This window comes from Leptodactylus fuscus, chromosome 3 (assembly GCF_031893055.1).
Source record: "Leptodactylus fuscus isolate aLepFus1 chromosome 3, aLepFus1.hap2, whole genome shotgun sequence".
NCBI classification, from domain to species: Eukaryota; Metazoa; Chordata; class Amphibia; order Anura; family Leptodactylidae; genus Leptodactylus; species Leptodactylus fuscus.
The window spans coordinates 20,267,459-20,327,066 of NC_134267.1; the positions used below are offsets into that span (position 1 = coordinate 20,267,459).

At 43.7% G+C, this 59,608-nt stretch overlaps 1 protein-coding gene and 1 non-coding gene across 2 annotated transcripts; both read left to right on the top strand.

The window, feature by feature from the left end:
- The first annotated feature begins 10,129 nt into the window (after window positions 1–10,129).
- TRNAS-GCU (transfer RNA serine (anticodon GCU)) lies at window positions 10,130–10,211 on the top strand. The gene has a single exon. It is a non-coding gene; the product is annotated as a tRNA-Ser (tRNA).
- An 11,520-nt stretch (window positions 10,212–21,731) lies between these two features.
- On the top strand, window positions 21,732–54,654 carry LOC142197110 (calpain-8-like). Its single transcript, XM_075267178.1, has 21 exons — window positions 21,732–22,036; window positions 33,831–33,900; window positions 38,070–38,188; window positions 38,388–38,521; window positions 40,772–40,940; window positions 42,291–42,374; window positions 42,599–42,684; window positions 44,443–44,517; window positions 46,054–46,214; window positions 46,788–46,963; window positions 48,578–48,589; window positions 49,468–49,679; window positions 50,615–50,651; window positions 50,732–50,797; window positions 51,496–51,553; window positions 51,685–51,749; window positions 52,751–52,819; window positions 53,370–53,448; window positions 54,122–54,238; window positions 54,321–54,379; window positions 54,561–54,654. Exons 1-21 carry the CDS (start codon window positions 21,800–21,802, stop codon window positions 54,582–54,584), a joined length of 2,109 nt encoding a protein of 702 aa, XP_075123279.1. The 5' UTR covers window positions 21,732–21,799; the 3' UTR covers window positions 54,585–54,654.
- The last annotated feature ends 4,954 nt before the right edge of the window (window positions 54,655–59,608 follow it).

Consider the following 59,608-nt stretch of genomic DNA (forward strand, 5'->3'; position numbering starts at 1 on the left):
TTTAACCAAGGTTACAAACTATCTATGTGCCAGATTTCATTCAATTGATTGAGGAACAAACACACAAACATCCAAACTTTCACATTTATAATATTAGTAGGATAGGATAGGACTAGACCGCACACAGGAGAGAGGACAGGTCCTCTATATACTACACCACACAGGAGAGATCCTCTATATACTACACCACACAGGACAGGTCCTCTATATACTACACCACACAGGACAGATCCTCTATATACTACACCACACAGGACAGATCCTCTATACACTACACCACACAGGACAGATCCTCTATACACTACACCACACAGGACAGATCCTCTGTATACTACACCACACAGGACAGATCCTCTATACACTACACCACACAGGACAGATCCTCTATATACTACACCACACAGGACAGATCCTCTATACACTACACCACACAGGACAGATCCTCTATATACTACACCACACAGGAGAGATCCTCTATATACTACACCACACAGGACAGATCCTCTATATACTACACCACACAGGACAGATCCTCTATATACTACACCACACAGGACAGATCCTCTGTATACTACACCACACAGGACAGATCCTCTATATACTACACCACACAGGAGAGATCCTCTATATACTACACCACACAGGAGAGATCCTCTATATACTACAACACACAGGACAGCTCCTCTATATACTACACCACACAGGACAGATCCTCTATATACTACACCACACAGAACAGGTCCTCTATATACTACACCGCACAGGAGAGATCCTCTATATACTACACCACACAGGACAGGTCCTCTATATACTACACCACACAGGACAGATCCTCTATATACTACACCACACAGGACAGATCCTCTATATACTACACCACACAGGACAGATCCTCTATATACTACACCACACAGGACAGGTCCTCTATATACTACACCACACAGGACAGATCCTCTATATACTACACCACACAGGAGAGATCCTCTATATACTACACCACACAGGAGAGATCCTCTATATACTACACCACACAGGACAGCTCCTCTATATACTACACCACACAGGAGAGATCCTCTATATACTACACCACACAGGACAGATCCTCTATATACTACACCACACAGGACAGATCCTCTATATACTACACCACACAGGACAGCTCCTCTATATACTACACCACACAGGACAGATCCTCTATATACTACACCACACAGAACAGGTCCTCTATATACTACACCACACAGGACAGGTCCTCTATATACTACACCACACAGGACAGATCCTCTATATACTACACCACACAGGAGAGAGGACAGATGAGGAAAGTTATCTACAAAGAGAAGGGTAAGGAGTTGGCAAGGTCAGCCGTCAGTCATCTATTTTTCAGGAAAATAAGTGATTGGAAAAGTCTTCTCAGTATCAGTAGAAGGTCAGTACAAGGTCAGCAGAGTGGTCTCATTTTTATTAGTGGGTGGGGTAAGCTATATAATTTCATTATCATTACAGTGCAGAATCAGCAGAATCACCCACTATCATTAACATGTGGGGTCAGCCAAGTCCGTTTCTCATTATAAGTAGGGGGAGAGACCAGAAGAGTCATCCCTTTATTTGGAAAGAAAGGGATTAGAAAAGTCATCTCAGTTTCAGCAGAGGACAAAGTCAGCAGAGTCATCTTATTATCATCAGTGAACAAGGACAGCAGAGGCATCTCTTTTTTCATTTTGCGTGGGGTCAGCAGAGTCATCTCATTATAGTAGTGGATGAGTTGCATTAGCAGGGCGGAGTCGGTAGAGGCATCTTATTGTCATCCACAGGTGTGACATCCATCGACACATCTATCATGCCACTAGACACATTCCCTTTAATATTTTCTTTTACATACATGATGGGTGCACATGGCGAGAACATTCTACGTCCGTCTATAACGTACTTTATTCTGATTTTTATGGCTATTATTTTCTCCAGGATATATAAAGGGGGATTTAAAGAAAAAAGCGTCCTACAAAGAGCGCGGTCTGTAAGAAGAAATGAGATCCATGTGTCCCGCTATAAACAGGTTTATAAATAAGGAGGCGCTTCCCTTTGATGTAACTTATTTCATTTACAAGAGATGAGTCCATAAGATGGTCGATGTGAGCCGTGTGGATACAAGAATGGTCTTTTGGTGAATAATTCTGCATTATAAACCTCTCAATTATTTGCGATATTTTTGAATCCTTATATAACATATTATGAATTCTGACAGCACTCAGATGTTGTCGTTACGGCCACGCGGCCCTTTTACTAAGGTCGGTGTTGTGTCTATTCCCATGGCCATGAGACTGTCCAAAAATGGGACAACTCCTATTTTTGCTTGAAAAATACGGAGAGAAGTTCTGCAAGCGAAACCTGACCGATCCCATTATAGTCTATGGGGACAGCAGGGCTCCGGTTTTTTTTAGCGGACTGGGTTTCCGTTTTTCAAGTCCCCAAAGAGCAGAAAACCAAATGCTAGATTTTTTGTAACAGTCTCCAAAAATTCTACGTAAAGGTCTTCTACAATTTAGTGAATTATGACAAGGTCTAAGGGGCCATGGGAAGAATATGCAAATCTGTCTTCCATGATGTAATTAGGAAGTCAGGTGCCTCAGTGTTGCAAACCAATAGAGGGCGCTCACTGGAATGTGCAAGCCTGTCTTCCCTGATGTAATTAGGAAGACAGAATCTCAGTGATATGGCCCAATAAAGGCTGCTCCCTTTAACATCATGCTCGAACTTCCAAGAGGCCTTTGTTTTGCAATGATGCTGGGATTATTACCAGGTATAGCCTCTCAACCAAGGACGGCCGTTTCGATGTTATTGCATCTCGTCAGCCCGGTGTAGAGAAGACTAACCTGTTAGAGGTGAGAGGCTTAGACAGGGTTAAGGGGATATTGTCACTCCTTGGGGAGAGACCACCATATAGGTGTGTGGAGACTTATTAAGCCTTTAGCACTCCACTTTGCAAGGGACCATGGGAAGAATATGCAAATTTGTCTTCCATGATGTAATTAGGAAGTCAGGTGCCTCAGTGTTGCAAACCAATAGAGGGCACTCACTGGAATATGCAAGCCTGTCTTCCCTGATGTAATTAGGAAGACAGAATCTCAGTGATATAACCCAATAAAGGTTGCTTCCTTTAGCATCATGCCCGACCTTCCAAGAGGCCTTTGTTTTGCAATGATGCTGGGATTATTACCAGGTATAGTCTCTCAACCGAGGCCATTTCGATGTTATTGCATCTCGTCAACCCGGTGTAGAGAAGACTAACCTGGTAGAGGTGAGAGGCTTAGACAGGGTCTAAGGTCTAAGGGGGTAAATCCTAATTTTCCCATAAATCCCATAAAGGATCCATGCAATGAACCTCACTCTCTGTAGTTATCGGTGAATCAATCCTGACCGGCCCTTGTATTTTTGGAATGCCGCAAACCACATGAATCAGCTCGTCCTTTGTCATCATCGCTTTTCTGTTTTCTCTGCTGTAGATAAATATTTGCTCGCCCGGTCACAAGGTTTGTCTTTGAAATGTACATTTAGGGTCTGTATTGATGTATAGGCTTCTACATTGAAGGGAAAGTCCTATTGATAAGATTACAATGGGTTTGGCTGGAGGCTACTGGTAGCATAATGTACGGCTACAGTATAATACACTGAGCGCCTAGAGCCCTGTACACACCCTGCAGGTGCCCATCAATAAGGAAATCATGTTTGCCAAGTTCTGAGAAGACACATCAGAGAGATTCTGAGAAGTGATGTGTACAGCAACCTGGAAACTGTATTACTATAGACCCCATCCATTTATGTAGGGCATCCCCTGATCCTAAAGGGGTTATCCGGTTTTTAATATTATCCTTAGAATAGGTCATTAATATTAGATCTGTGGGGGTCCAACACTTGGTCACCAGTACCGAGAGACAGCGTGGTTTGCGGTATTGTTTACATACCACAAGTTGTACTGCTCCCTTGCCATACAAACTGTAGTGGCGAGTGTAGGTACTGCAGCACTGCCGCATAGATTTCAATGGGACAGCACAGCAGTGCCTACACTCACCGCTGTAATTTGTATGGCGAGTGATCAGCATAGTAAATAATACCGTGAACTGCGCTGTCTTGGTATTGTTGATCTATAGGGGAGCCCCGCAGATCTAGAATTGATGACCTATCCTAAGAATAGACCATCAATGTTAGAAACCGGGTAACCCCTTTAACACTTATAAATCTCTAGTAAAAAAAAAACCTATAATGAACACAGACCCCTAATAATACAACTACAAATCCTTCAGCAAAATCAGAGCAGACAATTGCAGAACAAAGGGCAGACCCCCTAAATATAGATCTACCAAATCAATACAGACCCCAGACTAGACCTCTAAATAGGGACCCTAGACCAGACCCATTATGGATCAGTACAGGATAAGTAATGTAATGTATGTACACAGTGACTGTACCAGCAGAATAGTGAGCGCAGCTCTGGAGTATAATACAGGATGTAACTCAGGATCAGTACAGGATAAGTAATGTAATGTATGTACACAGTGACTGTACCAGCAGAATAGTGAGCGCAGCTCTGGAGTATAATACAGGATGTAACTCAGGATCAGTACAGGATAAGTAATGTAATGTATGTACACAGTGACTGTACCAGCAGAATAGTGAGCGCAGCTCTGGAGTATAATACAGGATGTAACTCAGGATCAGTACAGGATAAGTAAGGTAATGTATGTACACAGTGACTGTACCAGCAGAATAGTGAGCACAGCTCTGCAGTATAATACAGGATAAGTAATGTAATGTATGTACACAGTGACTGTACCAGCAGAATAGTGAGCACAGCTCTGCAGTATAATACAGGATAAGTAATGTAATGTATGTACACAGTGACTGTACCAGCAGAATAGTGAGCACAGCTCTGCAGTATAATACAGGATGTAACTCAGGATCAGTAATATAAGTAATGTTTGACCTTAATTCTCATCCTAGCAATGTATCCCTGCTTAGGTCTTGTATGCTTTGATATAACATATTATTGGGCCTCGCATCTGATATTTGTTATGGATAATTATTACATTTCTAATTCAATCCTGAAAGCAGGAAAAATAATAAAAGGAGCACAGCGTTCAGTAGAGGAGACCCCTCCGGATATAATGAGGTGCTGCCAGACATAAATCCTTAGGCCCTAAGATCAAACATTGACCTGTGACCCTGGAGATCAGATATTGCTCTATGATACTTAGCACCTATTATACAGCTGCTCATTAGGAGGCGCCGCTTCTCTCCACTAAATCTTAGAGAAGGGGGTGTTAGCTTGATACTGGGGAAATTGATTTTGGTGACAATAATCTTTTTCCCCTTTTCCCTTTTACAAACTGATAACAGATGTTGTGAGTCTTTCAGCTGTAAAAGTGAATACAACTACTGAGCAGTCTCCGTACACCCCTGAGACGGCAGCGCTAAGGCATGTTTAACCCTGTGATGTCACGGAGAAGATATTTTGTACACATCGAATATATAATTTTGAGGGTTGTTTCACAAACATATATGCTGGTTCTGGTGACACTAACCTATCTATCTGCAGGACTGGGGTGATATGCTGGTTCTGGTGACACTAACCTATCTATCTGCAGGGCTGGGGTGATATGCTGGTCTGGTGATAGTAGCCTATCTATCTGCAGGGCTGGGGTGATATGCTGGGTCTGGTGACAATAACCTATCTATCTGCAGGGCTGGGGTGATATGCTGGGTCTGGTGACACTAACCTATCTATCTGCAGGGCTGGGGTGATATGCTGGGTCTGGTGACAATAACCTATCTATCTGCAGAGCTGGGGTGATATGCTGGTTCTGGTGACAATAACCTATCTATCTGCAGGGCTGGGGTGATATGCTGGGTCTGGTGACAATAACCTATCTATCTGCAGGGCTGGGGTGATATGCTGGTTCTGGTGACAATAACCTATCTATCTGCAGGGCTCAGGTGATATGCTGGGTCTGGTGACAATAACCTATCTATCTGCAGGGCTGGGGTGATATGCTGGGTCTGGTGACAATAACCTATCTATCTGCAGGGCTCAGGTGATATGCTGGGTCTGGTGACAATAACCTATCTATCTGCAGGGCTGGGGTGATATGCTGGTTCTGGTGACAATAACCTATCTATCTGCAGGGCTGGGGTGATATGCTGGGTCTGGTGACAATAACCTATCTATCTGCAGGGCTGGGGTGATATGCTGGTTCTGGTGACAATAACCTATCTATCTGCAGGGCTGGGGTGATATGCTGGTTCTGGTGACAATAACCTATCTATCTGCAGGGCTCAGGTGATATGCTGGGTCTGGTGACAATAACCTATCTATCTGCAGGGCTGGGGTGATATGCTGGGTCTGGTGACAATAACCTATCTATCTGCAGGGCTCAGGTGATATGCTGGGTCTGGTGACAATAACCTATCTATCTGCAGGGCTGGGGTGATATGCTGGGTCTGGTGACAATAACCTATCTATCTGCAGGGCTGGGGTGATATGCTGGTTCTGGTGACACTAACCTATCTATCTGCAGGGCTGGGGTGATATGCTGGTTCTGGTGACAGTAACCTATCTATCTGCAGGGCTGGGGTGATATACTGGGTCTGGTGACAATAACCTATCTATCTGCAGGGCTGGGGTCATATGCTGGTTCTGGTGACAGTAACCTATCTATCTGCAGGGCTGGGGTGATATGCTGGGTCTGGTGATACTAACCTATCTGCAGGACTGAGGTGATAACCTATCTGTGATACAGCGAAGGGCTGGGATTATTTTGGGAAGGACTGATGATGTCACAGTGTTATCTGGGGACAGCTAGTGATGTCACATTAGACTCCTAGAGCAGCGCCCTTCTGTTATGTAGAGGTGGTCTGTGTCAGGGGGGCTGTTTAGGGTGGCAATTCCCTGACGTGCCTCCAGAAGGTTTTATGTGCAGTGCTAATACTAGTTCTTTATTTTCACTCCAAAAAAGGTCAGGTCTCCTATTGCCACAATGGTAACCTCTTCTTCTTCCTCCTCCTCCTCCTCCTCCTCGGTCTCCCTCTTGATAATATTATGATCTTGGCTTCAGACCTAATTTCTTGCTCCCATGCATAAAATCTGGAAATCCTTTGAGTGATTTCTCTCTATTATGACAATCTCTTAATAAATGGAATCCATAACAAATGATCTCCGCGCCGCAGATGTTCTCTGGTAGATATTATCTGATTATAACATTACCGTGCCTCATTAAGGAGAAGGAGCGGTGCGGGCGCATGAGGACAATGACTAATATTGGGCTCACTAAAACCCTACAGTAAAATCTAGCCGCCCCATTGTTTGTCAGTCTGTACTATTTTCTACTTGTCCCTAAATCCTGCTGAGAACACAAGGGTTAACCTGCTGCTGATCGACTCCATCTTCAGCTGCAGAGTCACTGAGGTAGCGGGGATTAGCCAAAGGGGTGGGGCTTAAAATTCTATTTGGTATACATTAGACAAGAAAAAGGGGGGAAGCTCCTGCTGCAGCCAGTTATCTTACAGCCAGACACAGGAGAGCGAGGAAGCAGGAGAAACAACAGAAAACATCGACTGTGGCGACTTTTGTACCTTGTTTAGTCGACCTGTATTCCGACCACATAAATGTCTCACAAGTGAGCGCCCCCACTAGGTAAGAGGGGGCCATGACAAGGGCGGGGCTAGTAAATGGTGGAATCACTGTCTGAATATACCTTTAAGTTTTTCATGGTTTTTTAAGGGTTACTATTCCTTCAAAAGTAAAATAAAAAAAATATAACATGAAGTCTTGACTTGTACAGATAAACCCTTCACGTCTTAAGATATGGGTTTATTTCCATATGGGAAGGAAGGAAAGACGAGGAGATCGGTCTCTGGACGTCCGTACAGTCAGCCCTCAGCCTGCTCTGGTTTCTTCTAATTGATATTCCTTGTGGAGACTCCTGGACATCTTCTCAAGGGATCACGAGGAGGCGGAAGATTCTAGAGACAGAAAGCAGATGGACCCGTCTTCTAATGGAAGAACTGTCAGGATCAGGAAGGAAGCTTAGATACAGCGTGTGGGCCGAACATTGGGATTCTGGGGTTAAAGGGCTCCCGATCTGGGGTTAAAGGGATCTTGGTCTGGGGTTAAAGGGCTCCCAGTCTATCTCCTTATTAGCTTTTTAATTTTTCGTAAGAGTTGATTAAATAAGAACCTGTGACTGGCGTAGCTATAGCAGATAAAGAGGACCTGGTGTCTTAAGGGTCCACAGAACCCCCCCTAACATTGAAGCCCTAACAGATTTTATATCCTCCAGGTTACCATTCACACCGATATCTACATCTGCCTGGCTGGAATGGCGGTAGGGATGTGTGGATGTGTAGGGGGACTGACCAGAGGAGTAACATGAGGGCAGCTGGTACTATGTAATGGGGCATGGAAATAGATGAGCGGACCCTCAGAGTAATTTTATCTGCGATTCTCTGGTCCGTGATTGTATTTATTCTTCTTCCATTCTACTACTGAGGTAGAATAGAAAGCTTCTGTTACTAAAGCGGCTGAAAAGACGTAATAACTATACCGCCATCTAGTGGGATCAAGTGTAATAATGGCCATGGTGGCTCGTAGATGATGGGAAAGGAAACTAGTGTGAACTGAAATGATAGATAGATAGATAGATAGATAGATAGATAGATAATAGATAGATAGATAGGAGAGAGATAGATAGATAGATAGATAGATAGATAGATAGATAGGAGATAGATAGATAGATAGATAGATAGATAGATAGATAGATAGATAGGAGATAGATAGATAGATAGATAGATGATAGATAGATAGATATGAGATAGATAGATAGATAGATAGATAATAGATAGATAGATAGGAGATAGATAGATAGATAGATAGATAGATAGATAGATAGATAGATAGATAGATAGATAGATAGATAGGAGATAGATAGATAGATAGATAGATAGGAGATAGATAGATAGATGATAGATAGATAGATATGAGATAGATAGATAGATAGATAGATAGATAGATAGATAGATAGATGATAGATAGATAGATATGAGATAGATAGATAGATAGATAGATAGATAGATAGATAGATAGATATGAGATAGATAGATAGATAGATAGATAGATAGATAGGAGATAGATAATCGAAAGATAGATATTAGATATAGATAGATATGAGAGATAGATAGATAGATAGATAGATAGGAGATAGATAGATAGATAGATAGATAGATAGATAGAGAGATAGGAGATAGATAGATAGATAGGCAGAAGCCTGAAGAAGGATATCGTATAACAAGGAGAGGACATGGGATGGCGCCACGGGGCGAAGAAACTCTGTCTCCAAGGCAGTTGGGGCAGCGGAGGGAATGGGTTGTAGAGAAAACCGGTGAAGAAACGCAGCGAGCTGGTTATATTCAAGCCAGGAAAGAGTGAGGTCCGGAAAAGATGCCTGTAGTAAACTAAGAGAGGGCAGGGAGGGGGAACCTACAATAGACCCCAATCTGACATCGTCGCTAACAGATAGATAGGAAATAGATAGATAGATAGATAGATAGATAGATAGATAGATAGATAGATGAGCTACATAAGTGATAGATAGTAAAGTAGATATGAAATGCATGATAGATATATAGATAACGTAGACAGAAAGTTATCAACAAATATGAAATAATATAGATATTAATAATATAAAACCCTCGCTGTAGCTAATAATAATAATAATAATAAATATCTTTCCCTCCCCTCTGACACATTCACAGATCTGTCACCTTTCCCATACTGGACTCCCAGCTGCCATCTAGTGGTGCTAATACAGTGCTGGGCATTACAGTGATATTATAACATATCTTTTTTCAGTCTAGTACATATAATAATAATAATAATAATAATAATACTATATATAGAAATAACTATATAACCCGGGATTGTAATTCCATTATTTCTTATATACATTTTATAAGTTATCGCAGCTGGTGGTGCTTGGCATGGCGGTATCTGCGCTCAGTGTCAGTCAGTGTGTATACAGCCAGTGTTACTCTAAGCTGTATGCCTCAGAGCAGCCTGCAAGGGGGAGGGGTATCAGGTGACGAGGTGGCCGAGTGGTTAAGGCGATGGACTGCTAATCCATTGTGCTCTGCACGCGTGGGTTCGAATCCCATCCTCGTCGCAGGATCCTTTTCCTCCTGTGAACGCTAGTATCATAGAAGAAAACCTGGATGAAAAGGTGAAAAAAAATAAAAAATATCTGTATATGCTAAGAAAAAGATGGAACATATAAATGACAGCATAATATAGATATAATATGTATGTGGTGGATAGAGCAATAAGAAATAGTGCAACGTACGGAAACATTAGTGTTATCTCAATCTAATAAGATTCAGTCCAAACTGTAACTGCTATTATTATACCCCGGGGTCTCTTCAGACCCCATAATATAATACGCGCAGGCCCAGGGGAGGTGCGTCAGCATAAGAAACCGTCCTACTGTTCTTGGCTGATGTACATTTCAGTTTCTGTTACCCAGATTTCCCAAGACATGCTGCAAATAATTCAAGTTTTATTACTTTTCAGCATTCTGCCACATCTCATCCCAGTATAGATGAAGACTGGAGTATGGAGTGCTGGTCTTTCTGATGTCCCCCACTGTGTCTGTAGGCCATTAAGTGTAACCACTAGGCGTAATGCCTATGCCATGAAGTGTAACCTCCAAAAAGAGTGACTCTGCCATGAAGTGTAATCCTGGCATAGCTGAAAGAGTATGCATAGTGCCTCTGATAAGAAGTTTAACCATCATGCATAGTGTCTCTGCCATGAAGTGTAACCTCCAAGAAGAGTGCCTCTGTGATGAAGTTTAACAGACAAGTATATTGTCTCTAATAAGAAGTGTAACCAGTGTAAAATTGTATGCTAACCCCAGCCAGCCGCAGCGTCCGCGGCGCGAGACTAACTCCTGATTACGGTAAGCCCATTCTTTCGGGCCTAATCAGGAGCGGGTGCCGCAACGGGATGCTGGTGTAGTGAAATTGGCATCCCGTTGTGACTAGCCATGTGGAAAAGTCACATGGTGGGATCCTTACCCTTACAATATCTTTCATACACATCCCTTTATCTACATTATCTTTCCTTTACTGTTTACAATGTTGGCATCCATTTCTAACGTCTGTGTTTTCAGCCTGTGTGAATGTGGTCTAAGATTTGGTTTTCTTTTCGCCTTATTTTTCTGATATCGTATGATTTTTTTTCTTTAAATTTACGAGGTTACTAGTCGATTGCTAAATTAATAATTTTTTCCTAATACAATTTTTTTTTTTATAACCTTTACTAATTTCTTTTATTCTCAAAATTGTTCTTTTCATCTTCTTTGAACTTTTGAATTTGTTTTTTTTTCATACAATGATGACATTATCCGAAAACGTTCTTTGTACTTTGTTATAAAGGTGTTTTTTTTTCTTATATTTCTTAAAGGAGCTCTCTAAGCCTCGATATTGACGGCCGGTCTTCTTCCAGTTCCATATACTGTGCTGAGGCCAGCTGGTCGGTGTAGATGTTGGGTGTCGGATCTCCTCCAATCCAATTATGGTGACCTATCTTAGGACAGGGCCATCGATTAGACTATCGAGTCTTGTAGTGTTTTGGGTCATTGTCCTGCTGGAAGAGCCCTGACCTCTGAGGGAGACCCCGCTTTCTCACACTGGGCCCTACATTATGCTGCACAATGTGTTGGTCGTCTTCAGACTTCATAATGCCATGCACACGGTCAAGCCGTCCAGTGCCAGAGGCAGCAAAGCAACCCCAAAACATAAGGGAGCCTTCGCCATGTCTGACTGTAGGGGGCGTCTTCTTCTCTTTGAAGGCCTCTTTTTTTCCTGTAAACTCTATGTTGATGCCTTTTCCTACTTTTGTCTCATCTGACCAGAGAACATTCTTCCAGAACGGTTTTGGCTTTCTCAGGTAAGTTTTGGCAAACTCCAGCCTGGCTTCTGTCTCTGGGTAAGAAGTGGGGTCTTCCTGGGTCTCCTACCATACAGTCCCTTCTCATTCAGACGCTGACGCTGGATAGTACGGGGTGACACTGTTGTACCCTCGGACTGCAGGGCAGCTTGAACTTGTTTGGATGTTAGTCGAGGTTCTTTATCCGCCATCCGCACAATCTTGCGTTGAAATCTCTCGTCAATTTTTCTTTTCCGTCCACATCTAGGGAGGTTAGTCACAGTGCCATGGGCTTTACACTTCTTGATGACACTGCGCACGGTAGACACAGGAACGTTCAGGTCTTTGGAGATGGACGTGTAGCCTTGAGATTGCTCAGGCTTCCTCACAATTATGCTTCTCAAGTCCTCAGACAGTTCTTTGGTCTTCTTTCTTTTCTCCATGCTCAATGTGGTACACACAAGGACACAGGACAGAGGTTGAGTCAACTTTAGTCCATTTCAACTGGCTGCAAGTATGATTTAGTTATTGCCACCACCTGTTAGGTGCCTCAGGTAAGTAACAGGTGCTGTTAATTACACAAATTAGAGAAGCATCACATGATTTTTCAAACAGAACTTTTGTCCATCCCCTTTTTTATGTTTGGTGTGGAATTATATCCAGTTTGGCTTTTTGACAATTCTTTTTGTGGTTTTCCATTGAAGACAAATTAAATGAAGATAATAATACCAAAGAATTTGTGATTGCAATCGTTTTCTGGAATAAAATGAATATTATCTGACAGAATTGCAGGGGTGCCAATACTTTTGGCCAACACTGTAGCTATGGATATTTCTGTCTCTAGGGCTTGTTGTTGTCCATCGTGTGATTATTCTATATTTATTTTTGGATGTGATTGTCTATTTATTGTTGTGTACCTGCGGATAGTATAAGGCCGGGCCTATGTGTGTCTGCGGTTAGTATAAGGCTGGGGCTATGTGTGTCTACGGTGACCTAGTATCTCATGTCTCCTCTATCTTGAGACCTCTGAAACTCAGGTCTGTTTGTATTTGTGTAATTCCAGTAGATTTCCCCTAATGCCGGAGTCACTCCCAAAGCTTCTAACAACAGGAGGAACAAATAGGTTGTGTAGTGAGGTCTCCTCCCAAATCATTGTCTGCTGAAGGCTCAGCTCATCCCCACATGTCTGTCCTAGAGCTTCTGCCCTGGGAAAGTATAATAGTATAATACTCACATCTCCTGGGCCGCCCAGTAGGATTATGGTATGGCCCACAAACTGGGAACATGAAGTTTCTGTATTTGAATTAGGATTTCATTTTGGAAGCCCCAAAAAATTTTGGTTGCATCCATAGGTGTACATACATAACACGGATGGATGGATGAATGGATAGATAGATAGATAGATAGATAGATAGATAGATAGATAGATAGATAGATAGGAGATAGATAGATATGAGATCGATAGATAGATAGATAGATAGATAGGAGATAGATAGATAGATAGATAGATATGAGATAGATAGATAGATAGATAGATAGATAGATAGATAGGAGATAGATAGATAGATAGATAGATAGATAGATATGAGATAGATAGATAGATAGATAGATAGATAGATAGGAGATAGATAGATAGATAGATAGATAGATAGATAGATAGATAGATAGGAGATAGATAGATAGATAGATAGATAGGAGATAGGTAGATAGATAGATAGATAGATAGATAGGAGATAGGTAGATAGATGATAGATAGATAGATAGATAGATAGATAGATAGATAGATAGATAGGAGATAGATAGATAGATAGATAGATAGATAGGAGATAGATAGATAGATAGATAGATAGATAGATAGATAGGATATACTGTAGATAGATAGATAGATAGATAGATAGATAGATAGATAGATAGATAGGATATAGATAGATAGATAGATAGATAGATATGAGATAGATAGATAGATAGATAGATAGATAGATAGATAGATAGATAGGAGATAGATATGCTATAGATAGATATTGAGATGAAAGATAGAGAGATAGATAAGAATATCTGAGTTCCAGTATGTCTATGCCAATGATGATGAGTTTGGATATGAGTTATGGTTGATGACACAACATACTAACAATATACTTTGAACTAGCGATGGACAGAAAACCACATGTCGGGTTGTGTTACTGCTCTGCTATGTTATGAACCATTTCTGTGATCCTATGCCTTTAAGTAGGATGTCAATGGCATTGGGGGGATTATGGATGACAGTATGGATTATTTACAGTTCTGAGAAGGATCGAGGTTTCTAGAGAACGCTCAGTCTCAGTGACATAGGTGGGGGGAGGCTGGTGGGTCTTTGGGGGTGTGCGGGCTGGGGGGGGCACCAAAAATGCACACTGATCTGGTATTTAGATGTGATTTAGTGCAAAAAACTGGCTAAAGACAATCCAAGTCATCCTTCCCCAACTTACCGACCCAACAAAATCTACCACAGCTAATGGATTAATTTGCTGGACGATGGTCAGACACAACTTAGATTAATATACAAAATGAGCGTCCAAAAAGTTTAACGGGCACAAACTTAGATTGACCACAAAGTGACTGGCCAACCTCTGGACTCCCGATAGCCAACCATGCCCCTCAGAGCTCCTCCTCACATCACCAAAATCTTCTGCGACCCCCAGCTATGACTTGTGGTCACAGAACTCTTTTGTGACATCAGGAATAATTTTTGTGTGCATAAATTTTTTTATTTTTTTTTACAGAATGCACAAAAATTCTGTGTACAGAATTTATTTTGTATCACAAAACCTATCATTGAGCACAAAATACCATTTGTTGCACAAAATACAATTTTTGTGTCACAGAATTTGATTTTGTCCCATAGAATTCCTCGAATAAATCACAATGGGATGGAAAAACTACAAGGGTGTCTTTGGTCTACAAAACTTGGATGATGATGATGTTGATGACCAGGAGAGCGATGATATCGTTCCACTAATCCCCCATCCTTGGCCACCACTTTCCCAAGGTCTTCATGTGGTAGGATGGTGGCCCTGTTCTTCTAAGAGCGCCGCCACTCTCCTTCACCAGGACTTCTGAGCAGGCACAGATATTATGAAGTGGAGGGAAAAAATTCATCATCACTAGGTTGGGAAAGTGGCCAGTGATGGATCCAACCACTTCAGATGCCAAGATGGTTGGATCCCCATGGATTTCACCTCTGGAAAATCCAAAGTATGCCCCTGAAAGTACTAGCGGGCCTTCTAAGAGGTACCGAAATACCAATGGATCCATATTTTCCAAAAGTTTCAAATTCAACCTGAAACTTTTTGGGTTTGTCTCTGTAACATCTCTGCCTGTTCGGGCCCCTGCGCCACCCTCTGCTCGTGTGCTGCGGCGCAGGAGGCGCGTGCAGTTTGATAATCTGCGTAAAGTTTTTAGTTGCACTGTGTGAACACGGCTCTAGTCCTTAATTGGATTTGCACCACACCCGTCTTCTGCCTAGGTTGCCTCTGTCCATTTAGTGGTTAATCTGGCCTTGCCCTTTGATTGACAGCCTGCCTTCCTGTGAACTCCATGGGCGGGTTCTTCCTCCCTATTTAGCCTTGGTTCCCATTCACACCAGTGCTTGTTATTGCCGTGCGCATACCTGCTCTTACTGTACCTGTTGCTTATACTATTATACCTGACCTTTGGCTTTTCTCATTGACTATTCTCTTTACTCCGATTTGGCACTGCATCGCTCTCCTGTTACCGAACCCTGGCTAGCTGACCTCCCTTTGTTGTTCTTCGTCTTGTCTGCGTTTTGTGTTTCACGTATTCAAGGAGGGTTTGTCCTCGTGGTTGTCGCCTATTACCTAGGATAGGGCCTGGCAATAGGAAGGGAAAGCGGGGGGCTTCAGCTTAGGGCTCACTGTCTCTTGTGCCCCTCCCAGGGTTTAACCGTTCTGGGAATTGCTGTCTTAGCAATTCCATTACAGTCTCCCACAAATTACAATTATACACTGAGGTCTTTTCAGACTGGGGAGTATAATAAGTGGAGGCCCAGGGAGGGGCCCTTCACGGCATGTGGCGATCTGTCAAGGTTCTCTTCCAGCCTCCTGGGTGACGTCATGGGCCCAGAGTAATTGGTCCTCAGTGGTCACATAGGCCGCACCTACGTCATGATGCTTGCCTGAAAATAAGCTGGTGGGGGAACCTCGCAAATATTTAGGAATCCCCATGTTTCTCCCATATTTAACACCAACCATTTCTTATCCAATTGGATCATCATCTTAAGGTTGTGGTGTCATGTATCGGTGGTATTCAGCGTCCAGACTTAGTGTTGTCTGTAGCTGAAGAGGCATCGGCCCTGTGCTAGATCGAGGACCGGGCAACCCTTTATGTCAGGCCCAAATATTTGGCAGGATTATCCCGATTTTTAAAGGGCTGTACTAAATATTGGTCCTTGACATTGGCCCCCAATTCAGAACTGTTAGCAACTATAGCTTTTGTAATCTGTTGACATGGTGTGACACCACATGGGGGCTGTGGTTGTTGTGGTACAGTGTTTTGGGGGTGGTATGGCCCAGAGCCTAGTCTGTCACCATGTGGCAGTAGAGTATGGAGTCAACATGAAGTGGCCAATAGACTATTAGTTTTGCACTATATAGCATGCGTGTGGTCCGGGTCCTGTTGTTGCCCCCTGAGGCCGGCCTTGTATGACATTATAAGATACTATCAATGTAAATACAGGTATGTAGTGTTTTTTAGCAACGGGTCAGAGGTCAGATCAATCGTAACCCAAAAAAGTACAAAAATATGCAAAAAATGCAAACAGATGAAATGCTGATATACCAAAGCATAAAGCCGCTGCCTGTGTGCGAGCCGCTAACTCAGCTGCTGCTCTCTGCTTTCATCTGGCCTCCTCTTTCCAGGGATTGTATAATGGACAGCTAATCCACTGATATGAAACCCGAACCATCGAGGAATTAACCCATGTCATGTGAACTGTAACCTATAGTTGACTATCACTAACCCTTCTGGGAAGAGGAATATAATCGGCTGCCTATCATTCCAGCCATGTACATGTAATATAGCGTACCCGCTCGCATCAGTCCTTGTCCCCGTCTGGTTTTCTAATACAACGCGTCATGACCGATTAACCCCTTAATGACACAGGGTATTTTGGGCATTACGGTTTGTGACTTTTTTTTCTTATTTATCTTTAACAGCATCCAAAATTCATAACGTGTATATTTTTATGACATTATAGTCATGTGGGTGCTTATTCTTTGTGGGATGAGCTTCATTAGATAATGTTTTGTTTAGGTTTTATTATTGTTTTTTTTGGGGAAAAGCGTGAAAAACCTCAAAAATTCTGTCGTTATATTTTGTGTTTTGTCTTTAAAGGGATTCTACCATTAAAACATGTTTTTTTCTAATGACCACGTCGGAATAGCCTTAAGAAAGGCTATTCGTCTCCTACCTTTTGATGTGGTCTCTGCCGCGCCGGTCTTCCGAAATACCGTTTTTTCCCTGTATGCTAATGAGTGTCCAGCAGCAATGAGGGCGGGCCCCAGCGCTCAAACGCTGATGGAGGCGTCCCCACTGCTGCCGGAACTGGGCAATCCAGCCACGCCTTCTTCCTGATCTGCCTCCCCTTCTGTGTCCTCTTCTTTCGTCGTCATGGGTGACGCATGCGCAGTCGGCTCTGGCAGCGAGACCCTGTTAGAGCCGGCGGCCATATTTGCGAGGCCGCAATTGCGCACATGCGCAGTACGCTCCGCGAAGTATTTGCCGATCAGAGTGTACTGCGCATGCTCAGTAAGGTCCGTACAGCCCTTCGACGCGCGAGTGAACTCATCCAGGTGTCGGAGGGCTGTACGGACCTTACTGAGCATGCGCAGTACAAAAAAAAGCGGGATGACCTACCTTGCCGCGTATTCCGCGGCTGACTCAGCTTTGATGTCTGCGGGCAAGACTCCCTCCTGATTAGGCCCATTCATTCGGGCCTAATACAGAGCGGAAGGCTGCGACGGGATGCTGGTGCACAATCCATTTTCGGCATGGAGGCGGCAATGGAGTTTTCAAACAGCACAGGGGACACCTCCAGTGCTGTTTGAGCACGGGGGAATGCCCATGTGCTGTCTGGAGACTCATTAGCATACTGAGAAAAAAACGGGATATCTACGGAAAAGCGGCGCGGAGAAGAGTTCTAGAAGAGGTAGGGGAAGAATAGCTTTACTTACATGGTATTAGTTAGAAGGGATTCTAACGATAGAAACGAGGAATGACATCAGCATTCCACAACAGGTGGAATTTTCTCATGTGTTTTGTTTATTAGACTTTTTTTTATTTTATTTAACCCTATCAGTATGTGTGAGGAAACACATGCAAACATGGGGAGAACATACAAATGCCTTGCAATTATGGTCCTTGGTAGGATTCAACCCCAGGACTCCAGCGTTGCAAGGCTATAGTGTTAATCACTGATCCACTGAGCCACCCTGACATCATGACTTGTGATGGTCTTGTTGACAAGAAAGTGTTTCCCCTGCTAGGACTCCTTGCATTCAGCAGCCATATGTGGGTCACACCTCTGCAGCGCCACCACAGGGGACATGAGTCATTACACCGTGGCCATTCAAATCAATAGGTTGTCTGTGTAAATGCAGGACAGGAGAGGTCCTCCAAGTCGAGAGATGCCCTGATAGTGATCGTGCAAGCTGAAATTGACAGCCAGGCTCTCGCTGTTTAACCATTAAGATGCCATAGTCAATAGAAACTGACATTCCTATTGAGATCCCTTCATAATGCGACCGCAGGGTGCTGATGGATTGCTATGGCAATTAGTGGGCCTAAGAAAGGCCCCGTCCCCCCGATTGCCATCTTACACTTTCTATTAGGATCTGCTAGAGGTCAGTACACCACAACACACATGTACTGGACTGGACAAGTGATTAAACCCCCTAGTGGTAAAAGTAAAAATAAAATATGAAAAAAAAAAAAATCATAAATAAATCCCATTTACCCCATTAAAATGTTTTAAAAAAATAAACCTTAAAAGAACTTGCATATATTTGGTATCTCCGCGACCATAACAACCTGACATATAATATTATTACAATATTTTACCCGCATGATACATGCCAAAATCGCCATTTTCGTTTATCCCGCCATCCGAATAACAAAATGCAAAGCGCTTAGTAAGTCGCTCGAATCCTGAAATGGTAATACAAATAAACCATCGCACACTGATGGAAAAATCAAAAAGTTATGGCAACAAATGTTTTTCTTAAAAAAAGATTCTTTAGTGCCTTAGTAAAAAAAAAAAAACTATACTTATTTAGTATTGCCATAATACCCGCAGAATAAATAAAAAATGTTACAGTGCAAAAATCAATGGCAAAATTGATTTTCCCCCCAATTCTGCCCCAGAAAGAGTTTTAAAATTTTTTACTTTTTAAATTATTTGTATTGTAAAAAATGTAGCTAATCCTGCAAAAAACAAGCCCACCTATGAATGTCAACTAGGTTTGAGCCGATCTTCAGATTTCAGGATCGATTTTAAAATCCAATTTCAGATCATTTTCCAGTCGATCCCGATTGTGAAATTTGCTCGATCACCGATCGGGATCCGAACTTTCCCGATCCCGATCGCTCAACCCTAGTCAATGCTTCTCTATGGGAAAAGTCACTTTTAGGGTTGAGCCGATCTTGAGATTTCAAAATCTGATTTCCGATCATTTTCTGGCCGATCCCGATCGTGAAATTTGCTTGATCGCCAATCGGGATCCGATCGCTCAACCCTAATGTCAAATTAAAAATAAAAAAGTTATGCCTCTTGCAATGTGATGATGAAAAAATTAAAAATAATGCCAAAGTAGGCTGTGTCCTTAAGGGGTTAAATGCTCTGACAGGTGCTCGCTCTTCTTATGGGATATGTTCATAGTCTTACACGGACATATGGATTATATACAGTCCTATGAAAAAGTTTGGGCACCCCTATTAATCTTAATCATTTTTAGTTCTAAATATTTTGGTATTTGCAACAGCCATTTCAGTTTGATATATGTAATAACTGATGGACACAGTAATATTTCAGGATTGAAATGAGGTTTATTGTACTAACAGAAAATGCGCAATATGCATTAAACCAAAATTTGACCGGTGCAAAAGTATGGGCACCTCAACAGAAAAGTGACATTAATATTTAGTAGATCCTCCTTTTGCAAAGATAACAGCCTCTAGTCGCTTCCTGTAGCTTTTAATCAGTTCCTGGATGAAGGGATTTTGGACAAACAATTCAAGTTCAGTTAAGTTAGATGGTCGCCGAGCATGGACAGCCCGCTTCAAATCATCCCACAGATGTTCAATGATATTCAGGTCTGGGGACTGGGATGGCCATTCCAGAACATTGTAATTGTTCCTCTGCATGAATGCCTGAGGATTTGGAGCGGTGTTTTGGATCATTGTCTTGCTGAAATATCCATCCCCGGCGTAACTTCAACTTCGTCACTGATTCTTGAACATTATTCTCAAGAATCTGCTGATACTGAGTGGAATCCATGCGACCCTCAACTTTAACAAGATTCCCGATGCCGGCATTGGCCACACAGCCCCAAAGCATGATGGAACCTCCACCAAATTTTACAGTGGGTAGCATGTGTTTTTCTTGGAATGCTGTTTCTTTTTGGACGCCATGCATAACGCCTTTTTTTATAACCAAACAACTCAATTTTTGTTTCCAAAATGAAGCTGCCTTGTCCAAATGTGCTTTTTCATACCTCAGGCAACTCTATTTGTGGCGTACTTGCAGAAACGGCTTCTTTCTCATCACTCTCCCATACAGCTTCTATTTGTGCAAAGTGCGCTGTATAGTTGACCGATGCACAGTGACACCATCTGCAGCAAAATGATGCTGCAGCTCTTTGGAGGTGGTCTGTGGATTGTCCTTGACTGTTCTCACCATTCTTCTTCTCTGCCTTTCTGATATTTTTCTTGGCCTGCCACTTCTGGGCTTAACAAGAACTGTCCCTGTGGTCTTCCATTTCCTTACTATGTTCCTCACAGTGGAAACTGACAGGTTAAATCTCTGAGACAGCTTTTTGTATCCTTCCGCTGAACAACTATGTTGAACAATCTTTGTTTTCAGATCATTTGAGAGCGGGCTGTCCATGTTCGGCGACCATCAAACTTAACTGAACTTGAATTGTTTTGTAGAAAGAAATGGTCCAAAATACCTTCATCCAGGATCCAGGAACTGATTAAAAGCTACAGGAAGCGACTAGAGGCTGTTATCTTTGCAAAAGGAGGATCTACTAAATATTAATGTCACTTTTCTGTTGAGGTGCCCATATTTTTGCACCGGTCAAATTTTGGTTTAATGCATATTGCACATTTTCTGTTAGTACAATAAACCTCATTTCAATCCTGAAATATTACTGCGTCCATCAGTTATTAGATATATCAAACTGAAATGGCTGTTGCAAACACCAAAATATTTAGAACTAAAAATGATTAAGATTAATAGGGGTGCCCAAACTTTTTCATAGGACTGTAGGACCATATAGGAGGTTGTATTCTCAGTTTGATGGTCCTGACCAGCACAGATTTCCCATCTCCTCCGTGTGCAGATCGCGGTACCTGCAGCTCTCGTGATAGGGATTTTCTTCCCACCCTTCAGTCTTGTGCACATATTTACACTCGTGTGAGTAAGCTTGTAGATTTTCCTGTCTCCTCCCAGCTCTACAGTAGCCGGGCTGACAGACACCTGGCCCCATATTTATACCTCTGCCTGCCTGCTCACCACTCTATAGACTGACACTCCAGAGAGAAGGCATCATGTCAGGGGCTGCAGCTAAGGTTGCCAATGACAGGGCTGTGGCTGAGGGTCTGGGGACCAACAAGAACCCGATGAAGTATTTAAATCAGGACTACGAGGAAATACGGGCACAGTGCCTGGCATCCAAGACACTCTTCAAAGACGACCAGTTTCCTGCATGTGCATCTGCCCTGGGCTACAACGAGTTGGGACCAAACTCTCCGAAAATTAAAGGAATTGTGTGGAAGAGACCCTCGGTAAGAAAGCCTGATCTGATATCTATATATGTATTTAGGAAATGTATATCAACTTTGGGTGAATTGGTGGGATTCAGGGGATCTTGTCCTTTAGATAGGTGGGACACCCAACTATCCCATGGTGATGGCCATTGGTAATGGTGGTGACTAAACATGACAAGAAGGTTGTTCTTGTTGGGTATAACAACTAACAACCAATAAGATGCATTCAAGGGATTTTGCCATGAACTGTAACTATAGGTAGATTTATAGACAACCAAGAGTTAAGAATTTTTGAAAATATAAGTAATTAAAAATTTTTGCAAAATTTTCAACATTCTCTAGCCATCTTAGAGTAGGTTCACATCTGCACCGGTCTCTCTGCCATTTGGGTTCGCCGGGTGACCTGAACAATGTAGAGATGGACGACTGTTGTAGCGGTTACACATGGACACTGGCGGACCCCATTGACTAGAATGGGGTCTGCCATTTTGGTAGTCGAGTCCAACAGAGATTTCGGCACAGATGTGAACTTAGTCTTAGTGGTAACACTCTCTTCTCTTGATCATTTGTCAATGGATACGATTAGAAATAGGTGAACCTCTCTGGTTTGTTTTGTACCGAACTTGTTCGGTTAGAACCAAAAGTGGTATTATATTTTGTGTATACTGTGATACTGGTGCACCTCATGTGATCGGGGAGGCCCAACCACAGGCCTCACCGGTGACCATAATATCAGCCAGAGGCTGGAAAAGGTCTGGAAAGGACACTGAGGGACCGCTAGATGCCCCAGAAAGGTGAGTCAAGGTGAGTATAAGTATCTGTTATTTTCTCTCACCTCCCATGGGCCTCCATTTATCATACTCTGGGGTCTGAGGAGGTCTTTCAAGTGTTTCATAAGTGACCTACACCAAAAGTTTCAGATTTAGGTGAATGTGAAACTTTTGGAAATTTTGGACCAAATCCACTTCTAAACTGATCAGTTTGCCCATCCCTAGATACGACCATGAGGACAGGAACTTTCTTTAGTCTGTCCATGAGTTTCTTGTCTTCCGATACATGTAGTGCCCAGTCATGGACAGGTTATCAGGAGGGACACTACATGTATGAGAAGATAACCTGAGTACAATAAGGACATCATGGCTGGTTATCAGGAGGGACACTACATGTATGAGAAGATAACCTGACCACAATAAGGACATCATGGCTGGTTATCAGGAGGACACTACATGTATGAGAAGATAACCTGACCACAATAAGGACATCATGGCTGGTTATCAGGAGGACACTACATGTATGAGAAGATAACCTGACCACAATAAGGACATCATGGCTGGTTATTAGGAGGACACTACATGTATGAGAAGATAACCTGACCACAATAAGGACATCGTGGCTGGTTATCAGGACGACACTACATGAATGAGAAGATAACCTGACCACAATAAGGACATCGTGGTTGGTTATCAGGAGGACACTACATGTATGAGAAGATAACCTGACCACAATAAGGACATCATGGCTGGTTATCAGGAGGACACTACATGTATGAGAAGATAACCTGACCACAATAAGGACATCATGGCTGGTTATCAGGAGGACACTACATGTATGAGAAGATAACCTGACCACAATAAGGACATCATGGCTGGTTATCAGGAGGACACTACATGTATGAGAAGATAACCTGACCACAATAAGGACATCATGGCTGGTTATCAGGAGGACACTACATGTATGAGAAGATAACCTGACCACAATAAGGACATCGTGGCTGGTTATCAGGAGGACACTACATGTATGAGAAGATAACCTGACCACAATAAGGACATCATGGCTGGGTTTCTAACAAGTCACAGAACATAGGAAGTTCCTGTATTCATGGTCATATCCATTCGCAACCGATCAAGACAAAAGATGTCACCATTAAGCTGGTTAGATGAGAATTTTTGAATTCCCAGGAGAGATGAAGGAAGGGATCGGTGTATCAGTGTGTATTATTATTTTGCACTTCCTCTGGGCGCACAGTGGGTACAGGAGGCCATGGCCAATAAAACTATCTTGCCCATAGTGACCGTAAACTGCTTAAAAAAGCACTATAGAGAATGAAAGCTGCGCTGTGATTGATTGCTATGGACAACAGTTTTTATTTAAGGTGCCATTCACATTGCAGGCTCTGGTACAGATATTTGGTTTTTGATATCTGTGCTTTTGATGCAGTTTTAAGCTTACAAACATTGTGTGAACCAGGTCTTAGAAGTACTGGACTCAATAACAGGCATCAGTAAAGACAGCAGCAGCTGAGCAATAAATCATCCAGTATAGATGCTATATATAATATATGAAGGTGGACTGACACTACAGTATAACCCTATAACGCAGAGACCATATGCTAAACCTTCTATCTACTGATCAGAATCTGACCTCACAAGAGCTGCTGTTTTCACCATCAGTTTTTTTCTCAGCAATGTAAAGCATAGGGCAGGACAGAGCATCAATTTAATGGGAGTCACTAGAGCCAAGTTACCAAGATAGATAGGTTAGTGTCACCAGACGCAGCATATTACCCCAGCCCTGCAGATAGATAGGTTAGTGTCACCAGACGCAGCATATCACCCCAGTCCTGCAGATAGATAGGTTAGTGTCACCAGAACCAGCATATCACCCCAGTCCTGCAGATAGATAGGTTACTGTCACCAGAACCAGAATATCACCCCATCCCTGCAGATAGATAGGTTAGTGTCACCAGAACCAGCATATCACCCCAGCCCTGCAGATAGATAGGTTAGTGTCACCAGAACCAGCATATCACCCCAGTCCTGCAGATAGATAGGTTACTGTCACCAGAACCAGCATATCACCCCAGCCCTGCAGATAGATAGGTTATTGTCACCAGAACCAGCATATCACCCCAGCCCTGCAGATAGATAGGTTAGTGTCAACAGAACCAGCATATCACCCCAGCCCTACAGATAGATAGGTTAGTGTCAACAGAACCAGCATATCACCCCAGCCCTGCAGATAGATAGGTTATTGTCACCAGAACCAGCATATCACCCCAGCCCTACAGATAGATAGGTTAGTGTCAACAGAACCAGCATATCACCCCAGTCCTGCAGATAGATAGGTTAGTGTCACCAGAACCAGCATATCACCCCAGCCCTGCAGATAGATAGGTTAGTGTCACCAGAACCAGCATATCACCCCATCCCTGCAGATAGATAGGTTAGTGTCACCAGAACCAGCATATCACCCCAACCCTGCAGATAGATAGGTTAGTGTCACCAGAACCAGCATATCACCCCAGCCCTGCAGATAGATAGGTTAGTGTCACCAGACCCAGCATATCACCCCATCCCTGCAGATAGATAGGTTAGTGTCACCAGAACCAGCATATCACCCCAGCCCTGCAGATAGATAGGTTAGTGTCACCAGAACCAGAATATCACCCTAGCACTGCAGATAGATAGGTTAGTATCACCAGAACCAGCATATCACCCCAGCCCTGCAGATAGATAGGTTAGTGTCACCAGAACCAGCATATGACCCCAGTCCTGCAGATAGATAGGTTAGTGTCACCAGAACCAGCATATCACCCCATCCCCGCAGATAGATAGGTTACTGTCACCAGAACCAGCATATCACCCCAGCCCTGCAGATAGATAGGTTAGTGTCACCAGAACCAGCATATCACCCCAGTCCTGCAGATAGATAGGTTAGTGTCACCAGAACCAGCATATCACCCCAGCCCTGCAGATAGATAGGTTAGTGTCACCAGAACCAGCATATCACCCCAGCCCTGCAGATAGATAGGTTAGTGTCACCAGAACCAGCATATCACCCCAGTCCTGCAGATAGATAGGTTACTGTCACCAGAACCAGCATATCACCCCAGCCCTGCAGATAGATAGGTTATTGTCACCAGAACCAGCATATCACCCCAGCCCTGCAGATAGATAGGTTAGTGTCAACAGAACCAGCATATCACCCCAGCCCTACAGATAGATAGGTTAGTGTCAACAGAACCAGCATATCACCCCAGCCCTGCAGATAGATAGGTTATTGTCACCAGAACCAGCATATCACCCCAGCCCTACAGATAGATAGGTTAGTGTCAACAGAACCAGCATATCACCCCAGTCCTGCAGATAGATAGGTTAGTGTCAACAGAACCAGCATATCACCCCAGTCCTGCAGATAGATAGGTTAGTGTCACCAGAACCAGCATATCACCCCAGCCCTGCAGATAGATAGGTTAGTGTCACCAGAACCAGCATATCACCCCATCCCTGCAGATAGATAGGTTAGTGTCACCAGAACCAGCATATCACCCCAACCCTGCAGATAGATAGGTTAGTGTCACCAGAACCAGCATATCACCCCAGCCCTGCAGATAGATAGGTTAGTGTCACCAGAACCAGCATATCACCCCATCCCTGCAGATAGATAGGTTAGTGTCACCAGAACCAGCATATCACCCCAGCCCTGCAGATAGATAGGTTAGTGTCACCAGAACCAGAATATCACCCTAGCACTGCAGATAGATAGGTTAGTATCACCAGAACCAGCATATCACCCCAGCCCTGCAGATAGATAGGTTAGTGTCACCAGAACCAGCATATGACCCCAGTCCTGCAGATAGATAGGTTAGTGTCACCAGAACCAGCATATCACCCCAGCCCTGCAGATAGATAGGTTAGTGTCACCAGAACCAGCATATCACCCCAGCCCTGCAGATAGATAGGTTACTGTCACCAGATCCAGCATATCACCCCAGCCCTGCAGATAGATAGGTTAGTGTCACCAGAACCAGCATATCACCCCAGCCCTGCAGATAGATAGGTTATTATCACCAGAACCAGCATATAACCCCAGTCCTGCAGATAGATAGGTTAGTGTCACCAGAACCAGCATATCACCCCAGTCCTGCAGATAGATAGGTTAGTGTCACCAGAACCAGCATATCACCCCAGCCCTGCAGATAGATAGGTTAGTGTCACCAGAACCAGCATATCACCCCAGTCCTGCAGATAGATAGGTTACTGTCACCAGAACCAGCATATCACCCCAGCCCTGCAGATAGATAGGTTATTGTCACCAGAACCAGCATATCACCCCAGCCCTGCAGATAGATAGGTTAGTGTCAACAGAACCAGCATATCACCCCAGCCCTACAGATAGATAGGTTAGTGTCAACAGAACCAGCATATCACCCCAGCCCTGCAGATAGATAGGTTATTGTCACCAGAACCAGCATATCACCCCAGCCCTACAGATAGATAGGTTAGTGTCAACAGAACCAGCATATCACCCCAGTCCTGCAGATAGATAGGTTAGTGTCAACAGAACCAGCATATCACCCCAGTCCTGCAGATAGATAGGTTAGTGTCACCAGAACCAGCATATCACCCCAGCCCTGCAGATAGATAGGTTAGTGTCACCAGAACCAGCATATCACCCCATCCCTGCAGATAGATAGGTTAGTGTCACCAGAACCAGCATATCACCCCAACCCTGCAGATAGATAGGTTAGTGTCACCAGAACCAGCATATCACCCCAGCCCTGCAGATAGATAGGTTAGTGTCACCAGAACCAGCATATCACCCCATCCCTGCAGATAGATAGGTTAGTGTCACCAGAACCAGCATATCACCCCAGCCCTGCAGATAGATAGGTTAGTGTCACCAGAACCAGAATATCACCCTAGCACTGCAGATAGATAGGTTAGTATCACCAGAACCAGCATATCACCCCAGCCCTGCAGATAGATAGGTTAGTGTCACCAGAACCAGCATATGACCCCAGTCCTGCAGATAGATAGGTTAGTGTCACCAGAACCAGCATATCACCCCAGCCCTGCAGATAGATAGGTTAGTGTCACCAGAACCAGCATATCACCCCAGCCCTGCAGATAGATAGGTTACTGTCACCAGATCCAGCATATCACCCCAGCCCTGCAGATAGATAGGTTAGTGTCACCAGAACCAGCATATCACCCCAGCCCTGCAGATAGATAGGTTATTATCACCAGAACCAGCATATAACCCCAGTCCTGCAGATAGATAGGTTAGTGTCACCAGAACCAGCATATCACCCCAGTCCTGCAGATAGATAGGTTAGTGTCACCAGAACCAGCATATCACCCCAGCCCTGCAGATAGATAGGTTAGTGTCACCAGAACCAGCATATCACCCCAGTCCTGCAGATAGATAGGTTACTGTCACCAGAACCAGCATATCACCCCAGCCCTGCAGATAGATAGGTTATTGTCACCAGAACCAGCATATCACCCCAGCCCTGCAGATAGATAGGTTAGTGTCAACAGAACCAGCATATCACCCCAGCCCTGCAGATAGATAGGTTATTGTCACCAGAACCAGCATATCACCCCAGCCCTACAGATAGATAGGTTAGTGTCAACAGAACCAGCATATCACCCCAGTCCTGCAGATAGATAGGTTAGTGTCAACAGAACCAGCATATCACCCCAGTCCTGCAGATAGATAGGTTAGTGTCACCAGAACCAGCATATCACCCCAGCCCTGCAGATAGATAGGTTAGTGTCACCAGAACCAGCATATCACCCCATCCCTGCAGATAGATAGGTTAGTGTCACCAGAACCAGCATATCACCCCAACCCTGCAGATAGATAGGTTAGTGTCACCAGAACCAGCATATCACCCCAGCCCTGCAGATAGATAGGTTAGTGTCACCAGAACCAGCATATCACCCCATCCCTGCAGATAGATAGGTTAGTGTCACCAGAACCAGCATATCACCCCAGCCCTGCAGATAGATAGGTTAGTGTCACCAGACCCAGCATATCACCCCAGTCCTGCAGATAGATAGGTTACTGTCACCAGAACCAGCATATCACCCGATCCCCGCAGATAGGTTACTGTCACCAGAACCAGCATATCACCCCAGCCCTGCAGATAGATAGGTTAGTGTCACCAGAACCAGCATATCACCCCAGCTCTGCAGATAGATAGGTTACTGTCACCAGATCCACCATATCACCCCAGCCCTGCAGATAGATAGGTTAGTGTCACCAGAACCAGCATATCACCCCATCCCCGCAGATAGGTTACTGTCACCAGAACCAGCATATCACCCCAGCCCTGCAGATAGATAGGTTAGTGTCACCAGAACCAGCATATCACCCCAGCCCTGCAGATAGATAGGTTATTATCACCAGAACCAGCATATAACCCCAGTCCTGCAGATAGATAGGTTAGTGTCACCAGAACCAGCATATCACCCCATCCCCGCAGATAGGAGTGATATGCTGGTTCTGGTATCCCTCCCTTTAAACTCTCAATAGACTATGTAGCTGTAGATCATAGCTGAGCCATAATGGTGCAAAGAGCGCAGATATATCCATATATAACACATTATCACACAGCCGGTCAGTGTTATATTCTAGTATTCTGAGCTCCAGGCGGTGTCTGTGGTGATAATGTGCCGGGTACAGGATAGAGATAACAGCACTTAGCAGGAGATTGTACTATTGGGGTGTGGTTGGTGGTGCTACATTTTTGCGTCTAGTGACTTGATAAGGAATACAGAACATGGTACAATGGAGACCTGCTGCGAATATGAGGTTGGGTTTAAGCTCTGTTCACATTTGCACCGGAGCCTTCATTGTACATTGCGCCATATAATACTAATAACAATGAGAAGTTGTACAGAAGAACTTGGGGCAGATTCATGTAGATTCAGATTCAGTAATTTGGGAATGAAAACTTTCAACCCTTTAATGGTTGCCCATTTTTTATATTAAACAGGGTAGAGCACGTTAACACGGCGTGAGCCAGTCATTGACCATTTTCTATGTATATACAGGTAACCCTGTCTTACAAAATATGTTTAAAGGGTTAAGAATATTGGTAACCTGTTCTAAAGATCAAAAACCAGTGATCATTGGTTAAAGATAAAAACGCTAAATGAGTATTCAGTTTGTCTACAGTGCCTCCACAGGTGACATTAAGTATTACACAATTCTCATTAAAATCAGTGGACTTCCAGGTAACAGATGCGGATTTCACCAATGTCACAGATGAATGGGCTTGTAGTGCTAATGTGATCTGGTTCAACCGATTTTGTGCGTGTCAAGCCAAGGTTGGGTATACATATATAATACATGTATACAGCCATACATACACCTGTCCATACATAAAAGCAGATATAAACAACCCCTACGCTAACAGTTGTGGCCCACGAGACACTACGTCTACATACTTTATATTCCTAGACATCCCCTTTAAGTGTCTGACTATGGGAGCCCAATATCTAAAGTTGCATTTCCTATACTATCATACGGTGTTACAGATCAGCGGGCGCTGGGTCTATTCATATAGAATTTATTGTCATGGCCCTTTAAATACGGAGATGTCCTCATATATCCAATGTCTATGAATACCAGACATAACAGGCTTAAAATGGACCTGAGATATATGGCTGCTCTATGTATAGTCGTTTTATGGGTACACGGAACAGTTTTATTGGTATGGTATAGCCTTGTAATAGACACCTGTGCTGGACCCCCTCCTTCGTCCCCCAGCGAGGGTCCAGTATATTACAGGATACAGCGGCAGAGACAGAGATCAAAGACAATGGGTGGAGGGGATTTCTACTATTAATGGAGACCTGACTAGGGGTAATAGGAGGGACGGTCATTGTCTTACATGGAAATAATGTGTCTGATGAATGGCAGGGATTTCTAGAGGAATCCGGTAATCGTAGAGTTAACTACATTAAGCATCACAGCCCCCAAAATGTTCAGAAGTAAGGTTTGCATTGCACCCAACAAGATCAACCCAACACCCAACCCAACCACATCTCTGCGGCCATAACCACCCACAATAATAGGTTATTTATCCTGTAAAAGGGCTGTAAAGAATGATCAAATAACCGATTGTTGATTCCGATCCTAAAAAATCTTACCCATGAAAACTACAACTATCCCCATAAAAGTTTTTTCTGTGCAAAAATATATAAAATTCATATAAAAATCTGAATTTGGTACGGCCATAATAGTATCAATGTGAAAAATAACATATATGCCGCACAGTGAAGGCCATAAAAACTAAATCGAAAACGTGAAATTGCTGTTTTCATTCACTATTTTTTTTCTATACATTATCCTAAAATTGTGCCATTAACAATTACAACTTGTCCTGTAAAAAACAAGTCCTAATACGGTTACAATACAAATGTATTAAAGAATTGATTTGATAAGTTTTAGGTTTTAGAATGAAAAAATGAGAAAAAAAAGTCTGTTCTCAGAAGCGAAAACAGGCCAGTGTTTAAAGGGTTAACCCCCCCCACAGATTTGCACCGATTCCTATTGTCAGTGCCTCCACAGCTGTATGCAAACAGCCACAGGTAGAGTGTTTTCCAGTGTGATGTCATTTTTCATGGTCACGTGTGCAGTCTCCGTGTACATTGACTAGGTCATGTGACTGCTAGAATGTGACATCCCATAGGGTGACACGTACAATATGTGTTTAGTAGAAAATCAGACGTATCCTAGAAAAACCCTTTAATCCTATAGCCCCTCCCCCAGCCCTGTATATCTGACAGGTATCTCATCTTCTCATTATCTTTGTCTTGTCTTATCCTCACTGTACTGTCTCTTTTCCCACACCTGTCTAAAACTTTTGCACAACACTGTATATCTACACTGAGAGTGCACACTCTCCCTAAGGAGTGTTATTATCCCCTGATCTTGGTCTATAGTCTCACTCTGCCAAACTAATATCCCTATGCTGTGCTAAAGAGATCCAACAGATCGAAACAGCGCTGTCCGCAGCTGGGAATCTGTTCCATTTTGGAACAGAAATACTAGTTTGGCAATAATCCCTGCATTATGTTATTAGGCTTATTAAAAAAGTCATGCATGATGTTACGGGGGCTGCCCCTAGAGGGCAGCAAACAGAGGCACTGCTCTTCTAATTACATCCTGCAGAACAGATTTGCATATTTTTTCCATAATTCCCCAGTGGAGCAGAAATGGCTTTTAAGTCTCCATTCGCCTATGAAGGTGCACACGCTCCCTAACAAGAAAATTGGACATGTAATATCCCACATGTCTGATCCTTCTTTCTCCTGATATCATAATAGTCATCTGGCCCAACTGAAGTTGGCAGGTTTGGCTACAACTTTAATCTAATGTGTATGGGCACCATAAGGGTTAATATAGTGACCTGCAGCTCATGATAGAGGGGAATACCTGCGAAAGTAGAAAGTCCAAAGGTCGTAAATAATTCACCAGAAGGAGACGGAGATTTATCACGAGAGTATACAGCAGCTACATATACCACACATCTATATACACCACATATATGTACCACACGTCCAGATATACCGCACATCTGTATACACCACAGATATATACCATATGTCCAGATATACCCCACATATTTATACACCAAACACACACACATATATATATATATATATATATATATATATATATATATATATATATATATACACACACAGTATATATGCCTGCTCCGGAATTTTGGAAGCTCGCAAGCCGTCCTGCTGCTGACCTTGTTCCTCACACCGTGCCTGTGATTGTTCCAGCATCTCAGCAGCTTGCTGGGACGCCATATAATGAGCGTGTTGTTGGTGTTGATGATCTCCCTCAGCTCTGCTTGAGGAGAACTCCGTGACTTCTGGCTCCTTCATAGCTCTTGTCCTTTGCAACAAATTAGATTTTCTTTTTCCAGGCATGTTGACATTTGGCAAACTGCCAATTTGGATTAAAGGTGATTGCCCATGTCAGTGTGTCAGCACTGCCTGGAGCAGATTAGATAATATTCAAATGCAGGAACACTGAGGGTTAGTGTGTGTTTAACAGATAGATAACAGCCCTGGCTTTCTCAGACGCTCAGATAAGAACAGTGTAATATAGTATGTGACCATAAATTCATAACAGTCGTGAAGCCATGTCATTTACCGGGATAAGAAGTAGCATATATTTTAATTGAGGTTACAACCTATCTGTGTGAATGGGGATCAGAAGGCAAAGAAACTGTTTGTGACACAGAATGTTATTTTATCATAAAAAAATTCTGCTATAAGGCCGGGGCCCCGCGTGACGTAAACGCTGCAATTTGCCCACGGCTGAAACACCACGGTAAAAAAATGCAATGTTTTACAGTTCCTGCAAATCCCATCCCACATTGCAGAAAATATGCAAAGAGAACACACCGCCATTTCCAAGACTACTGACCGTGCAAGCACAAAAATAATGATGTGAGCACATAAATAGTGTCAGCATACAGGATGTATTTTGAGTTAGCGTACTACATTTTGTGCCTAGGATGCACTTTTGCTGTATTCTGGGTTTACAAAATACAATGTGAATGGTGCCCCATTAGCCCCATAGGGGTTGCAATGATTTCCTTTCATGGCCACAGTCTATCATGAATGTATCCCCTCTGCCCTCTGGTGCACTGGAGTAAGAAGCTTTATGGTGCACAGCCTTCCACTGTCAGAAAGGAGAATATTAACTCTGTAATTACAAAATAGCTGTTGTTCAGCATCATAGAGTCAGGAGGGATTCTGTGAGGGAGGCTGAGGCACAAAAAGGGGCACCAGTGCTATGCGGGGGCGCTGCCAGGGGATGGGAATGATGGGAAGCTTGTCTGTAGGAAAGAGGTCTTCATGGTGGTCTGGGCCAGATAGAGAAGGCAAGGGAAAATAAAACATTTGCGGCCAGGATGCTGCTGACTGTGGGTCGGTTTTATAAATTGCCGCGGTTATTACGTCTTTATACTAACAGACCATTTACTTCATAGGAAATATGTCCGAGCCCTCATTTCATTGTAGACGGAGCGACACGTGGAGACATCCGCCAGGGAGCGCTCGGTAAGTGAGAACAACACGTCAGCCTTCTGTATTTGTATGGAAATATAAGAATAATATAATATTTATTTCTCCAGATATATCAAACTGCCTAAAAAAGAGCTGTCCCTGTCGCCCCTAGCAACCAATCACAGATCAGCTTTGATTTTGTATTCTGCTAAGGCTCTATTCACACAGAGTAACGCCAGGCGTCATTTGTGTGTAATTTGTGTGTCTTTTACGGGCGTCATAAAACGTTTACATAGAGTTCTATAGGAAAAGACGTCCGTAATTTACGGCCGTCATTTACGGCCGTCATTACAATGACAGTCCACAGAGTCATATGAGGGCTTATTGTTTGCAGGACAAATCGTACTTTGTAATGGTCCCAATCATGGAAACGCATTTGCGCCAATTTATTATGGGTTTAATTTTTATGGCAATAATGACGTTACCTGTATTCTGCGGGTCAGTCCGATCACAGCGATACCAGATTTAGGCTAAGGCCCAACGGGACGTTCCGCAGCTCTAAAGCTGTAGATATAATTAACATGCTGCGATTTCCTAAACTGCGCCGGTTGTGTCGCCATATTGTGACTCATGTAACTTTTTCATATTTTCGTGTACAGAGCTGGGTATGGCGGTTTTTTATGCGGGACAAGATGGCATTTTTATTGGGCAAGTTCTGATGCTTTGATCTCTTTTTTTAGGAGTCAAATTTTTTTTTAAAAAAAACCCAGCCATTTCACCATTTTTTTTTTTAGCTATGGCGATCAATATGGGATATATGGGATAAATATTTTTATATTTTAATAATTTGTTTGTGCATTTTTGAGCATCGGAGACCTAACGGGTTTATGTTGCTTTAGGACCCAGTTGTGACGTCCACCTCTGCGCCCCCTATAGCTGCGCCCATGTCTCTGTACATAGATTGCACATGATCTCTGTTTCGACTTCCCTGCCTGATATTGTAGGATCACTGAATAGGGCCAAGGGCCAAGTTAGTCACAAGTCAAACACTGGAGAGCAAGGTGGAGAATCTCGTCTTGTTTAATAAAGGTGGATTTTGAGAATACAGGTCAGGAGATTATCTGCCGTCTTATACCTGATCATCGGAGACTCGGAGAACATTCTGTGGAGACTGAAGAGTCACAATGGCTGGCAGAATATTATTAGAATATTATCAGGGGCTTCCAGCAATGTCACATCTCAGGCTGCCATATTGTACACTAGCTTTTACCCGCGACTTCGTCTGCGGTGATTTGAGAATTGGGCAGACACAGACGTGTGAAACTGTAAAAGTGCTTGAAAAAGTTTGGTGGGCTAGCAAATGTGATGTGATGTGTTGTATTGTGTATGTCGTGATACAGACAATGTGATGTGTTGTATTGTGTATGTCGTGATACAGACAATGTGATGTGTTGTATTGTGTATGTCGTGATACAGACAATGTGATGTGTTGTATTGTGTATGTCGTGATACAGACAATGTGATGTGTTGTATTGTGTATGTCGTGATACAGACAATTTGATGTGTTATATTGTGTATGACAATGTGATGTGTTGTATTGTGTACGTCGTGATACAGACAATGTGATGTGTTGTATTGTGTCAGACAATGTGATGTGTTGTATTGTGTCAGACAATGTGATGTGTTGTATTGTGTCAGACAATGTGATGTGTTGTATTGTGTATGTCGTGATACAGACAATGTGATGTGTTGTATTGTGTCAGACAATGTGATGTGTTGTATTGTGTATGTCGTGATACAGACAATGTGGTGTGTTGTATTGTGTCAGACAATGTGATGTGTTGTATTGTGTCAGACAATGTGATGTGTTGTATTGTGTCAGACAATGTGATGTGTTGTATTGTGTATGTAGTGATACAGACAATGTGATGTGTTGTATTGTGTATGTAGTGATACAGACAATGTGATGTGTTGTATTGTGTATGTAGTGATACAGACAATGTGATGTGTTATATAGTGGAAAGCTATATGTAAATGTGAGTGAGTAGAGTGAGGGCTACTCCTGAGGTGACAGTAAGGAGTGTGCAGGCAGGTTGAGGCAGGAAATGCCAGGCAGTGTGTGTGAGTCTATAGTTGGGGCTAGGAGTCCTGCTTTTGTGAGTCTCCTGCTAGGAAGCCATGTTGTTTAGTGGCACCAAAAGTAGCCTGTGACTCAATCCTAAGGGAAAACTATGTTTGTGGAAAATTGCACGCAAATCCGTCCAGGCGTTTTAGCGTGATTGAGGAACAAACATCCAAACTCACAAACATCCAAACATCCAAACACACAAACTTTCACACTTATAATATTAGTAGGATTACGATGGACAGAGGTCCCAAACTATACACTAAAATTAATTCCGACACCAGACCCCAAAATTAATTTAGACTTCAAACTAGACACTAAAATTAACTTAAATTAATTAAAATTAAACTAAATTATTAGACGCCAGATGAACCCCTAATAATTCAGCCCCCAAACCAGACCCAAAAATTAAAGGGATCCACCAAATTTTTTGTGACTAACACATAGGAATAGCTTTAAGAAAGGCTATTCGTCTCCTACCTTTAGATGTCTTCTCTGTGCCGCCGTTCGGTAGAAATCCTGGTTTTCATCAGTATGCAAATGAGTTCTCTCGCAACACTGGGAGCGTCCCCAATGCTGCGAGAGAACTCTCCAGTGCCGCCTCCATCTTCTTCAGGAACAGCCTCTCTTCGCATCTTCTTTCAGCGCTAGCTTCAAACTTCTAGGACAAGAGCAAAGCCGACTACGAATGCCCGCCGGCCACAAGAAAATGGCTGCTTACACAGTATTGTAAGCGGTCGCTTTCTTGTGGCCGGCAGGCATGTGCAGTCAGCTGCCCACGGCCTAGAAGTTTGAAGTCACCGCCGGAAGAAGACCCGTTTCTGAAGAAGATGGAGGCAGTACTGGAGAGTTCTCTCGCAGCATTGGGGATGCCCCCAGTGCTGCAAGAGAACTAATTTGCATACCGACGAAAACCGGGATTTCTATGGAACGGTGGCGTGGAGAAGACATCTAAAGGTAGGAGATGAATGGCCTTTCTTAAAGCTATTCCTACGTGGTACGCAGGGGTGAACCTACCCCTTTTGCCGCCCGAGGCGAACTACAGAAAGCCGTCTCCCCCCCCCCCCCCGGAGGAGGGGGTGGAGCGAATGGGCGTGGTCGAGCGAGGGGGGCATGGCGAAGCGAAGGGGGCGGGGCTTAGTGCCGTTCGCAGGCAGAGAGCAGGCACGGAGATGACCTGCTCTCTGCCTGAGGGGAGGCTGCTGGAGCAGCGCTGCTCCAGTGGCCTCCCCAAACCACCGCTCGGTGCTAAGCCAGTCCAGGACAGCTTGTCCTGGACTGGCTTAGGTAATCAAAAATGCCGCCCTCCCTGGGGTCCTGACATAGCGCCGCCTGAAGCGCTCGCTTCAGGTCGCCTCATGGGAGGTGTGGCGCTGGTGGTAGGCAGAAAAAAATGTGTTTTAATGATAAGATCCCTTTAAGGCTATTCCTATGTGTTAGGGTCAAAAAATTGCGTCTTAATGATAGGATCCCTTTAAAATCAATTCAGACCCAAACTAGACCTCTAAATGAATTCCAAAGCCAGACTAAACCATAAAGTGAATTCAAATCCCCAAACCAGACCCTAAACTGAATTCAGTCCCCCGATCAAATCCTAAAAATGAATTCAACAACCAGATCAATCCCTAAAATTAATTTAGGCCCAAGATCAACCCCTAAAAATCATTCAGACCACAGATCAACCCCTAAAATTAAGCAAAACCCCGACTAGACCCAAAAATTAACTCGGAAGCCAGACAAAACCCTAAAATAAATCTGGACCTCAGATCAGCCCCTAAAATGATGCTGTAAAGCAAATCACTAACTGCTGTTAACAGAGTGGAGAAGAAGCTCAGACAAGATGGCCGCCCCCATAATCATGGACAGGAAATAGAATACAAATTCTACAATCAACAATAAAAACCAGTAAATCGTTTCCTTTTCGGTGGCGTCTTCTTCCTTTTAGGGAAACAAATTCTTTAGGTCACTGACATTATAGTTTCGTATTATGTGAATTTATTACAAGGCGTCAAAGTGTCTGCAGCTTTGTGCACCCGCCTGGCATTATGTGTGTGTCTGCTGGTCATAATACGGTAAATCCAATGGCTGCTCTTTGCAGGGGACTGCTGGCTCCTGGCCGCCATCGCATCTCTCACGTTGGACCAGAACATCTTGGCTCAAGTTGTTCCAGAGAACCAGAGTTTTGAGAAGGGCTACGCCGGCATCTTCCACTTCCAGGTAATAGGACCATGTTCAGACTTCATTATCTGGCTCTGCATTGTGAATATATAGAGATCTCGCCAACTAAGAACACTATATATATTCTATATATATGCTTAACCAGCAGGGGGCGACACAAAGTTATGGCATCCTGCAGGTGAACTCAGGTAACTCATAATATATGTTCGATTAACTGCAACGTCCTTTCCATTTTCAGTTCTGGCAGTACGGTGTGTGGGTGGATGTGGTCGTGGACGATCGGCTGCCAACTAAAGATGGAAACCTGGTGTTTGTCCATTCAGCAGAGGGGGATGAGTTCTGGAGTGCCCTGATGGAGAAGGCCTATGCCAAGTAAGTACCATGACCATACAGCCGGTGCGGACACGGGGCATAACATGGCTCTACTGATATTTAAAGGTTACTGTCACCAGATCTCAGCATATCACCCCAGCCCCGCAGATGGATAGGTTAGTGTCACCAGACCCAGCACATCACCCCAGTTCTGCAGATAGATAGGTTAGTGTCACCAGAACCAGTATATCACCCCATCCCTGCAGATAGATAGGTTAGTGTCACCAGACCAAGCATATCACCCCATCCCTGCAGATAGATAGGTTACTGTCACCAGAACCAGCATATCAGCCCAGCCCTGCAGATAGATAGGTTAGTGTCACCAGAACCAGCATATCACCCCAGCCCTGCAGATAGATAGGTTACTGTCACCAGACCCAGCATATCACCCCAGCCCTGCAGATAGATAGGTTAGTGTCACCAGAAACAGCATATCACCCCAGCCCTGCAGATAGATAGGTTAGTATCACTAGAACCAGCATATCACCCCAGCCCTGCAGATAGATAGGTTAGTGTCACCAGAACCAGCATATCACCCCAGCCCTGCAGATAGATAGGTTAGTGTCACCAGACCCAGCACATTACCCCAGCCCTGCAGATAGATAGGTTAGTGTCACCAGAACCAGCATATCACCCCATCCCTGCAGATAGATAGGTTACTGTCACCAGAACCAGCATATCAGCCCAGCCCTGCAGATAGATAGGTTAGTGTCACCAGAACCAGCATATCACCCCAGCCCTGCAGATAGATAGGTTACTGTCACCAGACCCAGCATATCACCCCAGCCCTGCAGATAGATAGGTTAGTGTCACCAGAAACAGCATATCACCCCAGCCCTGCAGATAGATAGGTTAGTATCACTAGAACCAGCATATCACCCCAGCCCTGCAGATAGATAGGTTAGTGTCACCAGAACCAGCATATCACCCCAGCCCTGCAGATAGATAGGTTAGTGTCACCAGACCCAGCATATCACCCCAGTCCTGCAGATAGATAGGTTAGTGTCACCAGAACCAGCATATCACCCCAGCCCTGCAGATAGATAGGTTAGTGTCAACAGACCCAGCATATCACCCCAGCCCTGCAGATAGATAGGTTAGTGTCACCAGACCCAGCATATCACCCCAGTCCTGCAGATAGATAGGTTAGTGTCACCAGACCCAGCATATCACCCCAGCCCTGCAGATAGATAGGTTAGTGTCACCAGAACCAGCATATCACCCCAGCCCTGCAGATAGATAGGTTAGTGTCACCAGAACCAGCATATCACCCCAGTCCTGCAGATAGATAGGTTAGTGTCACCAGAACCAGCATATCACCCCAGCCCTGCAGATAGATAGGTTAGTGTCACCAGACCCAGCATATCACCCCAGTCCTGCAGATAGATAGGTTACTGTCACCAGACCCAGCACATTACCCTAGCCCTGCAGATAGATAGGTTAGTGTCACCAGAACCAGCATATCACCCCAGCCCTGCAGATAGATAGGTTAGTGTCACCAGACCCAGCATATCACCCCAGTCCTGCAGGTAGATAGGTTACTGTCACCAGACCCAGCATATCACCCCAGCCCTGCAGATAGATAGGTTAGTGTCACCAGAACCAGCATATCACCCCAGCCCTGCAGATAGATAGGTTAGTGTCACCAGACCCAGCATATCACCCCAGTCCTGCAGATAGATAGGTTACTGTCACCAGACCCAGCATATCACCCCAGCCCTGCAGATAGATAGGTTAGTGTCACCAGACCCAGCATATCACCCCAGTCCTGCAGATAGATAGGTTACTGTCACCAGACCCAGCATATCACCCCAGCCCTGCAGATAGATAGGTTAGTGTCACCAGAACCAGCATATCACCCCAGCCCTGCAGATAGATAGGTTAGTGTCACCAGACCCAGCATATCACCCCAGTCCTGCAGATAGATAGGTTACTGTCACCAGACCCAGCATATCACCCCAGCCCTGCAGATAGATAGGTTAGTGTCACCAGACCCAGCATATCACCCCAGCCCTGCAGATAGATAGGTTAGTGTCACCAGATCCAGCATATCACCCCAGCCCTGCAGATAGATAGGTTAGTGTCACCAGACCCAGCATATTACCCCAGCCCTGCAGATAGATAGGTTAGTGTCACCAGAACCAGCATATCGCCCCAGTCCTGCAGATAGATAGGTTAGTGTCACCAGACCCAGCATATCACCCCACCCCAGTCTTCTATGTAAATCTCATCCATGTGTCCTTGTGACAGGTTATGTGGATCATATGAAGCTCTGACAGGCGGGAGCACTATTGAGGCCATGGAAGACTTCACCGGAGGAATCTCGGAGCAGTATGACTTGAAGAAGGCACCGGCCGATCTCTATCAGATCATACAGAAAGCCCTGAAGGCGGAGTCACTGCTCGGGTGCTCAATCGATGTAAGACGGAACTGTAGAGCGATGAGATTAATATCCCAACTACTAATCCTAAACACAAGTGCCATATACAGTGTCAGCCACATAACTCTATATACAGTGACAACCACAAATCTCTATATTCATTGACAGCCACATGACTCTATATACAGTGTCAGTCACATGAATCTATATACAGTGCCAATCAAAGGATCGTACTACATTCCCAGGCTATAGGTTCACATTCTACACTTCACTCTTCTCCAACAGGGGGCGGTATCAGTAACAGAGAAGGGAGATGGCTGAAATGTCCAAATCTGGGGCTCTGTTAGGATTGGGTATATTGGTATTATAATATATTTCATTGGGCCCATAATGGGGCAAAACTATAAACTGCATCAGTGACATAGATACAATGTATATAAATGTGGCTCACTGTCTCCCTCAAGTGGCTAATGTGTAAACTACAGTTATCATCTAAAAACACCTCCCTCATGTGGAAAAGCTGTGAACTACAGCCCTAGAAATCAGGGCAAATTTGGTTCATTGGCTCCGTCAAGTGGGCAAACTATAAACCGACTGTCTCCCCCTTGTGGTCAAATTACAAAATTCAGCCATAGTATTAACATATCAGCAAACACAGTCAGGATAATTGTCGCCCTCCTATGGTGAAAGTATAAAGTGCAGCTACAATATAATAATCACAGAGAGGGTTAAAGGGGTATTCCCATAACTTGTTCTGCAGCCTGAAGACTCTGTACTCTCTTCACTTCCTGGATTTCTCGCACATTGGTGGGCGGGGTTTCACTTGCTCTGCTATCTGCTATGATCCACAGTATGACGCTGATGTGGAAACTGATGTAGCAGAGCTGGATTTGAGTCAGCTTGCATTACATACAGAGGTAACAAACTCCTTATCTCAGCCCTTATCAGCCAAATTCAATTAAACCGGCTGATAAGTGGAAAAGCTGAAGATAGACAGCACAGTAATCCCTGAGCTCTCACCTCCCCTATATGAGGAGCTCCGTTGCTTTTCAGCCCCTCTCTCCCCCCCCAGAGCAGGCAGCTACCTCACTTGACAAATGAGCAGATAATCCCAAGGGCCAGTGTCAACAATGAAGTGAATAAATTAAGACAGCGGCCAAACAAAGCAGTTTTGATAAAGCAATGTATTTAGGAAAAGTCTTATATCCACATAAACTAGCAGATAGGATCCTTGTTATGGGACAACCCCTTTAATTGTCTCCCTCCTGTGGTTAAATCATAGAATGCGGCCACAATATAATAATTGCCGACAAGACTCATTAGCTCCCTCATGTGGTCAAACTATGAAGTGCACACTGTAATTAAATTTGCAAAATTTCTTGTAAATAGATTACAAATGCTTATGAGACCGAAGACATCACGAGCCGGAAGCTGGTGAAAGGACACGCGTATTCAGTAACTGGAGCAGAAGAGGTGAGGAGAGCGGGTACCATATAACATATACAGCTTCCAGGGTTTTTGTGACATGTTATTAGACACATAGAGGCCTGGTATAGCAGCATGTGGGGTCTCTAGGGGGGATAATTACCCAGGCTGGTGCATCAGCGACCTGTGGGCTCTCCAAGCTATCCTATGGCTCTAATTACAAGAATTTAGGGGTTAATTGTATATGACATTTACCGCTCTCTCTGCTGTAGGTGCTTTACAAAGGAAAGACTGTCCAGCTGGTCCGTGTGAGGAACCCCTGGGGGGAAGTGGAATGGACCGGACCCTGGAGCGATGAGTAAAGATTCCATTCATATATAATCCATAGGAGCCTGGTATAAAATATAGGCAAAATAATGGGAGTTGTGACTGCCACCTGGTGGGGAGTTGTAGGTACAGCACATAGATTTAGGTGCAGCCACTTTAGTCTAATGTAATGGTTAGGGTGTCTTCTTAAAGAGGACCTTTCACCATTTTTCACACAGGCAGTTCTATATACTGCCGGAAAGCTGACAGTGCGCTGAGTTCAGCGCACTGTCGGCTTTCCCGATCTGTGCCCGGTGTGAAGAGCTTACGGTCCGGTACCGTAGCTCTTCTATGGTCAGAAGGGCGTTTCTGACCATTAGCCAGGAACGTCCTTCTGCCTTGCGGCGCCAATCGCGCTGTGCTGTGGAGCGGGGAGGAACTCCCCCCTCCCTCCCTGATAATGCTCGTCTATGGACGAGCTGTGTGAGCAGAGGGAGGGGGGAGTTCCTCCCCGCTCCACAGCACAGCGCGATTGGCGCCGCAAGGCAGAAGGACGTTCCTGGCTAATGGTCAGAAACGCCCTTCTGACCATGGAAGAGCTACGGTACCGGACCGTAAGCTCTTCACACCGGGCACAGATCGGGAAAGCCGACAGTGCGCTGAACTCAGCGCACTGTCAGCTTTCCGGCAGTATATAACACTGCCTTTGGGAAAAATGGTGAAAGGTCCTCTTTAAAGGGGATGTTTCACCAGAAAATGACTGATTTAATAAACCGAAAAACCATATTTTTAAAGAATTTTTGATGATATTTTTGAAAGTTTTCTGTCATTATCTCCATATTAGAAAGTACTAAGTCCTAAAAGGCCTCTAAGCCCGATATAGACTGATAATCGAGAGTTCTGTAGGGTTTTTTGCAGCAGTCACCTCATTTACATCACAGACAGGATTACAATGTAGATAACCTCTATAGATAACACTACTGACCCATCATTACATCACTACTGACCATAGATGATGTCACAGCTTAGCTCCTCCCCCTCCCTGCACTGAGCATGTGTCCTATAGGCCTCAATGGGTCGGCTCCAGACTATTGCTGCCTATGGCCATGACTGTGCTGTAAAGCAGAACACGAAATGCTGTTAACAGAGCAGAGGAGGAGCTCAGACAAGATGGCCTCCCCCATAATCACGGACAGAAAACAGAATTAAAAAATCTACAATCGGAAAATAGAAACAGATAAGATAATAGCGATAGATTGGTGACACATTCCTTTTAAAAAATGTTGGACTGGCCAGGTCTGATCATACTTGTTAGATGGTCGGGGGCTCCACCTGTTGATCTTGGTAGACCCCCTATCATGGATGGAGGTAGCAGACAGCGCCCCAAGAGATTTGATAATCCAAACCTTTTGTTTTCCAAAGCGATAAGCGGCATCACATGTGTCAGGGCGGCAGCTGGTTGCTGAGGGCCCGTTCCCACGATGTAACGCGGCGCTCATTCTGACACGTAAACACGTGTCAGAGTGAGCGCTTCAAAACAGAATCCTATCGACTTCAATGGGTTCCGTCTTACGCGCGCTACGATTTGAAATCAATGGGATTCTGTTTTGAAGCGCTTACTCTGACACGTGTTTACGTGTCAGAATGAGTGCCGCGTTACATCGTGGGAACAGACCCTAAGGGGGAATCAGATAGATAGATGGTCACATATGCAGGGTGTTATCTATAGAATCACACAGTGTAGGCCGCAGTCTGTAGGAGCACGAGAACATTCTAGATCTCCAGTGATTCCATATATTCTCTATTCTAGCTCCTCTGAGTGGAATTACATTGATCCGAAAGTGCGAGCAGCACTGGACAAGAGGGCGGAAGACGGCGAATTCTGGTGAGACCCTTTTATTGCCCCCCATTAATTGGTGTTGTGGGGAACCGCTTAGGTAGATGCTTGTAGCAGTGCAGGAAACAGGGACACAGACACTGGGTTGCACACAAGTTCAGGCTTTATTCACTTGTAGTGCATACACTGTCTTTACAAAGGCACAAATAACAAAAACAAACACCTTCTCAGCTGAGAACTGACTAAAACATAGGAACACTTTTCCCTGACTATACAGGAGACTGGCTACCAGTCTCCCACCTTGGCAACAACAATGGGTGGCACAGTACCTGCTCTGTAGGTTTGGTATGGAGAGATCAGCTCTGTCAGTGTGGTGCCACCCTGCAAGTCTTCACAGTCAGACTGTTATTAGGGCCTGATTAGTCAGCTGACCTCCCTGGTGTGAGTCTTTACCATACACCTTTTAGGTGCTGGAATGTACCTGTCTTCCCAGACCACACCCTTCACTCTCTCACAGTGTGCACACATTATATTGCTCCCTTTACTGCCCCCTACACTGTATATTGCTCTCTTTACTGCCCCCTACATATTACTCCTGCCTTTACTTCTTATCTGAGTGATTTAAGATGGTTCTTCATACACAAGCAGTGTCAGTTTACAAGGAAGTCCATGGAGAGGGGGGAGGAGGAGGAGAAGTACAGAGATATGAGCCTGTCTACAGCATTACATGAGTCATTTCTGTCTGGAGAAGGAGAGTAATTCCTGATAACCCTACTGTATTGTGAAAGATAACAGTCTCTGTATAGTGCGGATGTCTCTCTGCTCTGTGGAGCTCACCTCTTCCTCCCCTCTCCATAGACTTCTAGTATACAAATTTGATCAGTAGCAGAAGGTGGCAAATAAGTAAAGACACAGGAACTTTTCTTATATAAGGTGTAATACAGCGTTTGTTATCTTCACCTGCACTATGGATTTATAAAAAAATAAATAAATAAAACTTTAGTTATGCTTCAAAGGGAGTGTCACCAGACCCAGCATATCACCCCAGCCCTGCAGATAGATAGGTTAGTGTCACCAGAACCAGCATATCACCCCAGTCCTGCAGATAGATAGGTTAGTGTCACCAGACCCAGCATATCACCCCAGCCCTGCAGATAGATAGGTTAGTGTCACCAGACCCAGCATATCACCCCAGTCCTGCAGATAGATAGGTTACTGTCAGCAGACCTAGCATATCACCCCAGCCCTGCAGATAGATAGGTTACTGTCACCAGACCCAGCATATCACCCCAGCCCTGCAGATAGATAGGTTAGTGTCACCAGACCCAGCATATCACCCCAGCCCTGCAGATAGATAGGTTAGTGTCACCAGACCCAGCATATCACCCCAGCCCTGCAGATAGATAGGTTAGTGTCACCAGAATCATACAGTGTTTTTTCCCTTGTGAAATTGCTGGCTCTGTTGCTGAAATATCACCTTTTTATCACTATGTAAATGGGCTCTTTGGGGCAATGATGGCGCTGCTAACCTGTGTGTGGTATATCCTGTATATCTTTGTGAGACTTGGGATTTTATGGTTGCAGGATGGCGTATACAGATTGGGTGCATGAATACTCTCGACTAGATATCTGTAATTTAACGCCTAACACCCTGACCAGTAAGGATCAGCACAAGTGGAATATTACTTTATTCAATGGCAGCTGGATTCGGGGGTCTACAGCAGGAGGCTGCCAGAACTACCCAGGTAACATGTTATACTATAGGTGATGATACATCTACAGGAGTGTCAGTGCACTTATAATAGGCATTGTTAATGGAAAAGTGCATTCACAGCACTCTGAGGAAGGCTCCTTGTGACTGCACTCGTCCTAAGATTAGTACTGGGGGGGCATTCCTCACAGTTTAGCATCATGGCTAGGCGGTAAGGAACGCTCCCTCTGACAGTACAGAGCTATGGACGAGACCTATCAGAGGGGGTTCCTCATAGCCCTGCTAGACTGTCAGGAACGCCCTTCTGACAGTGAAGAACTATCGGTAATGGCACTGATATCTCTTGCCCCGGGGCACACAACCAGAAAGCCGACAGTGTGCTGAATTCAGCGCACTGTCGGCTTTCTAGCGGTATATAAAACCGCATGTGTCCGAGGACATGAAAGGACCTCTTTAAGCAGAACGATTCTATACCCTGGACATATATGGACCTACCCTTACAACTTTCAGAGTTTATATGTTTCTGAGGTTATTTGGCTGAAAAACTAGAAATAATATTTTTTATCTGTCATTTTTTAATTTTCCCAATTTTTTTTTTTATATACAGCAACTTTTTGGACAAACCCTCAATTCCGGATAAAGCTGGATGAACCGGATAATGACCATGACGGTGGAACAAATGATCCTTGTTGTACGGCCATTGTGGGCCTAATGCAGAAGAATCGGAGGAGACAGAAAAAATTAGGAGAGGACCTGCTGACGATCGGCTTTGCCATATACAAGGTAAGTAGAAGCTGGAGTAATGTCTAACCCCTTAGCGACCCATGACGTAACTGTACGTCATGGGTCGCATGGGGATGTATGGAGCGAGCTCACACGCTGAGCTCGCTCCATACACGGCAGATGCCGGCTGTATAATACAGCCAGGACCTGCCACTAACAGCAGCGGTTGGTGCCTGAGCCGATCACTGCTGTTAACCCTTTACACACTGCGGTCAAACGTGTAAACGGCGCCGGCGGCACGGGCGCCGCCATGTTTCGCCGATTGCCGCCCTCCTGAACGTCACATGAGGGCGGTGATCGGTTGCTATGACAGCCGGAAGCCTATTGAAGGCTTCCAGGCTTGTCTCTGCACAAGATCTATTAGACGATGCCAGAGGCAGCCTCTAATAGAAGTGCTGCGATTTTCCTATTCACTGCAATACTGTAGTATTGCAGTGAATAGTATGAGCGATCAGACCCCCTAGGTTTCAAGGTACCTAAGGGGTCTGATCATAAATGTAACAGAAGAAAAAAAAAGTTTTCAAAAGTATTGAAAAAATTTAAAAAATATAAAAGTTCAAATCACCCCCCTTTCCCTAGATCAGCTATAAAAGTAATTAAAGAACATTAAACATAAACATATTAGGTATCCCCGCGCTCCAAAATGCCTGAACTATTAGAATATTAAAACATTTATCCCGTACTGCGAACAACGTAGCGGCAAAAAAAATAAAAATAGCCAAATAGTGTTTTTTTCAACACTTTGCCTCCTATAAAAAATTGAATAAAAAGTGATCAAACCATCAGATCTTTCCCCAAATGGTATCAATAGAAACGTCATCTTGTCCCGCATAAAAAGACACCACAACCAGCTCCATACATGGAAATATGAAAAAGTTACAGGTGTTAGAACATGATGACACAATTTTTTTTTTCTATTTTGCAAAGTTTATCATTTTTTTAAAAGTATCAAAACATTTCAAATACTATATAAATTTAGTATCACCGCGTTCGTACTGACACGTAGAACACAGGTAACATGTCATTTGTACCAAACAGTGAACGCTGTAAAAATTAAACCCATAAGAAAATGGCGCAAATGCATTTTTTCTCCAATTGCACCTCATTCTGAATTTTTTTCCAGCTTCCCAGTACATTGCACAGCATATTGAATGGTGCCATTACAAAGTACCATTTGTCCCGCAAACAATAAGCCATCATGTGACTCTGTGAACTGAAAAATGAAAAAGTTATGGCTCTTGAAATGTGAGGAGGGAAAAACGAAAATGCAAAACCAAAAAATGGCCTGGTCCTTAAGGGGCTAAATATAGTCAGATATAAAATCACCTACATACATATAATAAATAAAACTAAAGAGTTGTATGATGTTCCAAGCGTCCGACTGAAACGGACATTTGGGAGGAGCATCGTGTACGGCTGTCTGGATTGGCCATTAGTTTAAAAGTGTCTTGTGTCCTTTTCAGCTGGACCCCAGTCACCCCCCAAATATGACAACTGTACAGTGAGCGTTGCCAGCACCTTTATGGGCATCTCACCACCTCATTCCCAAGACAGTGACGCTTTAAGTATTTAATATTTTGACAATATTCTAAAAATTGTATTTCTTTTTTGCAGATTCCCAAAGAGGTATGGCGATTCCATGAATCCGTCTTGATAACCGGTGACAGATTTATTGTTTTTTTATGTATCACTATCGAGGGGCATTATGGGGTTTGATATGTGGGTTACTAATAGGGTGTCTGCTTTATAGGCTAACCCTATTTGTTAGAAGGATCCTTTGACAATAAGTGTCTCATTTTCCCTGCAGCGCCATCACAGGAGAAATTAAGTATTACACATCTCTCATTCTCATGAAAATATGTTCCTAGGCCATATCCCCAAAACAGCCTGGGGCCATCCTTAAACTGGAAGGGACTTCCCACTTCTGGATAGGGATTGTAAACCACGTTTCCTCTTCAGATCACGAAATCCTGACTTTCGGGACTGTCCCAGAAATTTCAGGACAGTTGGTAACTTTTCCTTGTAACCTCTATAGAAATGTATTGGCCAAAGGAAGGATATAGTAAGAGACATATAAAGAGATTGTTCCACTGGGACAACAAGGGTTGCTTGGCTGTAAATCTGCGGGGTATTCAGTCCATGTTGCTAAACCCTTAAAGTGAAAATGCAACGTCTGAAAATACTTTCACTTTTAGACTTTAAATTCTGTACTGACTAATCCCATAAAGTATCTGTGTAGTGATTGATTTTCCTTTTCCTGATACAGAGCTCCAAATCTTCAGCTTCTCATCCAACAGCCATAGAAATAAATTCAAATCTATGTCACATGATAATATTCTGAATTCCAGTGGCCACCACTAGAGGGAGCTCATTGCACATGGACTTTTACAACGAAGGTCCTAATCTCCCCCTAGTGGTAGCTGCAGGAACCATAATCTTATCATGTGATTTTATAGGGATTGTGACCGCTATAGACTGGAAGTTTTGTGTCTTCCTCTATACAGTTGCAGGATCAAACAGACGTTCACGTCAACAAAGATTTTTTCCAAAGGACTCCATCGGCTGCTCGCTCCGACACTTTCATCAACATGCGGGAAGTGTCTAAACGTGTGAAGTTACCGGTCGGAGATTATCTCATTGTACCGTCCACCTTCGAGCCGTTGAAACCTGGTGACTTCTGTCTCCGAATCTTCTCAGAGAAAGCTGCCGAATCTCTGTACGTATGGAGGCTGCATGTGTCCTGTATATACGAAGGATAGGGGATAACTACTTGATGGGACCCCCACTGATGATTATAATGGGTGGGGGTCCTGTGTGCCCTGTATGTATGAACAGATGGCAGGTTGCGCATATGCATTGAAGCTCCATTCAAGTCTATGGGATAGCCGTATGCTGTATTCAGCTTCACTTGGGCAGTCCAATAGGGATAAAATTGCACCCATTGGTCCATTCATACAGAACACAGGGTACCCCAATTCTTGTGGTCAGTGGGATATGGGATACCTTATAGTATACTTCTTATACAAGGGTCATGGTAGCTCTTTAGTCTTAGGATAGGTGGGAATCCCAGCAGTTGGATTTTGTCCAATTAGGATGTCATGTCTAGGGGTGTAACTTGTGGTTGAGAATAGGTTGCACCTAGGCCCAGGAACTGGGGTAGCTGTAGGGATCACAGTGGTCACTGCTGTGACCCAGCCAAAAAGCTGGGGGGCCCACAGCTCCCCCTCACCACACTAAGGCTGGTTAAACTTTTTGATCTCCTTTCTGATCTCATTTGATGTCTGGCAGTCTGTGCATTGTAAATTTATCCCCCCTGCGCACTGGTGCACTGGAGTGGGAAGATTTGTAAAACACAGCCTTCCACTGTCAGAAAGGAGAAATTTAACCTTTTAACGCCAAAAAGAGCAGTTGATCAGCGGTATTTAGCCATGGAGAGGCTGTGCCCTAAAAGAGGTCACTATTATTATATGGGGGGCATTGACAGGGGATGGGACTGATGGGAAGCTTCAGTGCACTGAAAAGCTGAGTTTTTGCACCAGGGCCTGTGAATGTTTAGTTATGCCCATGGTGAGGGCATAACATGGACATTTGCCAATCTAAGAACTGGTACTTGGTAAGCATTTTTGTAACTGTGTCTACTTTATCTACCAGGGAGGTCGGTGACGTGGCCAAAGCTAATCCCTATGAGGTAAGATATGGAATTTAGTGATACTATACCTAGGCATAAGTGGCAAACATTTAGGAAATATAACCATGATCTGTTCCCAGCCTCAGGTATCAGACAAGGATGTGACCGATGACTTCAAAAACATCTTCCAGAAACTGTCAGGAGACGTAAGAAAATGACATCATTCTTTTATTATATGAAGTGAAATACTAGAAGAGCCTTATTATGTTTTCATAGGGATCAGGGACCCCATAAGGGCTAGTTCACACGTGGGCAAAGGGGAGGTTTTTGACAGCGGAATTCGCTTCAAAAACCTCTCCTTTAACATGGTGGTCTATGTAGACCACTAGCTTTTTTTTTCCTCCTAGCGTTTTCCGCCTGAAGAAGCGACATGACCTTTCTTCAGGCGGAAAACGCCTGAAGAATTGCATAGAAGTGAATGGGAGGCGAAAACCGCGCGGTAAAAAACCGCGCGGTTTTTTGCACACAAAACCGCGCGGTTTTTTGCAAAAAACCGCGCGGTTTTCGCCTGCAGTTTCTATAGCACATATAGGAAAAAAAAAACCTAGCGAAAACCACTAGCGAAAACCGCGTCAAAAACCTCGTCAAAAACCGCGTGGAATGCAAAAAACAGCGTCAAAAAAACTCCTCGAGGTTTTTTACCTCGCACAAATAAGCTAGGCGGTTTTCACGTGTGAACTGACCCTAAAGAATCCAGCCCATCTTGACTTCTAGTGTTGAGACCCTCTAGGAACGTGTTCTGTAATATGTGGCATTGCTATAGGCTGCCAATATTGGGCGTACTGGCCCTTTAAGAGTGCTCATTTGCCTATGCAAATTTCCTAAAACTAGTTTTCACTTACAGAAAGGTGAAGTCACAGCGAAGGATATTCAGACCATCCTGAACAGACTCCTGTCAAAGAGTAAGCAAAGGTTTATCCTTATATATAATCAAAAGGGAGCAGGGTTTATATAAATTTGCCTTAAGCGGGGGCGTGTCTTCCTGTTTTGGGGGATTTTCATAATGCATATGGCTTACTCCATGTTTTTTTAGGAACTGACTTGAAATCAAAAGGCTTTACCCTGGCTACATGCAGAGAGATGATCTCCCTTATGGATGTATCCTTTAAATAACAATGGGTGCAAAGCATGCTGGAATGACGGATTCTAAATGATAGTGAAAGTGGTCATAAATATAGATATAAAGCTTCCCAATGTACAGATTTGGGCCTTGACTTTAGTCTATGACAAATAACAAGGCTATGTACCATGTTGTGTATACTGCTCCTAAGCAAACCTATGTGTTTCCATGGTTACAGACAACAAACAAACCCTGTGTAGTCTGATCCTGTAGTCATGTGTTACATCACTCCCTCTATCCCCTCTTCTTTGTAACCTACTGTATAAAGAGAAAAAGAGGGGTCAGGAGGAAGAGACTAACGTACAGTCTAACTACAGGATCAGACTACAAAGGGTCTTCTTCGCGTCTTCTTCTAGGCCTCAGGCCTAGGGCAAAGCTGACTGCACACGCCTGCCGGCCAGAAGACAATGGCTGCTTACAATACTGTGTAAGCGGCCATTGTCTTGTGGCCAGCGGGCATGCGCAGTCGGCTTTGCCCTAGGCCCGAGGCTTAGAAGTTTGAAGCCAACCCCCAGAAGAAGACTTGTGAAGAGGCCGTTACTGAAGAAGATGGAGGCGGTGCTGGAGATTTCTCTCGCAGCATTGGGGACGCCCCCAGTGCTTTTTGAGTGCTGGGACCCGCCCCCAGTGCTGCGAGAGAACTCATTTGCATACTGGCGAAAACCGAGATGTCTACGGAACAGCGGGCTGGTGAAGACATCTAAAGGTAGGAGAAGAATAGCCTTTCTTAAGGCTATTCCTACATAATAGGCAGAAAAAAAATTAGTTTAAGTGATAGGATCCCTTTAACGTTTTACTGTTTACAAATTTAACTATGGCTACGTTTAAGGAAAACCCCTTTAAGGTGATATGTGCCTTATGCGTATGAAGCAACTATGGTAAAATTCTGTCTATTTTATTGAAATTAGGGAAATAAAGTGAAAATCGAAAAAATAAATAAAAATAATAAAAAAAATATTGTTAACTGAACTCCGACCAGATGGATGGAATCGGGACTCTGAATCTTGTAGAATTCAAAACTCTGTGGATGAAGATACAGAAATACGTGGTAAGTCCAAGTCCCCGTCCATATATTGTACACAATGGAGGAAGCCATGTTGTCTGCTCAAAAAATGGAGGGCTGTCTTAATGGGCTACTTGGATAGACTTTGGGTTTGCCCAAAACTGATGTATAAACCATGTTAAAGGGATTGTCACATATAGACAGCCTCCTGTATGCCCTATTAAGGTATATGAACGTCATGTAGGGGACTCCTTCTATTAGCTTGGGTGAACCTGACCCCTAAAATGTTGTACATGGTCACCGATTTATTGGAATGGGCCTGTGTTTGGCCCTCCAGGGCTTCCAGCTCTTACTGCTAGAAGTTTCTGGAGTCAGTCATGATAAGATGATCCCCAGACCGGCTTTCCTCTACCAAAGGGGTTGCCATGATGATATAATTTCACATAAAATTGACCAACAAAATGGCGTCGGTTTTCATTATTGTTACACGCTTTCACTAAGAGCCCTAAGGTCAATGTGTCCTGATAATGACATTTCTGAGATTTTTTGTGGACGGTGCAAAGGGTTAATTCTATTAATTTTTTACATGTAATAGGAAATCTTCTTGAAAACTGATAAAGATAAATCAGGAACCATGGACGCCCATGAGATGAGGAACGCCTTGCAGGAAGCAGGTAATTTTTTTCAAGACCAGTTACATAGGCTTGACAACTATCCCGAAACATCTGGGGTGCTCTCACAAAAATGGTCGACCTACTAGTGTCCTGGAATAGTGGGCAAATCGCCCGGGTCTGGTGAAATGCTCCCGCCTCTGCCAGGGTCTATATGACGTGGGCACTTGATGTGCCGCTCACATCACAAAAGGGGTGTACATTATGGGGCAGATTTATGAAGACCAGCGTTACTGATGCCAGACTTTGTATCCCCAGCCCTGACACAGGGTGCGCCTTGTATATGAAGAGGTGCATACATCCATGTCATAAAAAGGGGACATGTCACTCCCTAAAAGGGAGTGGATTTATATAAAGAGCTGTGGCCAAGTGTAAATTTTCATGCAGGGAGGTTGGCAGTTACATGACCCTACGTGCCCCCATTTCAGGCTGCAGGGCATGGAGATGTGATGGACCCAATCATTGGAAAGACCACATGTAATACTGCATTCCACCTCTAGTGGCCACTGCAGGGAAAATGATCAGCTAATGTCTCTGGAGGTCCCAATCAGACAACCTCTTATAGCGGTATTCCTTCTAGTCTCTTTCTGCAGGTGGCGGCATAGTTTTGGTTCTCCTATAACTACATAATATAAATCTATGAGATTCTCTATTTCGTTTGCTTTTATCTTCCCAGGATTCTCTCTGAACAACAACATCCTGAACGGCATTGCCCACCGCTACGCCGACACCGACCTGACAATCAACTTTGACTCCTTCATTTCATGCATGATACGTTTGGAGACCGCATTCAGTAAGTATACGTCTACACAGCAAAGCCCAAGGTGGACGATGAGAATAACTTGGCAATTAATACATTTTATTATGTTTTGCAGAAATGTTTAAAGAACTGGACAAGAGTAACAGCGGGAAAATTGACTTCACCTTACCAGAGGTACAGCATGCGTTTAGGATTTGTATGAAAAAGGGGCATGACTTCATGGGAAAGAAGTGTGGCTTTACATTAGGCACTGTGATAAATCTGGTGTAGTATAGCACTGTAGTAAATCTGCCCCTTCATGTTTTTGTTACGTGAATTTGTTCCGTATTGACGTGGACTATTTTACTCTTTTCAGTGGATGTGTGCCACGCTGATCTAAGAAGAGGAGACAAGACCCGCTCTCATCATTTTAGATATTTTATCTTATTTTATACATATCGCACTCTTTATAGGGCTATTGTTTTTGATAGGTCTGCACGTGAAGTGCTGAGTGTGTGCTGAGCCCTTACAAACGTTTCAGATGATTTAATAATGTTTGCCTTTGACCAATGATGAATCTATATTAATGCTTTTTAAAAATAGTAACCATAGAGGTAGTAAAATATAAAAAATTCTGTCAGTCTAGTCACCACTAGGGGGAGCACAAGAACATATTGGATTCAGATTGCTATAGATCAAGATCTGCAGTGAGCTCCCCCTAGTGGTAGCTAGAGGAATTAAGCTTATTATGATGTCAGTGAAGGTCTCAGATGTTCCAAATCTTTATAGATATTTATAAAAACTGATCTACGTAAAAAAAAATTAGCTACAAATTAGTGTTTAATACATGTCAGGGTGCCCACCGCAGGACCCTCGTTGGGAATGTACAATACTGTAGCACAACTGCCTTACCACTAAGGGGAGCGATTGTATATACATATAGATTGTAAGATCAATGGAGGAAGAATCCTGTTTTAGATTCATGAACTCGCCCCCTACCAAAATAGGAATAACTACAATCCATTGGAGGACAAGCCTGGAAGTGATGATATGCCCCCCACAGATATAGCCCTGATCTCATCATCATCCAGTCTGTCTGGGATGACATAAAGAGACAGACAGATTGGAGCAAGCCTACATCCACGGAAGATCTGTGCCTAATTCTCCAAGATGGCGGTGGGAACAATCTCCCTGCTGAGTTCTGAAAAAAACTGCCTGCAAGTACCGAGAAGAACTGATGGAAGGCAAAGGGCAAAGGTCACACCGAATATTGATGGGATTTATAATTCTCTTTTCTTTATTCACTTTGTTTTTGTAATTGACAACAATAAACTATTAACCCTTCTATTTCTGAAAGTATTCTTACTCTGCAGCATCTTTTCCACCCCTGCCTTATATTTGAGTCATCTACATATTTCAGGGTAAGTTCGCACGTATTCGCCTCAAAATCCTGACCAAAAAGATGGCTCTCATTGAAATCAATGGGAGCCATTCAGGTGTTTTTTTTCCAGGAGCTAGCTCCCAGAAAAAAAAACGAGGTGCTCATTCTTCAGGCCGTTTCGCCTCGTGATTTGGCCTGGAGACACTCCCGAATAAGCACATTCATTGGATCTAACCTGGGCGGAGTGCGCGACTGGATGCCGATGCAGTGCATCGGCAATCAGTTGCAGCTACCCGTCTTTTGGACCCGTCCAAAAAACCCAGTGTGAACTTACCCTCAATTATCTTACCAAATACGTATTGTGGGTCTGGAATTGATAGAGACCTTCCTTGCCTGACCCCCTTTCCTTTGTCAGTAGTCTACACCTTAAAGATGATTCTGACCACCCAGGAGTGCGGCTCTCCATCATCATCAACCAATGGCGTTGGTGCTCCCAGATTACCCTTTACACCCGTGGCACTCAGACAATTGTCTTCCTAAGCTCTATTTCTTATAACACTCATATCTAAAGAAAGAAAATGATTTTGCCATACTTGACCAATGACACTTTAGATAGGGACCTTACCACTTTTGATAAAATTGCTATCACAACAGAAATATCCTAACAATCTTCTTACCCCCTTGTACCAACGTCTTCTGGATTTGAAGGTTCCCTTGAGATATGTCGTCCTTTGGGAAAAAGCCTTTGAGATTACCCTAAAACCAAACCTAACTAAGTGCATGAAAGTACAAGAAAACTCTCTAGATGGTGTCCTGTTCCTGTAGAGACACAGGTTTGTTCCTCAACTCCAGAGAACTGCTGTCAATATAACACTGAAAAGGTAACCTGTTTGAGATGACCAACCCCTTACCCAGAATACAAATTCTCATACAGATTTTTAGTTTTCCATATTAACTATCATCTTTGAGAAGACCACCTCTCTAGAAGACCACTTTATAGAGCAATTTTGGTCGTTCGCCTCAGAGAGGGTTCCCTGTATATACACGTTTGGTGGCAATGCAAAGCCGTCAACTCCTGGGAACAGGTGATCAAATCATCACCACCAATGCGCCAAATAGCAGCACCTATACCTGCTCCAAAGATCTTCCTCAACCTGCCTCTCACAATCTTTGGTAAACCAAAAAACTTTTACTTATTCTGTCAGCTGGGGCAAATTTTTGATACCGCCTCTTTGGTGTTCAGTTCATACCCCACCTTGCAAAATAGACTAGTTCTACCTAGTTCTATTGATTTGCCGAATGCTATGTATAGCATTCGGCAAATCAACGCTGGTTCTGCAGCAGGCTCGTCCTTGCTAGTCGGGAGAGCTGGTAGATTGCTGTTAGCAGTCTCCATTGTGGTCCGATCTTAGACTCCGCCTCCTCACAGATGAGCCTCCGGCAGAACCAGCGTTGATTGGCCGAATGCTGTACACTGGCCAATCAACGCTGGTCAATGCATTCCTGTGACAAAAAAGTCAGCTCCCTTGTAACAGCAAGCTGCCAGCTCTCCCGACTAGCAAGGACGAGCCTGCTGCAGAACCAGCGTTGATTTGGCACAGGCTCGTCTTTGCTAGTCGGGAGAGCTGGCAGCTTGCGTTTACGAGAGTGCTTACTTTTTATCAGCGCAACTGCAAGCGCTGTGCAGTTAAAATGCACGGACTCCATAGACTATAATGAGGTCCGAGCGCTTTAACTGCACAGCGCTACTCCTAAACACTCTCCTCCTGCTACTCGTGGACTTGGTGACTCTCCTTTAGTCGTTTCCCCTGAAATGAGCATTTTTTCCCATAGACTATAATGGGATTCAATATTCGATCGAGTAGTCGAATATTGAGGCTCTACTCGAGACGAATATCGAATCTCGAATATTTCACTACTTGCTCATCTCTACTACCCAATAGAAACAACAGTTGCCATCACCACACATAGTTTCTAAGCTCCAGCAGATATGGGGGCCTAGGAAACATTTTTGATGCCTATTTTACCCTCACGGCCGGCCCAGCCTTTCTCGCTGACCTTCTACCTTTCTGGTCACGCAATGACTTTACAGATGTCCTTACTACAGTATGTCCTGTCCCTGTACAACTCCCCTTTCTCCTCTCCTTCTACGGTTTCTCTTATTTCTTTTGTTTGCAGTCAAGCAGTTGACCTTGAATACCAACTATTATTGATAATATTGATAGTTGATATCAATACCAGTGATTATCAACTACAGTCAACAATGGGTTAACCAGCCCTCATTGTTTATGTAACTAGAAAACAAGTGTGTTTGCTGAATTGATGGCGTCCTCCCAAGATCAGGCCTCGGGCACAGGTATACAAGATGCTCAAAAATTCAAGATATAAAAGTCTGTTCATATTCCTTGAGTTACAAACTATAGAGGTTATGACTAGGATAATTCTATAGACTACAATATATAGAGGTCTGGGCACTCTAGCAAATGTGTGCAGATCAGTGCCGGCATATTGGTGACACGGTGCTAGTGTTGTCCGATGCTTTCCACATGAAGACGATTCAGACAATCACATGTGTTTGTTCGCAAGCAACAAATTGGGCCCCGGGTACAATAACATAAGAGATCAAAAAAGTAATTGATTATATTAAATAGATAGAAGGACCAAAAGAAGGATCTGCGCTCCACTAGTCCAATAGATTTCAATTATTAGTTCGGACACACAACGCGTTTCGGGCGTTTGGTGTCATAGGCCCAATTATATGACTAAACTATACCTAACCTTGAATAACCCTAAATAAAAGACACTACACCAAAATTTGGATGAATAAAGGCTGCGATGTTTATTAAGGGTTAAATTTATAATAATTAATTCAATCAATCAATTAATTGGATAAATCAATTAAACACAAATAAATATATTAACCAATATAAATAATGAAATAACCAAAATCAAATGAACTATAAACCAATAATTCAACATAACCAATAACCATAAAGACAAAGAAACTAGTCCACCCAGCATTAGCTGGGTGACCATTACCCACTAATAAACTATCGCGACAGCCCTACAGAGTACATATAAAAAACGGATAGGTGGGCGGGAGCTGCAAAAGGTTCAATCACTTCTTCTGAGGCAACAGCCTCCCCACTGTGAATCTTCTCCTTTTATGTCCAAGTATGTTGCCATCCAGCTGTGAAGGACCAATCATCTGGCTCCTCCTATTCTGCCCGGAGATGGAGAACATCTGGATCACCAATCATCTGGTTCCCTCTAATCTGCCCGGAGATGGAGAAACATCAGGACCACCAATCAGCTGACGATAGAAACCTCTGGAAGGCGGTTGATACCACTGCGACGTTGACCACAGGGGAAACCCTTGGTAAGTACCACGATAATACCTGAGGGAAAAGAAGGGGGAGAAACACAGCAGAAAGTATCTGAAAAAACACATCACCTAACATAACAATCCTAAAATAAAATTTTAAACTATCCTTATGTGCCATGACACCATGTGTCCCCCAGGCTAATAGCTCTGGGGGGCCCTTTGTCATGAGGTGCAGGACTCCCAGCAAGGAGGCGCCGGCACGAGACTAAATGGACACTGGCAGCAGACAACAGAGTAACGGGGACAGCAAATCCCATCAATATTTGAGGTGATCCAATTGGTTGAATAAGGAATAAGTTTCCCATACCTTTTCCACTCACAGATGTCATGTCGGATCATTTCTTCTATAAATAATAATATTTCTTTATCTACTTTTAGGGATTTTATGTGAAATTTATGCAGAAATGTAGTAAATGATGAAGGATTCACAACCAGCCAAGCACCACTGTATCTCCAAGGCTAGGTTCACACTAGTGTTCATTCTCCATTGAGGGTTTCTGTCACCCATTCCATAAAAAGATACAGAAGGAAAAGTCCTGCAATTTTCGGGCAGAAACCCGGCGCAAAACTCAGTGGATCTCATTATAGTCTATGGGGTCTGAGGGTTTCTGGGGATATTCTGCCGTATCTCATCTTGTATCCAGACTACAGGCCCATC

Excerpts from the sequence above, each read along its gene's own strand:
- LOC142197110 (XM_075267178.1), top strand. The coding sequence starts at position 21,800 with ATGTCAGGGGCTGCAGCTAAGGTTGCCAATGACAGGGCTGTGGCTGAG. Across the intron at positions 52,820-53,369 it reads TGAAGATACAGAAATACGTG|GAAATCTTCTTGAAAACTGA; the intron begins GTAAGTCCAAGT and ends TACATGTAATAG. Across the intron at positions 54,380-54,560 it reads TTGACTTCACCTTACCAGAG|TGGATGTGTGCCACGCTGAT; the intron begins GTACAGCATGCG and ends TACTCTTTTCAG.